Below are 72,089 nucleotides of genomic sequence, written 5' to 3'. Positions count from 1 at the left end.
TATTTATAAGAGCATTCAATGTTGATTCATGTGATGGATTAGTAAAACATATTTAGCAATATTTCAGTTGACTTCACTCTCTAAACCATTCTCTCAAATATTCTTCTTGTTCTTCATTTATTGTCTTTACTTTTGATCATTATCTTCACTTTTCATTTATATCTTGAATACTTTGTTGATTGTATTATCTCATACTTGACTGGTCTTGCCAGACTTGACTGGAACATTCCTTAGGAAGCAGACATTGATCTTAAGCATTAACTCAAGGTTTGAGTTCTCAAACCTTGTCCCTGCGCATCAGATTGTTTGTTCTCACAATTGGTATCAGAGCTTGAGTGGTTTTCCTTTGAATCCATAAGATAAGATTATAGTTGGTTTGAAATTACCTTGGTATTTCAACGATTTCTGTGTTTAGGATAAAAGTTCTTCTATATACCACTTTTGCTTGAAGATATCTTAACTTGAATGGCTGCTTCTAATCCTCAACAAATGTACTCAATGCAAATAGCAAATAGTGTGGGTTGCCCTACTCGTGCCCCGCTGCTAGTTGTTGAAGAATATGATCATTGGAAATTCAGAATGGAAAGATTTTTACTGCCTAAAGAGAAAGGTGAAGCTATCTGGAGATCCGTCAAAAAAGGTCCTCATGTTCCAGTTAGAACAATAGTTAGAGATGTTGTTGCTCAACTTATAGGTCAAGATGAACAACGCCCAACTCCTCTCACTGCTAACGATATTGAGAAGCTGTATGTTGATCAAGTGGCATTCTCTGAAATGGTGTTTGGTGCTCCACCATCTCTCTTTGAACACATCAAGTTGTGTAAATTTGTCAAAGAGATTTTGGACACACTTCAAGATTTGATTGAAGGTTTTTAAAATATGAAAGACAAGCGTCTGACATCTGCTGTAAACGACTTTGACACCTTTACAACAACTCCTGGTGTGTCAGTTGCCTCAGCCTCCAACCTATACCGAATCGTAGTCAACAATATGACTGTTCATGGGATCATCCGAAATGCTTTAGAGTACAATCTCAATTTCATAAATAGCCTTGGTAAAGGATGGGGAAACGTGAAGTCTTGTCTTCAAAGCAATGGATCTCTAAAGAAGTTGAAGCTTTATCAATTATTTGATGAACTGCAAGGTCATGAATAGGGGTGTTCGTTTGGATGGATCGGTTTGATCCGATCCAATCAGGTGAATCTAAATCGATTTCGATTTTCAAACCATGGATCTGAATAGTCCAAACTAAATTCAAATCCGATCCGATCCAATCCAATTGCAATTCGAAACATTTTAAAACGACATATAATAATAATGTTACCCAACTTTACACAAGAACCGAAAACAAAGTAGTTAGTTGTGATTTGAAATTTATAAACAATTACTAAGAAGATATATTATAGTTAAATATTTTATAAATAGAAAACTTTTGAGAGAAAATGCATATTAATGTTTTTTATCGGGTGAAACGTTTTGAACCTATTTGAAAAAATAAATTACAAAATTAATAAATAACTATGGATATATATTATAAATAAATAAATAATAAATGTTTATTTTGTTTTTTTGGAAAATTCGGTTCTTATTTAATAAACCAAAACCAATCCGAAATCCAAAATAATAATTCGGTTTTCTTGAAAACCAATCCAAAAATCCGAATATCCGAACCAAATAGTCCAATCCAAATTGTCCAATTGGACAATTTGGTTTTATCCAAATAGTGAAAATCCCTAGTCATGAATCAAACGTTGCTCAGCCATTAAGAGAACTCTTTGGAGGTCCTCTTGCTCTTGTCAGTTCCTTTGAACCGTCTATTCCAAACCCATCCATCCCAGACCCTCTCAAATCCATTGTTCCACCTGTTCAACCTTCCTTACCTATCCTATCCTCTCAAAGCTATCCTATTGATGGTACTCTTGATTCTGAAGCCATGGACTCTAAACTCCGTTTTCAGCAAGAGTTCGCACTACTCTCCATGAAATACAAACATCCATTCAATCTATCACATAAACCTTATTACAATCATTTTCATGCTCCTCGTCAAAACAATCCTCAACCTTAATCCACCCCACAACAACAAACCACTCCAAAAAACCCACCAGCCTACGAACCCAACATCTCTAAACCAACTCTACTCCGGAACCTCAGCAAATTCTGAAATCAGACAAAACTAAAATTATGTGTCATAAGTGTGGACATGCAAACCATTTTGAAAAATATTGTCTGGCTGATATTCTACAAAAGCCAAAAATCAAGGATTCTGCTTACTACGCCCGAAAAGCATAAGAGATGGCTGAAAGTGAGAAGGCATTTGTCACAACTGTGTCTAGAGATGTGGAAGGATATTGGTCATTAGGAGATGATGATGATATGACTACTAGAAGAAACATGTGTTTGATGGCTAGAGAAACCATTGAGTGTGATGTAGGCTATTGGTCTTCAGGGTTAGAAGATGAAGATGATGAAAATGTTGCTGAACCAAACTATTGCTACATGGACACCAACGATCCACCAGGTCGGAGCATCGTTCAGCAGGTAACATCTATGATTAAGTATAATAATTTTGATATGACTCTTTGTGAATCTTACCTGACCCAGGTCTAAGCATATATGAACACCATCTATAGAGCCTATGAGTCAGCCATAGAAGCCAATGATAAGGACTGTGAATTGAGTCGTCTTAGGTTACATTTCGAGGATAAGAAATTAAAAATAGAGTCTTTAGAGCGAGAACTTGTAATGTCACAAGATGAATGTATCATTATTAAAGACAAATGTGAAATCACTTATTCTAAAAGAAATGTTTTGATTTCGGATAACAAATGTCTTAATGCCAAAATTGATGCTTTGCATAATTCCATTGACTTGCTCAAAGCAAATCAAAGGATGACACATAATTTTCTTCATCCTTAGTCTAAAGCTCCTGGTCTCGGAAGCGAGTTTCCGAAACCAATAGTTAGTCCCTTGAAGGAGTTACAAAACCTGACTTTTATGGGAGATGTTACGAACCATAAACATTTGGATACTCCTGTTTCTCCCTTATCACCCCTTCCTGAGACTTCTGACCATTTTGTATCTTTGATTCCTGAGTTTAAACCTATAGTTGTCAAGTGTCCTAATTCCACGCCACTTCCGCCTCTGACAAACCTGGACCTGAATCGGACCACAGAATTCCACCATAGTGTTTCAAATTGTATAGATCATGTTCCAAAACACAATCCTCCTAACAACTTTGTTGTTGAGGAAATTCCTCTAGTGACAACTGAACCTGCTACTTCTGAGTTTGCATGGGCATTCTTAGATGATAACTTTGAAACAACAAGCAATGTCTCCACTGATTCTTGTGAATCAAATTCCTTGGTAACCTCTAAAACAACCTTGGTGCCCATCAAGCCCAAGTTTGGCAATCCTTTAAATGGTCAGACTTCCAAGTCAAAATCTGACCAAAGAAAGAAACCCTACTTGAACCGAAAAGATGTCATTAGTCCTAAAAAAGAAGCCAAAAATGTTCTCAAAAAAGAAGTATATCAAGACAAAATTCTAGATTCCTTGAGAACTCCAAAAAGAGTATATCTCGGAATTGTCGTTCTACAACTCCCAGTCAAAACTCCTTCACACCCACTAAGATTCTCAAGAACCCTTCCAATACTCCCGGTCCTATAGAACAAAAGAAGGTGGTCAGTCCCATTCCAAAAAGGTCAAGTGTGACCACCAAATTTGTCCAAAACAACTCACCTTGAACTTTTTCACCCGTTTTCATTACTAAAGCTGATGGCACAATTTTTAAACCTAAATCTACAAACCCAAACATGCCATCAATCAAAGCTAAAAGTTTTAAGAAAACAATTTTTCCAAAATCTTCAAAACAAAACCTTATTTGGAAAGTTAAAACGCACAATGTTGTGACAACTCCGAAAGATACAGTAGTTACCACTACTCCGGAAGTTCAAAGTCCGAAGAAAGTTGTTCCGAACTCTCATGTCATTGAGTATGACTACTGGATAGATGAAAGAACCATGACCTTCTATTTGTTTCCTAAGGAATCTAGGAACAAACCTTCCAAACCATCTGTTGCTTAAAAGTCGCTACCAAAACCCAAGACCCGTGCCTTTGTCCCTAAACCTAACTTGGAGCCTAAAAACTCTACTTCTCACTAATTTTTGTAGGCACTCTATGCTTCGGAGCAAGAGACAATATGGTATATTGATAGTGTTTGCTCCATGCACATGACAGGGTAGAAAGACTTTCTGCGAGATCTCAAACTTTCTCCAAATGTTGGTTACGTGATATATGGCAACAACTCAAATTCTCAAATTCGTGGTTATGGAATCCTCACCAATGGAAACTTCTCTATTTCAAATGTAGCCTACGTAGCTAATCTGAAGCACAACCTGATAAGTGTAGCTCAACTTACTGACTCAAATCGGCGTGTTGAGTTTTGCAAGAAACATAGCTACGTCATGACCGAAGACATAAAAGAATGCTTGATTAAGTCAAATCGCACCAAGAACATATATCCGCTTGACATAAACATGATCATTGGCAAACCTCAATTGTGCCTTCTTTCCAAAGCTATTCCTGACGCCAGCTGGTTATCGAACCGAAGGCTTGCTCATCTGAACTTTCACTACATGAATGATCTTGTATCTGTTGAAATGGTAAGAGGACTAACTCTCCTCAAGTTCAAAAATGAACACTAGTGTGCTGCATGTGAGTGTGGTAAGTAGTCCAAGAAGGGTCATAATGTCATCATTGAAAAATCAATCTCAAAACCATTGGAACTTCTTCACATTGACTTATGTGGACCCTCAACTGTAGAGAGTCTTCATCACAAGAAATACATCCTTGTGATTGTTGACTTTACACAGTTCACTTGGGTCTTTTTCCTTAGGCTAAAGTCTGAAACAACCTTTGAACTCATCAATTTCATCAAAGGAATAAAAGTCCTCATCAAGATTCCGGTTAGAAGAATCTGAAGTGATAATGGTTCGGAATTCACCAATGGAACCATTGAAAATTTCCTCACTAAGAAAGGAATTGATCACAACTTCTCTACTCCTTACTCTCCTCAACAGAACGGTGTTGTCGAAAGATGCAATAGAACACTTGTTGAAGCTTCTCGATCTATGCTCAACTTTGCAAATCTTCAACTCTATCTTTGGGTTGAAGCTATCTCTACATGTTTTACTCAGAATAGAAGCATCATAAATCGATGCCTCAACATGACACCGTATGAAGCCATGAATGGTTGAAAACCTAGCATCTCTTTTCTTCACGTCTTTGGATGTCGATGCTTCATAAAAAATAATCGTGATCAGCTTATAAAGTTTCAACCTAAAGCTGATGAAGCAATTTTTCTTGGTTACTCTACAAAATCAAAGCCATATCGAGTACTTAATCGACGTACTCAAGTTATAGAAGAAAGCTTTGATGTGACCTTTGATGACAATTTCGTTCAGAATTCTGGCCCAACTCATGTTACAACTCACATCATGGAGTCCGATGCTCCAGCGCCAGAATGTCTGAACCAATAAACAATCTTTGAACTTGACTTTGAAACCCTCTTCGGACCTTCAGAAACAGCTCTTGATTCGGAATCTCAATCAAGACCACCCACATCCGAAGCTCCGATTTCCGAAAACATCTCCGGTCCTACTCCTAGTCTTCCTCCATTTGATTCTGAACCATTTAAACCTTCTCGGGTTGAGGAGGAGAATGGTCACTCTTCCCTCGAATAAAATGTGGATGGATTTCAAGATGCAGCTGTTGATTTCGATGATTCCATCCTATCAACATCGATGCTGACGCAGACTTCTTTGAATTCCCACCTGAAGATGATGTCAACATATCCGGTTCAGAAGTTCATGGGGAGGATCATCCAAACGTTCAGACTATTCAGGGGGAGCAACACAACCCCATTGTTGATATTGGACCGTCTGCTGCACAAGAACTTTCAAGGTTACATGTTTGGACCAAGGATCATCCAATGAACCGAGTGATCGGAAACCCAAACGTTGGTGTACAAACTCACTCTGCCACAAGTATTCAAAATGAATGTCATTTTTCGGAATTTATCTCAATGGTTGAACCCAAATCCATCAAAGAAGCACTTGAACATGTTGATTGGATTACAGCCATGCAATAAGAATTGGCAGAATTTGATAGAAATGAAGTCTGGACTCTCGTCCCTCCTCCACAAAATCACCCGATTGTTGGTACAAGATGGGTATTCCGAAACAAAATAGATGACGCTGGAGTTATCATTCGAAACAAAGCAAGATTGGTTGCCAAAGGATTTACAAAAATCGAAGGTCTTGATTATGACGAGACCTTTACCCCTGTTTCACGTTTTGAAGCTATCAGAATCTTTCTTGCTTATGTTGCTCACAAAGGCTTCAAGGTTTACCAAATGGACGTTAAGAGTGCTTTTCTAAATGGTGAACTTGATACCGAAGTATACCTTCAACAGCCTCCCGGTTTTGTCAATCCTTTTTTCCCAAATTATTGCTACAAGCTCTGGAAAGCTATTTACGGCCTCAATTAAGCTCCTCGCGCCTGGTACGAGACTCTCACTGATTTTCTTAAGCGTTCCGGTTTTCAACGAGGTATTCTTGACCCCACCCTATTCAGAAAATCAAATGAAAAACATCTCATGCTTGTTCAAATATACGACGATGATATCATTTTTGGGTCTACGGATTCATTTACGGTAAATGACTTTGCTAAATTAATAATCAATCGATTTCAAATGAGCATGAACCGTGAATTGAGCTTTTTCCTTCGTCTCCAAGTCAAACAGACCAACCGAGGAATCTTTATTCATCAAGAGAAGTACATCTCAGAACTTCTAAAAAAGTACTCAATGGACACCTGTGCCTCAGCCAAGGTACCCATGGGCTTCAAACACAAAATCTTTTCGGACCCATCCGGTGTTGCAGTCGATGAAAAGAAGTACAGAGGAATGAATGGATCCCAACTCTATCTCACAGCAAGTTGTTCGGACATCATGTTTTCAACATGTATGTGTTCCAGATTTCAAGTCAATCTAAAGATGTCTCATCTTTTGGTTGTTAAGCAAATATTCAGATACCTCAAAGGCACAAAGAATCACGGAATTTGGTACCCAGCAAATCAGAGTTCTCTCCTTCAAGCTTACTCAGATTCAAACTATGGCAGTCTTCAATTAGATAGAAAAAGCACATCTGGTGGTTGTCAATTTTTAGATGGTCGATTGGTTAGTTGGTCATCCAAGAAGCAGAATTGCATTGCTCTATCAACAGCTGAAGCATAATATATTGTTGCTGCTAGCTGCACTTCACAAGTTCTCTGGATGAAATCTCAACTCTTGGATTATGGTTACCACTTTCAACGTATTCCAAACTATTGTGATTCTCAAAGTGCAATTGCAATTTCACCCAATCCAATTCAACACTCCATGACGAAGCACATTGATATACGGTACCATTTCATAAAATATCATGTTTTAAATGGCAATATTAAACGCATCTTTGTTCCATCTGACGATGAAATTGTTGATGTCTTTACTAAGGCATTAGACGAAACCAAGTCCAATGGTTTTCTAAAAAAAATGGGTATGATGATGCCTGATTCTCAATTCTTTCAAGAGGTATGTACTCTCTGATGGCAACATCAGAAAGTATAGTTGGTTCTGAAGCAAAATTCTTTTACATTTCATAACTATCACCTCTCGGAACAATCAGGATCATATTATGTGTCTTTTTATCTAACATTTTATCTTAGTGTAAGTTGTACAGCTCCTAAGTCTTGAAGTTCAAAGATCAATATAGTCACATTGGTTAAAATTATATTTCGGAACCCACTTCATAAAATCATCCCAAAATTCAAATCTGGAACGGTAGTAAATTCTTTCTTTTTGCTCCAGAACACTCTAAACATTGCTGTGAAAATTGTCTGAAATTTTTTTTGGAATTTTAAAGAATCTTGCTCCAGAATATTAAATTTTTTTTATTTGGCTCCTGAAGAATTTCAAATCTGACTGGAACTTTCAAAAGGCACTCCGGACCCTTTTCAAATTCACTTCGGATTTTTCAACCCTTGTCTCCGGAAAGTTTCCCAAGTTTGCTCCGAAACTCTTTTTCTCAAATTCTATTTCCAGAATTCTCTATCTCAAAACCCTCTCCGGAATCTTTCAAGATCTTTCTGCTCCGGAATTTTTCAAAGAAAACATTGCTCCGGAACTTCAAAATCACTTTGTTCCATAATACACTTCATAATCATCCGGAAGACCAAAGGTTTTTAAGGTGAAACGTTTTTCAAATGGTTACTTTTCAAAGGATCCTTATCGTGTCTTCCTTGAAACCCGCACCTCGATTGCACGTTCACAAAAGCAACCATCCCATCACCGTTCGTGGTTTCCATTTTAAGCTATCATCCATCCCACCCTTTCGCTATCCTAGGTCAATTCACCCCCCAAAACTGATAAACATTAAATGCAACCCATTTCCATTTCATATCCTCATCATTACCATTCCTGACCCGATCCATTTCGTTCACCTATATAAACACCCTTAAACCCTCATTTACCTCTTTACGTACTTAAAATCTCCAAAATTCCCAAACCTTTTCTATGTTCCTGTGTTGCTCAAGCTATCATACTCCTTCATCAATGGCATATTCGTCTCTGATCAAAACAGCTTCCAAGGTCACCAAATCCATCACGAAGAATAAACCATCCAAAGGATCATCATCATCAATGTCGACTTAACCCTTTCTCAGGGATACAGCTCATCTTTTCTCGCTAAACCGCATGGATTACGACGACTCCATCTGTGTAATGGTATAGTTCATGGCTAATCATCCCATCTCTATCCCCCTCACTAAAATCACAGAACCCCCACTTCCATCGAATCTGCTCTACACTGCCTATGAACGAGTCAAGATTGAAGATGACGTGTTGGAGACCAAAATCACCGGTGACAGAATTGAGCCCATTAACAAATCGACGTTTCTCAGGACAATTGGCGTCAAATAAAACCCCAAAGGTTTCAAGGTTCAAGAACCAACAACCGAGGGATTCCAGCAATTTCTAAATCACATTGGGTACAATCAAGACTACAAAGCCAAGGAGTTCGAGAAATCAGTAGTTTTCGGTCTCTGGACCGTGTTGATGCACTTCATCATTCGAGGGTTGTTCGGAAAGCATGGTGGTACAGACACCTTGAGCAATGACTGGTTGTATGTGGTATAAAGCATCTACTCCGGACGTGACAATGTTGTGGACCTTCCTGAAGTCTTATGGCAAGATTTCCAGAAATTTGCAATCAAAAAGAAGAACAACGAAATCTCAAGCCCTAGGTATTGGACACTGACGATTCAGGAGCTTTACATAGAAAGATCTGAACCTATTCCAATTTCCACCATTCCGAAAGAGGTATATGTTTCCCTTAAAACTGTTAAGCATTACCGCATTCCAGACCAATCTTCCTTTGGACCTATAAGACGTCTTACGGAACATATGATGGCCTTAATACCTTCTGGATCAATTTATTTGAAACACCACCTGGAGACTTCGGTTGTGTTCGACCCAACACAACCTGCCCCTGTCTCCATTGAACCTATTTCGGAAGAAGCCAATCTCACTGTGTCCGGAGGGAAGATCAAAAAGTATGCCAAAATGAAGACTTCTTCGTCGAAGTCAAAGCCTAAAAAGAGAGAAAAAGTCAGCTCCTCCTCCCAAAAGGAAGGAGCTCATGACATTAAGGCTGATTCTGGCCATCCGAACACCCCACCAACCCACTCATCCGAGGTACCCCTCGATGTTTCAAAACCACTTGCACACACTCACGGGGAGTCTGCTCATAATCCACCCTCACCTTCCTAACAAGGTGATGTTGGTGTTGAAAAAAGTTCCTTACACCCCATGGAACTCACCCACGAGTCACATTTGATATCCCATCTCCTTCTATACACACAATCCAGAACCCCTGTTCCAGACCCCAAACATTCTGAAGCTGGAGTTGTCCCTCCTACTTCTGGTGCCCCAACTGGTCTGATACCCGGTAAGGGTACAGGATGACTAGGTTCTAATGATCCCCTTTCGGAAGATTTTGTCAGCAGGGCACATTCAAGGCATTCGGAACTTACCAGGTCCCAAGTTGAAGCTAAACTCATCTCGATGCGGAATAGAGCCATTCAGAGCAACCAACCATTTGCTTCTCCCACCGATGATGAAACCGATCAGGAATTTGCTTCCGGAGAATCTCTAGCAACTCCTCACAACAATTTTATTTAGACAGATCTGGACGAAGAGCTTTTTGAAGAAGCGATGTTTAATGACGATGGTACAACTGTTGCTGACACTCACATTCTACCCACTTTGCGATTTCAATCCAAGCCCTCCTCATCAAAATCAGCTTTTGACTTCGGATCATCCTCATCCACTCATGCCAATGAAACTAAATCTCCTCAGAAACTTCAAGATGATGTTGCTACCAACAAGCCTGGTCCTTCAGTCAACCCGGAACCTCACAAACACAAGCCTAAGCACCCCCAACTCAGACACCGGATCCTCCGTAGGAGACTACATTGATCCGTTTGCTCTTCTTGACATCCAAACCAATGTGTCAGACACCATGAAGAAGGCCGATTCCCTTGAAGCTTTTGTAGCTGGGCTCAACTCCAAGATTGATGAGAAAGTCTCCGGACTGGACTCAAAGTTAGATGCCATTCTGAAATCCTTGTCCGCATTCAACACATCCGGACCAACCATTATTGAACGTGAAGCCCAGCTAGACCAACTCATTTCTCTTCGTCTCAAACACACCATAAAAGAGGTTAAATACAAGTATGATGCCTCTGTTGATCATTACTTGGATACCATTACACATATGCTGAAGGTTCACGATGACCTGGTTGCTGCCACCAATGATCTGATCAAGAAAACTCTTGTCCGTCATGAGAAGCAAATTCAGAGACTATAGAAAGAGATCTAGAAGAAGGACGAAATGAACCTGATTATGCAGCAAGTCCTCCTCAAACTTCTCCTAGCTTGTTGGAACATTGTGCATGTTCCGAACAGTAAGTTCGATGAAATGTTGTAAATTTTGCAGGACCTCTTCAATCATCTCAAAGCTCAAGCCCCCACTGATGAAGCTTATGACACCCTCACCCTTCAACTCAACACCATCTTTCAGAAGGTGTTTGAAAAAAAAAATCTGATCTGAAAGGGTCACTTATGCTTGCTCCGGTTGCCAGGTCCACCATTGCAAGAGGGGGAAAAGGTCCAAGTCAACCTTGGAAAACTGCCTGGGAATATCGGCTCCTAGATGAAGATGGAAATTCTTATGATGAAGTCCAAGTTCTTTCCGGGCTTCTAGGAAATGATGATGATGATGATGATGGAAGTGATGAAGAGGAAGTGGAGTGTGACAACCCGTTATTTTCGATATTATAAAAGTCAACCAAAGTCAAACATGGGTCAACTAATGTCAAACTTATTGTTTTGATCTATCTTATTAAGTTAGAGATAGTAGATTCACCTCAAGATTCTAGTAGTCACTACAAAAATCCTTAGGGATTAGGTTGGACATGAGTACAACCTACCACCCACAAACTGATGGACAGAGTGAGAGACCTATACAAACATTGGAAGACATGCTGAGAGCTTGTGTGATTAACTTTGGTAAAGCATGGGATATCCATTTACCATTGGTCGAGTTTTCATACAACAACAGCTACCATACTAGTATCAAGGTTGCCCCTTTCGAAGCTCTTTATGGCCGGACGTGCAGGTCACCTCTGTGCTAGGCTGAAGTGGGTGATACACAGCTAGCTAACGGACAAGTTCCTGACAGCACACCCATTGGTCCGAAGATCATCAGAGAAACGACTGACTAGATTGTACAAATTCGCAAACGATTAAAAGCCTCTAGAGATCGAAAGCGTGGCAAACTGAATCCAAAGTACATTGGTGACCGCGTGCTATTGAAGGTCTCACCCTAGAAGGGCATGATACGCTTTGGAAAGCATGCCAAACTGAATCCAAGGTACATTGGGCCTTTCGAGATCATCGCTAGAATCGGTCCAGTAGCTTACAAACTCAAACTACCCCAAGAACTTAGCAACATACACCCTACCTTCCACATATCCAACCTAAAGAAGTGTCTATCTGATGAGACTCTTGTTATCCCACTCAATGAAATCGAGATCAATGAGAGCCTCAACTTTGTGTAAGAACCAGTAGAAATCATGGATAGGGAAGTCAAGCAAACCAAATAAAGACGTATACCCATAGTGAAGGTTAGTTGGAATGCCAAGCGGGGACCTGAATTCACTTGGGAGCAGGAAGATCAAATGAAACAAAAGTATCCACATCTTTTCCCTTAGTCCATGTGTATCACTTTAGATTTAATTTCGGGACGAAATTCCCTCTAACGGAGGGATGATGTGACAACCCATTATTTTCGATATTGTAAAAGTCAACCAAAGTCAAAAGTGGGTCAACTAATGTCAAACTTATTGTTTTGATGTATCTTATTAAGTTAGTTTTAAAATCTCTATGTGTTTAAACCTTTTATTAGAAGTGTTACAAAAATTGGAAAATGAATTGCATAAATCTGAGAAGTCTCGCTAGGACCGAAAACCCCCGCATAGGCTTCAAGTTTCGGACCGTAAACACCTCGCAATCGCAAACCATTTTCGACCCTAAATCCTCGGACCACAAACAAGCTTGGACCGCAAACAGTTTTCAATCGAGAACCCTTGGTCTTATCCTCTCGGTTCGCAAACCCATGCATGTGTCACGTCAAGCTTATCCTCCTATATGAGCATGGAACCGAAAACACTTCCTCACCTCTACACATTCTAACCGAAAACACACTCTTTGCTCTCAGGATCTTCAACCGAAAACTCAACATTTTCTCTCAACTATCATCCGAAAAAGCCTTGAATCTCCTTAGGAACTTGCTAAGAACACCAAGTGTTCTTCATTTCAGTAAGCTATCACCTTCCTTTTCGTGATCTTCAACCGAAAACACTTGAATCATCTTGGTTTCACCAAGAACTCCAAGAACACACCCCTTTGAATCTTCATGTGGCCGAAAACCCAAGGTTGACCGAACACGCATTGCAGCCTCACGAAAACACTTCTAACACTCCTTTTTGTAAGTGAATCTTACAAATTAGTCTATTTCCTTAACATACTTGTCATTATATTCACTAATTGTATGCATATATATTACGTGAAATGCTTTTAGGACTCGGTTTTGTTATTGGACTTAAATTGTGGAAATAACATCCTATATAGAACCTTCAATCGAATCACTCACATAAGGTGAGTTCATACCCCTACAATTTACCTTTTTCAATGTTTTTTGTCACAACTGGAAATTTTGTGTTATGTAATCTATACATTCAAGCTAATGTGAATCAAAAACTTAAGAACATGTGTAACACCTATGATTATGACTTCAAAAACTTCAATCAAATACATTATACAAGTACTACAAATAGTCACCCAACAATTGGAAACCCTAGAAGTCCTTGTTTAAGTCCACTTTGGACTAGGACTCCCTTATTGGATCCAAATGGACCAATAAGCTTCCAATTAGACTATCATGGGCTTAGAACCCTAATTGGGCTCTAATTGAACCCACACTAATTTATTTCAACTTTTTGGGCCATATTGGGCCTAGAATGAAATGAATTGAAAGCTTTGATCCATGAATACCCTAAACTAGTTCAACAAAAATGGAAAAAATCATACTATATTCTTTTATGAGAAAATTCACCCAAATTAACTCTAATATTGGGCTTAGGGGCAAAGGCCCAAATTCTTCCTTTTTCCCTTTCAAATTCTCGGCCCAAGGCCCAAGTCCAAGAAGAAATGGAAGAGTTGACTATTTGCTTGCCACCTCATTAATATCCAACATGTTTCCATGCACAACTCATACTTCTAGGAGCATATCACTTCAAAGATCACATCTCTTCTTCCTATCTCTCTCACTCTCAGCCATACACCCACACACACTCACAAAAACCTCTCACACTCTCTCAAGAACATCCCCCCCCCTCTCCACTCAAAAATCTCGAGTTTTAGGAAGCATTCAAGAAGAAATTTCCACAAATTCTTCATCTAAGGTAAGATTATGCATGGATCTATGATTTAGATTCTTTTTGTTATCAAAATCCCTTCCTAATCTATGCAAAAATCGTGATCTTGCATCATAGAACCATCTCAAACTCGAGATCTACCAAGGAAAGGTGCTAAGGCCAAAAATCACCAAGTTTTCTTCCATCTTTTCTTCCAAAAACCGAAAATCACACCCTAAGGTGAGCTTCATACCCCCTATTTTCTGTTTTTATGAGTTTTGTGGGGGGGGGGAATACAAGTGAAAGTGTAGATCTATATGTGTTTTGTATGCCTTGTATGATTTCCATGCTTACATGTATGCTTTTGTGTGTTATAATGTTGGATCTAGCCATAAAACCCCTCAAAACCGAGATATATCTTATGTTAAATGATTTTAGCATCAAATATATTTCTACATACAAAGTGTTTCAAGAAAAATAGCTAAGTAGTTAGTAACAATTTTCTTTGGGCTAAAAACACAAATTTTGGGCCTAAAATGTGAAAAATACAAAATTAAGGGCCCAAATTGACATACCACGAATTCTGATGGATGAGGTGTGCCAAAACAGTTTCAATAAAACAATTTCTGGAAATTTACTCATTTAGAGGATTAAAAACATAAATTTTAAGCTTAATGGGCTAAAAATGACATTTTCGGCCCAATGAGGCCCATTATGCGAGATTTCCTGTTTTGGAGGGTCAAAACTGTATTTTTCTGTAAAACAGTGGACTATAATTGTTCCAAGTCCTTTTCAAAGGTTTAAAATGTGTTTAAATTTAAAAAGGACCAAAATTGCAAAAATCTTACAATTTGGGCCAAAATTGTCAAAGTTGCGAAAAAGAAGGGTTATAACCGAGAAAATTGCATTTTCAGGGACTTAAACTGTTTTCTATGAAAAATATGCTGAAAAATATTAATTTCAATAATTTTTGGTGTTAAAATGTCAAGAAAATTGATTTAAGGACCAAACCGGAAAGTATTCAATTAAAGGGGTGAAAAAGTAAATTTTACAAACAATGAGGGGCTGAAACAGAAAACTTTCAAGGCTAATTCAATACATGCAATTTGATCAAACAATGGTACCGCGACTATCGACGAAATACAATACACTACAATACCAAAATCGTTGTAAAACGAATTGGTTCGGTCTCGAACCAATGAAAATCCGAAACTACTAACATGGCGACACTACGAAACATACAAATAACGTTTGGGAACTCAATTTACATGCGAGTGTGCACAGACGTCTACGCACCATCTTTGGGCCCCAAAAGTGTAAAATCTTGTTTGTTGGGCCTAGCTAGCCCAACGACCTGATCTTAAGGCCCGAAGACATTTTTTTTCTACGAAGTGTTGGGTTTCACCGACTTGGCACAACGTAGAGGGACTTTCAATGGCTTGTATACTACTGGTCCCCAAGGGTCCTTTGGTATTGCTAGTAAAGTCTACATTTTTTTGCGAGGCGGGTCGGGGACCCCTCGTACACATTTTATCCCCAACCGGTTAATAGAGTCATAGAGGTCTTCGTGTCCTCTTTCTCTTCGGATGTGGGACTACACATAGTCAGGGCGGTTGGATAACGTGATTAGTACGGACGACGCCTACGGGATCGTTAGTATAGCTATAAACTGGTCGTTTGTGTAATGCGTGTTTGTAGCAACTAATCATGCTCAAAATAATCCAACGTCGCCTGGGACTGACACTATACGCTATGCAATGGTTTCAATGTAACTTCATGTAATTCAAGGAATTAGGAAAACATCGGGTTTTCCTAGGGTTTTCAATACATACAGATTTGAAATGCATACAACTTCAATGAACAATTTTTTTTTACAAGTATAGAAACAAACAAGCATACCTATGGATCTTCACAAACGTTTTCAAAAGCTTTTTCTTTTCAGAAAATATCGGATTTTCTGGTGGTTTTCAAACAATACAAACATTGGATTTCAAACACTACTTATGAACTCACCAACATTTCATATGTTGACGTTTTTCAAAATACTTGTATTCTCAGGGAACCAGTGAACTAAAGGAAATCATATTCAGTGATGGCTTGCAGTGTATTGATGTACGAATCGAACAATTTATTTTTGGGAATCTAATGTTTAAACAATATACTTCATGTAAATTCTACTGGTTGTACTATATTAATGCATGGTGACGAATGTTGTTATGTTTCATATATTCAATGTTATGGTATTCAATTGAGTCACGACAGCCCCCGGACGTTTCCGCCGTCTGGTTCGGGGGTGTGACATTTTTAGGGGTAGAGTACAAGAAAAACACAATATAATTGTGTTAACACTTACATGTAAAAGCAAACAAACAAAAGAATTTTTATGCTTATAAATATTGTTAAAACCATTTTCAAACTCTTTTTAAACTATTTTAGATTTCTGTTTATATCAAAATCATATTCATTTGTATATTTATGTACAATTAGGCTTTAACATACTTAGGACTATTACTAATATCGTAACTCCTGTTCCTTGTTTGGTTGTGGGCTTAGGGTAGGATCACTAGTCCGACTGTCGGCTAAATCATAATTATACATGCTAAATATATACATGAGTATTAAAACTCATTTCAAAAACATACTTAACTCATTTGTATATGCTGAGCAAATGGGTCTTTTCTCCAAATCATTTACAGTTCAAACAAACATACTAGTAAACTATAATGGGTATAGTTTAGAGAATCAATTCATACTATTTTCTAGATCAGAGAAACATTACATGAATCAATACAAACATACTATTACTTTTCATTACAAAGTATACTATTCATTTACAAGAACAAGAAGGCACATACATACTATACATAAACAAGTTAACTAGAATGTGAAATACTACTTCATGGTACTTAGCAAAATCCTTGCTAAGTCATGTTTTATAATCATAGTCTCTTGGAGGGAGAGCGTGAATTTGTGTATAGATCTATACGGGACTGACAATCCCGCACCTTGGCTATTAGCTATAGTTGGGACCGGTAGGTCTACGGGTGACAAATGTCATATCTTTTTCGACGCCTGAAGAACGTCGTGTATATACTAGTCAATTAAGTATGGTTATAACCTCATTCACATTAAACATTAACTAAACAATTCGGTTTACAAGACAAACATTTCTTCAGTGTTTTAAACAAAACTACTAAAAGATATTATCTTCCATTACATACATACAGTAATGTTCTTACATGAACAAGTATACTATTTTTCTAGTAAAGATAGTCTACAATTAAGGAAAACTTACATTTACACTACTTCAAATACAAACTTACATTTTATAGTATTTCAAGAGAACAAAACATACAAACAGTTGGGTCTTGGGTAAAAGACTACTCTTCATTTTAAGTAGAAAATATAGGATTTTCTGGGAAGTATATTAACATTTTCATGAAACAAATACAAACATTAGACACTAAATACTTATAAACTCACCAACTTAAATGTTGATACTCTCTTTTCAAAATAACTTGTATTCTTAGGGAACCGGTAAATAGGTACACTAGCACAGGTTTTGAGAAGACGAAGCATGTTCAAGACTCGTCTTTTATTTTGCTATGCATTTGATGTCATACAACTATACAAAGAACACAAATGTATTAACTATATTATTAATGCAATGGATGATGTTTCTTGTTTTACTATTGTGCATTGTTATGATATTGTACATGACGTCCTCCACCCCCAAATGTGTCCGCCATCTCGGTTTGGGGGTGTGACATGGAGTATGTCACCAATGCCATAGTTAGACTTCCAGCTCCAAAGAAATTTCCTGCCAAGGTGCTTAAAGAGGAAGAGCAAAGAATTTGGTCTGTAGTCTCATGGCCATCCACTATTTCGGATGTGTTCCAAAGAAGTATTCAAATGGCCAAAGCCAAAACCAAGTTAACGGTTGACGCTTTCGGGGCCACTCCATCCATGTTGCCTCCAATTCCAGCTCCAAGGATTGCTATGATTGATGAAGCTTCTCCCCTCCGGACTCCAGACGACATTCCGGAAGAGCCACTTCAATCTTCTCCTCTAAAATTCTCCATTGACGAGGATATGATGCATGTTATCTTAGTTCTCAACAAAGATAAGGGCAAGAAGCCCGTCATGGAAAGTCATCAAGCTCACCACTCCGGACCTTCACCAAAGCAAAATTTTGGATGGTCTCAAGAGTAGATCAACAAAGCCCTAGAGGATAGCATCTGGATCCAAGCGCTTAAAGATAATCCAGATCCAATGTGCGGTATTTCTCCTCTATGTCGAGAAAGTATTCTCTATGATGTCGATATAGTACCTTTCATGTACTATGATATTCCAACAAATGATTCGGAACAAATCGATCTGCCTCTCTCTCCATACAACAAATTCTACATCAAGTTTGCTCCTCTCCACCCAAATGACAATCCAGAGATGATCATCCGAACAGAGCTTGAAAGATTAAAAACATTCTACTCCAAGAATGCACTGCCTCAAAAGGAAGTGTGGATGAGGAAAAGGATAACAAAGATCTCAGGGTTTGGAAGGAAGATCCTGACAAAATTTAAACTCAACTGTGTACTATTCCGGTACCACATCTTCTGAAATAAGCCAACCTCTCACATCATTACTGATTTCGATTTCCCTGTAATCAATCTAAATGACATTCTGACCATTGTTGTGCACTTTCGGAGTCTTCAAAATGACGATATCAGCATGGGTGCTTATCATGTTGCCTTAAGCTTTCTCAAGGACTATGTCACGGAATTTTGTCGATGCGACTATGAGCTAGCACACTTGTTCGGAACCGAAGACTTTCTTGCCAAGATCGAATATGTGTTACTAGAAGCTCAACTGCTAGCTGAAGGACCTATTGATGAACCGGTTCTAGAGTTTGTTTACAGAACAAAGAATACAAACAAGAAGGAATTATTCAGAGTCCTTGACAAACACCTAGTTCCTACAAGAGCCCTCAAGAAGTTTGTCAGTCGAGCATCCAGGTCCGAAGCTCTTGAACATGTCAAGTCAAAGTTTGTGATTCAGTTGCAGTGGTATATCGAAGTCAGGGATTGGTTGTTTAGAGCTTACGCGTTCATCAAGGAAGAAGCGAACTAAGTTGACTTGATTGCTAAGTTCACTTAGGGGGAGATTGTTGGAACCTGAAAGTGAACCTCTAGCAATCTATAACCTTTTTAGAGTTCCGAAGTCAGTTAGAGTTCTGAAATGGAAGATGTTACGGAATCAGTTTTGTGTCCCGACTTGAAGCCGTGCTCTGGATGAGAAGATCCATTGAAGGCATTTCGGAATGAATAATGTGTCTGGATTGTTAGCATGTTTGAATCAATACTTTATCTAGTTACATTAATTGTATTTGTCACTTAGCTTGATTTAACTTGTCATAGGACTTAGTCTCTTTTGTCAAACACGGATAATCAGAGTGTTAGTAGTAACTCTATTATCCAATCCTATGTATGTAATCAGTCATTACAATGTATCTTGTTCTCCTATTTATAGGAGCATTCAATGTTAAATCATGTGATAGATTATTCAAACATATCTAGCAATATTTCAGTTTACTTCACTCTCTAAACCATTCTCTCAAATATTCTTCTTGTTCTTCATTTATTGTCTTTACTTTTGATCATTATCTTCACTTTTCATTTATATCTTGAATACTTTGTTGATTGTATTAACTCAGACTTGACTGGTCTTGCCATATTTAACTGGAACATTCATTGGCAAGAAAACATTGATCTTAAGCACGAACTCAAGGTTTGAGTTCTCAAACCTTTTCCCTACGCATCAGAACGTTTGTTCTCACACCCATAGAGATTACTAAGGCCCAATATCATCCTACGGTCCAGGCCCAAAGGCGAAGTGAACTCCAAATGGTCCACAAGTCCACCGAAGCCCAAATCTCACAGCTGAGCGTATGCCCGACGCTCCTCAAAGTACGCTCAGTGTACTGATCTCTTGACTGTACGCGCAGCGTACAGGTTGGTACGCCCATCGTACAAACATAATAAGCATGTTCTTCATTAAGTGCTTAATGCTTGAAGACCTTATGTTCCAAACTCAGATCTAGGTTGTTTGAAGAGTCCTAAGGCATAAAGTTGGCAACTTTATGCCTTTGCATGCCCTATAAGCTCCTACCAACCTTTTACAACCCATTAAGACCTTTCCAAGGGTCTTAACTCATGCATGGGGTTAATACAACCAACAAGTCTGCATTTTTATGACATGGACGAGCTAAACGACCTCAGATCTACCATCCATAATCCCTGGAGTTGCTTAAACTCCCAAGAAATGATTCATGAACTCAAAATGGGACTACATAGAAAACCCTAGCTCTAAAAATGACAATTTCTAAAGTTTGAGGTATTTGATGGACCAGCCGAATCTAAATATGCGGCAGCGGATCTCTGGAATTAATTTTGTTAAAATACAAAAACTATTTTCATTTTCTTTCTTCTGGTGGATTAATTGTTGATTTGACTGAGTCTCGATGGTCGATGGTGAATGGGCTTCTGTCCAAGGCAAGAAGCGTATGTCAGTATTCAAAAGACTTGGACAATTCAATAATCAAGATTCGAAGGATAAGCAGTTATCAAAGATATTGATTACGGTATATGTATCAAACTTATCGTCTCATCTTTATGTTCATGAGTTATGGAATATTTGTGGTTGTATGGGGGTAGTAGTTGATGTGTTTATTGCTAAGAAGAAGAATGAACTGGGACAAATGTTTGCATTTGTCATTTTTATTAGGGTGGGTAATCCGGAATCTTTGTTGAATTCTCTTAGTAATTCTCGAATTTGAAATCTTAGACTGCATACCAATTTGGCTAGGTTCTCTAGGGAGGATATTAAGACTCAGTATGTTCCTGGTTCTAATAATGGTGATGTGAATGATTTTAGTGGTAATCTGGTTGGGAAGACTTCTTATGCTCAGGTGTTGTCTGGTGACAAAATTACAGTGGATAAGGAGGTGAAACTAGAATCTAAATCTCATATGTCTAATGTTAATATTGCTTGTAATGTTGACCAAAGACCAAACTACCCCCTGACACTTATTGATTGTTATAAGGAATTTAGATCAATTGAAAACACATGTAGTATTTGCCAAGGAGAAGGTTTTATGGATGTGGAGTTTTTGTATGTTAGTGTTCGTTGGGTGCTGCTTGATTTCAGTTCTGCTGAAATTAAAGATTAATTCTTGAATCATGATGGTATCAATTCGTGGTTCTTTACTTTGAAGCCTTGGGACGATAATTTTGTGTGTGATGAAAGAATTATACGTGTTCAAAAATAGAAGGTATTCCGCTTCTTGCTTGGTGTCACTCAACTTTTAAGAAAGTTATTAGTAAATGGGGAGAATTGTTGTCTTTGGAAAAACAGGATAATCACAATAGGTTCTCTATGAATGTCACTATGATCTCGAATCATTGCAATCTCTTATATGAATTGATTTTTTTTGAAGTGTTTGGTTTCGAATATCGTGTTCGAGTAAAAGAATTAGAATCTTGGATTCCTAATTTCTCTAAAGGCTTTAATTATGAGGAAGATAATGATTCATCGGTAAGGGGGATCGATGTTGTAGACTCTGATGATGTTGATTCCTTACATTCTGTTCCAGATTCGTTCAATATCGAAAAGGATAAGGATGTTGATTTTAATACAAATGATCATGGGCCTGAACCAAATAATGGTGATTCTCATAATAGTGATCCTTTATATTTAGAGCCTCTAATTGCCAATGAATTATCCAACAGGATGCCTAAGAATATGTTTAATGTTAACTCGGTTAAGAGTGACCATCTTAAGCATATTCATCAAAACTCGTTTTCTCAAGATTCAGATCCAGAGTTTCCTCTAGGTTTTACGCCTCTATGGATTGATTTTGGTGCTAATTTGCGTGAAAATGTTGATGTTCAGGGGGGAGGAGAACAATTACAGCTCTGAAACAGAGCAAGTTCAAGATCGGGATGTCAATTTTGATCAATCTATCTTAGAAGATGTTAATTATGAACCTGATGTGGGGCTGATTAAGGATTCTAAAAAAATCGAAGTGAAGGGTAACTCATCTTTCAATTATATTACTTCTCCAGAAATTCCAAAAGGTTTTTCCATGATCGAGCAATTAGAAGCTACCATTGCTATTGGAACTGCTTTAGGATGGGACATGGCAGGTTGTGAAAAAAAATTGGAAAGTATTATTGCTGAAAATGGAGAATTTTTTGGTCATCAATAAATGTCCTCTCAATTAATATTCACAGGTTTGGTGGAGTAGAGAAGAGAAAATGGTTAAAAAATTTGTATCATGTTTATACGGTCAACTTTTTTGCTATTCAGGAGACCAAAGTTTTGCATTTTGATTTGTGGGTGATTAGACAATTGTGGGGTAATTCCTTTTTTGATTTTGCTTGCTCTTCTGCTAGAGGCTTTTCTAGTGGCATTTTATGTGTTTGGAATGGTTTTGTTTTCCAAAAATAAAAGTTTTTATTGATGATAACGTTGTTGTCGTCGAAGGGGTTTGGCATCCTATAAATACTCTGATTATGTTTGTGTCTGTTTATGCTCCGCAGTCGATAAGAGATAAACGCAACTTATGGTTAAAATTAATATTGATGATTAAAAAATGGAATAAGATTGTGGTGCTTATGAGAGATTTCAATGAGGTTTGTGAGGTGGCAGATAGGTTTGGTTCTGTTTTCAATTAGAAACATGTTGATTATATTAATGATTTTATTATGGATGCGGAGTTAATTGATATCAGCATGGGAGGATATTCTTTTACTTGGATGAATAGGTCGGCATAAAAAAATGAGCAAAATTGATAGATTCTTGGTCTCTGATTGTTTTATGGATAATTTTGTTGGGTCTCGGCAGTTGTGTTAGACAAGTTCATCCTAGATCATCGACCTATCTTGCTCAAGGAGAATGTTGTTGATTTTCCTTTCCGTTTCTGTAACTCTTGGCTTGATATGGATGGTTTTCATGAGCTTGTTGTTAATACTTTGAATAGTGTTGAATTCCTTGATGTTAACGGTATGGTGGCTTTTAAAAAGAAACTTCAGTTTCTCAAGTCGGCAATTCGAAAATGGAATCTTGATAATAGGTTGTTGTTCAAGACGGAAAAAGCTAATCTTAGTTTTGTTATTGCAGCTATGGATGCTCTGGTTGATAGTGGGGTTGCTTCGAAAGACGATTTGATTCTTAGACAGCATTCAGTAAAAAAGTTAACTGATATTCTTAATGATGAATCTAAAGACTTATCTCAAAAAGCTAAGATTAATTGGTCTGTGGAAGGAGATGAAAATTCTAAGTTTTTCCATGGTATTCTTAAGAAAAAGCGAAGACAAATGGCAATCAAAGGAATTATGAAAGATGGGAATTGGCTTGAAGACCCTAATTTAATAAAATCAGAATTTTTTGAACATTTTAGTCATCGTTTCTCTCCTATAGTATCTTCTCGGATGTGGTGTGATGCTCCCCTCCTTAATCGGTTGTCTCATGTTGATGCCGATTTTTTAGATTCTATGTTTTCCTATGATGAGATATAAACGGGTTGTTTGGGATTGTGGCAGTGATCGTGCTCCAGGGCCTGAAGGTTTTTCTTTCGTTTTCTTTAAGGCATTCTGGTCGATTATTGAGAAAGATGTTGTTCGCTTTGTTGAAGATTTCTTTATAACAAGTCATTTTCCAAATGGGTGTAACTCTTCTTTTATTGCTTTGATCCCTAAAATTACTTCCCGAAAGTTTGTTTCTGGTTTTAGACCTATTAGTCCGATAGGTTGTCAATATAAAATTATCGGCAAGCTTTTAGCTAATCGATTAAGCTTGGTTATTGGCAGTTGTATTAGTCCTGAGCAATTTGCTTTTATTAAAGGCAGAAATATTTTGGATGGTCCTGTGATTCCTAATGAAATTATGGAGTGGTATCGAAAACGAAAATCAAAGTTGCTTGTGTTTAAAGTGGATTTTGAAAAAGCCTTTGATTCGTTAAGATGGGATTTTTTAGATCTTATGATGGAAGAAATGGGTTTTGGTTCTAAATGGAGAAGATGGATTGAAGGTTGCCTTATGAATGCTCGTCCTTCCATTTTGGTTGATGGTTCTCCCACGGCCGAATTTGATATTTGTAGAGGTCTTCGTAAAGGTTATCCTTTATCGCCTTTTCTATTTATTATTGCAATGGAAGGCTTACATGCAGTAATTCAAAAGGCGATGTTTATTGATCTCTTCAAAGGTGCTCCGATTAGTGGTATTTCTCATCTTATGTACGCAGATGATGTGATTTTTTTGGGGGAATGGTCTATTCGGAATGCTACTAATTTAATTAGTATCTTATGATGTTTTTTTCTGTCTTCGGGGTTGAAAATAAATGTTCAGAAAAGTAAGTTGTTTGGTATTTTCGTGTCTGAAGATGATATTAATGACATGGTTGCGGTGTTAGGTTGTGGGGCCTCAGTTTTTCCTTTTACTTATCTTCCGGTTGGTTGCAATATGTCGCGTATTGTCAATTGGAATGGGAGTTTTGAAAAGTTTAAAAAAAAAACTTTCTGGTAGGAAGGCTCGCACCCTTTCTATTAGAGGCTGAATGGTGCTGCTTGAAGTTGTCCTTGGGAATCTCCCTACTTATTATATGTCCATTTACAGGATGCCGGTAGATGTAGAAACAAGATTGGAATCTATTCGCAATAATTTTTTTGTGGGTGGTGACTTGGAAGATATGAAGATGACTTGGATTGCTTGGAAAAAGTGTTTGGATAGTAAAGAACTCGAGGGTTTAGGCATTGGTAGTATTTATGCACTCAATATCTCTCTTTTATTCAAGTGGATTTGGAGATTTAGAATGAAGCCTAATGACTTATGGGTTATTGTCATAAAAAAATATTCATGGGGTAGATGGGGGTATTGATAAAGCTTGCATTAATAGTTCTTTGATGTCTCCATGGAAGATGACGATCAATGCAGTCATATCCCTTTCAAAAAAAAAGGTTTAGATCTTTTATCCTTGTGTGTTCGAAACATTGGGAAAGGGAATTCTACTTTATTTTGGGAGGACGTTTGGTGTGGTGATATCCCTTTAAAAACTCAGTTCCCTAGGGTTTTTGCGCTTGATTTGGAGAAAAATTGTACAGTGACTTACAGATTAAAGTTGTGTGATTGGTTTTCAATTTTTAGACGCCATCCTAGAGGAGGTGAGGAGTTGGTTCAATTTACTGCCTTAAAGTCTTTTGTTGGCCTCGTGGTTCTTGGTGAGAATCAAGACTATTGGTTGTGGTCTCCTAATGCTTTTGTGGGTTACACAATTGCTTCTGCTAGGACTACGATTGATTCCCAATTTTTAGAGATCTCTTCTCAATCTACTAGATGGAATCGCTTCCTGCCTTCCAAAGTTAATATTTTGTTTTGGAGACTGCGCTTGAATAAAGTTAATACCAGAGTGAATTTAGATAGACATGGAATTGACATTGGTTCTGTGTTTTGTCCTATTTGTGGCAATGATGTTGAGACCGTCAATCATCTTTTATTTACTTGTGGTCAGGCGATGGATTTATGGAGTCTTGTTTCTAGATGGTGGGAGGTGGATATGCCTTTATTTTCCTCTATCTCGGTATGGCTTTCTTGGTTAGATTCAACTCGTTTGTCTATCCAGGTCAAGAGATGTCCAGATGCGGTAGTTAACACCATGTTTTGGGCGTTATGGTCTTTTCAAAATAGTTTTCTATTTGCGAAAGACAAACCTCGTAAGACGGTCATTTGGGATTCGATTCAATCTCAATCTTTTTTTGGATTGATTCTAGATGTTCTAAGTTTAGAATTAACTGGGTTGATGGGTGAAAACTGAAAAGCCGATCTTTCGTAATCACTTAATGAACTTTTTTTTCTAGCTTTTGCTAGTTTTATATATTGCCGTTGTTCTAAAAAAATACAAAAACTATTTAAAGTGACTTTTTCCGCTACAAAGTCAAGTGCCTATAAGACATTCTCTTTTTATAATTTTGGAACAAAACAATTAATATTTCGAAAGGTTTGTCATGTTATCCAGAGATTATACTTTGAGAATTTACGTTTATTCTTAAGTTTGATTTATTAAAAAAAATCTGAGTTTGCCGTCACATTTTTATGTCTTGTTGATGCTTATGTTAGTATTATAATTTATCTATGTTTATGTGTTGTTACACCTTGTTTTACTTTAGTCTTGTTTGTCTCATTTACATGTTATCGTTTAAACATATGGGAGATTATCTATATAACACACTCATTCTAAGCTATGAAGGCATGATTGTCTCCACCTACCTTGACAATGAACAGGTAAGATTGAGAAAGATATCTTGAGTATTGAGATAATGAACAATCAATGACTGGTGATTGAGTAAGATATCAAATTATCATAGGCGTTTAAGAGAAATCAGATTAGTAGTTAAGTTTAATCGAGAAAGTGAGAAAGAATTTAGATTACTAGAGATGTTTAATCGATGAATCATAAATCTTGAGTATTGAGATAGTGAACACTCAATGACTGGTGATTGGATTTGGGCCATTTAACAGATCAAGGCTAAAAAGAATTTGGCCTTCAACTCCTAACCCAATACAACATCTCTAAAATATGGGCCCTTAAACATTTGGAAGGCCCTGGCCCTATGAGCAAATTATGTTATATTTGATGCTACAGTAAACGCCACATAGTATTCGGTGTCAGTAAATCCACCTTAAGGATATAATAAAAACCCAAAAAAAATGTTGGGTAATTATTCCATCGAATAACACGATGACGTTTGTATCGTAAGACATTTGAAGAATTAAGACTTCGGATAGACCTTTGCAACTTGATGGGTAACCGAGGATGGACATATGAAGACAAATATAATAATAACTAGATATGTTGCCCATGCGGATATGTTGCCCATGCTCCGTATGGGCCGTATGCGTCTGATTTGAGTGTTGTTTTTGTTAAAAGATGCAGGTGGGATAATTCGACCCCTAATTTTTACAGACGGAGACGGACAGATAGAGACAGGAAAAAAAACAAAAAATAAATAAATATGCGGGCCAATATATAAAAAATATACCAAAAGAAGAAAATGACAGACGGCAGAAAGTGTAACAAACAGTAAAAAACAAAAAAAAATGTAAATTAGAGGACAAACCCGGACTTTGCCCTCAGACCGTTTTTTGTGTTTTTTATAAAAAAAAATATAAAAGTTTAGACTATAAGGATCAAAAATGTCAAAATGACTATAGAATTAAAGGGTTGAAATTACCAAGTTTTTAGAAAAATGGCCAAAGTTGTCAATTCCTTAAAGTTTTGTGGTCAAACTTTGAATTTTAAAAAGTTTCTAAAAAATAAAGGACAAAAGGTGTCAAAATGACTAAAGAATATGGGGCAAAATTGACAAAAAACATATATATATATATATATATATATATATATATATATATATATATATATATATATATATATATATATATATATATATATATATATATATATATATATATATATATAAAGGATATACCGTTTTTGTCAAATTTTTTGTCAAATTTTTAGCAAAGTTACTGTAACTAAGATATATATATATATATATATATATATATATATATATATATATATATATATATATATATATAATAGAAACAAACCACTGATAATGTTTTTAATAGACACATATCATTCGTATTTGTAGCACAAACCCAATGATCAATATGACATAAACATACCATTTAGGTTTTATGTTTTGGAAATTTGGCAACTTTTCGTCATTATTGCCTATTGGGCCTCAAATGCAAGAAAAGCGTGGGCTTAAACAATACAGCTAATACCTACTATTGTACAAAAGCAATTTTGATTTGTTGCTAACATATAAATGTGGGGTTTTTTTTTACATAATGTGAACTAAAATAATTAAAATCGATCAAGATAATATATTGTTACAAGTACTGTAAAGATAAAAAAAGATTTTAACTGTTTGTATTTTTTAAACAAACTCAAACCTTTGTTATACACAATTTCCAAGGACAATAAATTTTGGTTCCAGTTTTTTCTCTAGTACGACTACCGACACATCCCATTAAAATCTTAACACTGTAGCATGTCCTTTTATTTGAAAAAAATAAAAAATGTCACGAATAAACATTAGTATTACTCAAGAAAAGTACTTTAGAACAAACAAATAATTATTTTAGGAAATTACTTATCATTACTTTTTATGTAACATTACATGCGTATTTCACCTCCAAATACTTATGTGACTCGAGCATTTCGAGGTAAAAATCCAATCACGAGAGTGCTAAGGTTAAGATTTTAATGGCACGAAATCTTCTCTACATACTCAAAACTATTATTTACATTTATTCTTTTTATTTTATTCTTACTTTTCTAACCTGAATTCACGTAACAAAAGTCGGCCTAACTTAACGTTGCATAACGAGATTCAGTGTTACAGAGACGCACCTTTATATTTATTTCTCACATGTCCCATGTTATAAATTTTGTACTAACCAAAGCAAAGTAAAATTAATCTATTTATTTCGTAACCCTTACGCCATTTACTTCTCGAAATTCACACCCATTTATGTCACTCATAACTCAAAACTACTTACTTATCATATAATTATTTCCAATTTTATGATATACATTTAACAAATTATCATGGAATCTAAATTTGAAAACACATTCATCTCATTCTCAACTGCTCTATATGTATTTTTTTGACAGCTGGTTTAATTATTATTATTATCATGAGTAAAATATTTATAAAAAGAATAAAAGAAGAGAGATAAACACATTTCACCCTTCTTCTTAACGTGGCTAACCCCCCTCCCCCATGTGACACCACTCGGCAACTCACTTCTTCCTTTCTTCTTTCTCCTTTTATAAATAATCTCCTCTGACTTCCACCAAAACCCCACAACTCCCTCCACGTCTTTCCCTCTAACTTTCTCTTTCTCTCTCAGTGTTTGATTCCGGGAAGTCTTCGCGATGTCTGTGCCGGCGACCACCGTGGTACCACCGTTGACTGATGAACTCGACATCGTCATTCCCACGATCAGGAACCTCGACTTTCTGGAACAGTGGAGATCCTTCTTCCAGCCTTACCATTTGATCATCGTTCAAGACGGAGATCCGACCAAAAAAATTCACGTTCCTGAAGGCTTCGATTACGAGCTCTACAACCGAAACGACATCAATCGGATCTTAGGTCCGAAAGCCAGTTGCATTTCCTTCAAGGATTCCGCTTGTCGCTGCTTCGGATTTCTCGTCTCCAAGAAGAAATACATCTTCACCATTGACGACGACTGCTTCGTAAGATCCAACTCTCAACTCTTTAACACTAATTCAATTCTGTATAATAACTCTGACACGTGTATTTTGATTGACGAAGGTTGCGAAGGATCCATCGGGGCAAGAGATCAACGCATTGGCACAGCACATTCACAACCTGTTATCGCCATCAACGCCGTTCTTCTTCAACACATTGTACGATCCATACAGAGAAGGTGCAGATTTCGTGAGGGGATACCCGTTCAGTTTACGTGAAGGCGTAACCACCGCGATCTCCCATGGACTCTGGCTCAACATCCCGGACTACGACGCGCCAACACAGCTCGTGAAGCCACGCGAGCGTAACACAAGGTACGTCGACGCTGTGTTAACCATCCCTAAAGGAACTCTGTTCCCGATGTGCGGTATGAACCTAGGGTTCCACCGGGAACTCATCGGACCGGCGATGTACTTCGGACTCATGGGCGATGGTCAGCCGATTGGGAGGTACGACGATATGTGGGCCGGGTGGTGTGCGAAGGTGATTTGTGATCATTTAGGGCTCGGAGTGAAAACGGGATTACCTTATATCTGGCATAGTAAAGCGAGTAATCCTTTTGTTAACTTGAAGAAGGAATACAAGGGGATTTATTGGCAAGAAGAGATTATTCCGTTTTTTCAATCTGTTGTTTTGCCTAAAGAGTGTACAACTCCACAGAAATGTTATTTGGAGCTTTCGAAGCTTGTGAAGGAGAAGCTTTCACCTGTTGATCCTTATTTCGAGAAGCTTGCAGGTGAAATGGTGACATGGATTGAAGCTTGGAATGAGCTTAATCCATCCACTGATGCAACACCAACAGCAACAACAACAGCAGATGCAGTTCCTAAAAAGAAGTAATCTTTTTCGTTGCTAATGAATCATCGATCTATTTTTAGTTATTATTATTATTGTGGGAATAATGTTTCTTTAGAAACTGTTTGGATGACGGGATTTGTTAAAGTATTGAGGTCTAATTTATACTTTTTTTTTTTTTTGTAATTTTCGATGTTATAAAGCAATCTATTTGGAGTAATTTAATGAGATACAAGAGTCTTTTCCTAGATTAAATGCAGCATTCAATTCGTTAATAATCAGAATCTACCTGACAAGAAAGTAAAAGTTCAAGGGGTAGAAGTAGAAATATCCTCTATGACGCCTTTTCCGTCAACCGCGTCAAAAAAGAAGAAATTCTTTAACGGATCGCCTTTTCCTGATATTGCTTTGATTACTTCCTGTTGATTTAAATTAAAATGAGTAAAAAATAGTAAAAAGTTATATTTAAAATTTAAATTAAATTATAATTAGATTTAGATTAAATTAATTTTACCTGACCAAGGATTCCCCCAAGTACAGCAGAAACAGGAGGAAATTCTTTAGTCGACACGACCAATCTTTCTAGAAGAGTGTCTGGAATCTGGGATTCATTTAGCGACTGTAATAAAATTTAAAAAGTTATAATTTTATTTAAATAAATAAATAAATAATATGATTTAGCGTATATTATATCTATACATGTGCAAGGCAAAGTTCATTTCTGAGTTTTAACACGTTTGCCATGTCAGCAATTGAAGTTTCTCCAGGTTTGCGCTTTTCCACCTCTTCAAACCTTTCTACCACTGTAACAAAATTAAAAAAAAAAAAAAAAAAAAAAAAAAAAAAAAAAAAGTTAAATTTAATTAAGAAATTGATTAATAAATAAATTAGAGAATTAAGATTGTGTTAAAGGTGTACCTCTCATAGCAAAGTAAAGCTTTGACATACGCTTAGGAAGAGATCTCCATGGTATTGCAATTGCTTCCTGTAAAATAAATAATCATACACGAATTTTTATTTTTTATATATTTGACAAAGTAAAAGTTGATTTGAGGATTCAAGTAACAATGTAACGCAAATATAGAAAATAAAACAAGCTTTGTTGTGTATAAAAGCAAAAGGGCATGTTTGTCTATAAGTGGATAGTAGGTACTTAAATAATACAAACATAAAACAATAATTTCTTTAAGTAGTTGAATATTTCTTTATTTTTTTGTTTGGATTGTTGACAATTGCCAAATCTTGTTGAGCAAATGTGTCACATGTGAGAATTAAAATTAAATCATCAAAATATAATTCTAACAAAATTGTATTTTAAAACATGATTTAAGTCATACCTCAAATGATGGATACTGCAACTGGCATTCAACTGTCTCATCAATCTTTTTCTGCAAAGAAAAAAAAAATCAAAACATTAATCATACAAGAGTGAAGAGACTTTGTGTTTTAATTACCATTTGAGTTTTTATAAAGTAATAAGAAGTTAAAGAATCAAAATCATCACCTTAGCGTAACAATACTTCTGCAAATCAACAAATATTTCACCACAAGAATCTCTACAATCCACACTGTAAAACGCAACTCGTTTTGATAACTTCCTGCATTTTTCATTCACTGATTTCTGCAGTATCAAGGAATAAGAAAAAGATTAGTTTTATATGGATTCAAATAAGATAGAATTAAATTAAATCATTAATATGAAAGAGAATAATATACTTTGGCTGCAAGTAAGCAGCAATTGATAACCACAACATCAAACTTTTCAAAGAAATCTACACCAAAGCTTGACAAATCTCCTGTAGAAGAAAAAAAAAAGCATTATAAGGTCTTAGTAAGAATCAACTTAAACAGATTACAAGATTCAGATTAAAGGATTGGGTCATCTTCTCTAAAAGGGATACCTTTTTCTACAGAAACATGAACCATAGGATTGAAATCTTTCAGTGAGTCACAGCAAAGCTCTGCAAGAGAACCTCCACCACTCATGTTTTCATCAAAAGGAATCAGAAAGTTAGCAGCTAGTGCTTCTGCTGTGACTGGATTATCATCATTCAATGTCAAACTTCCTACACCAGCAAGAACAATGTTCTTGCAGAACTGCATTCATAAACACAGATGAATTGAAAATCTTGTGGTATATTGTGTTAATGTTTAGATAATACAACAGAATATAATGGAAGTCATCACTTGGTTCAAATAATCAAATTCACCAGTTCAAAAGTAGGTAGATCTATTTATAATCAATGGTGAAGTTGAATATATGAGAATTGAAACAGAACACGATTTGAAGAAGATTTTTCTGTGTTATATTAACAATATCATTTCTCATCTAAGTTTCTAAGCACTTCCAATGGTTGATCTAATGTTAGATTATGAAAGTATAGTCTCGGAGAAAGAGTTTGATAATATATCAGAGTATTAGACTTCAATGCAGTTACTAACAAACGCAAAAATGGTGTTTAACTAAATACGAAATCCTTAATTATCCAGATATTGAGAAGTAATCGGCTAGTTATATGCAAACGAGAGTGTAAAAAAGTAAGGAGTTGGACAAAGCTTAACCTCTACGGCGGTGCCTTTGAGTCCACTGACAAATATATGAGATTTGCTGAGCCTGTAACGAATCAACAAATTACAGTTCAACATTTGTATGAAAATTAGTCATATTGTGGAATTAAAGCTAGGAAAAATACAAAGGAGAGATGAATAATGATCAAGTGTGTACCTTCTTTGCGCATCAACGCCCCAAACCCTAATTTGGCGATCATACAAAGCGGTTTCCTGCTCAGTCAACTCCTCGCCGTTCATCTCAAAATTCGATCAAATAACACTGTAAAATTCGATCAAGGAGAGACAGGTAAGACTCTGAAGCGAAGGAAGCAAGCGTCAAGCTTGGTGGACAGTATCTATGGCGGAAATTTGCGACTTAGAAACCAGAAATCGGAAAATTGACGAGTTTCAATTTTCAAATCTTTGAGCTTTTGGGGCTTTACATTAGAAAATATCTATTAAAGCCCAATAATAAACATAGGCCCAGGCGCCCAGCGTATTTGTTTGTTTTAATAAATTACATGAATGGTCCTGTAGTTTGGAAAAAGTTATGTGTTTAGTCCTTCATTTTTATTTGAGATTGAACCGCCCATATGATTAGGTTTTGTTTCAGGTTCAGCCCTTACGAGACTTGAAAAATGACTTTTATACATTTATTTATCTATTTTATAATTAACTTATTATTTTATTACTTATTTATTATCTGGTTTTTATTATTTAGATATTAAAAGTCCCCCTGATCTTACACACACCCTCATCCATAACACTTTATCGATACACGGTTATCCCTTTTCAAAGCTTCGATGACTTTCACTTAGGGATGAGCATCGGAACTGACCAAAACTGGAACCGGTCTGGGAACCGAACTTGGTGGAAAATAGAAACCGAACCAGACCGCTAGTTCTACCGATTCCTGTTCCTATCGATTCTTGTTGTCTCTTTAATGTTGGAATCGGTACTCAAGAAATAACAATATATGGTTTCGGTTTTTGTTAGTTCAACCAGTTTTTGTCGGTTCTACCGGTTCCAGTCTCTGGTTCCAAAAATCCACAAGAATATCGTCTCGGTCCCAGTCCGATCAGTTCTATTCGGTTTCGGTTCCGATTCCCCGGTCCAAATGCTCATCCCTACTTTCACTATCTTCACCTTTTCAGTAACATCCACTGTCTTCACCGGATGGAAGTCAAAAGCAAAATCTCTCAAGAACCAAACCGGATGGAATCAAATTAATCGATAAATCTTTCACCCCTAAACAACAAAATAGAAAGGAAAATAAAGAATACAAATAAAAACGAAAAAAGGCAATTGTACACCAAAACTAGAGATCAATAACTCATAAAGCAATTCCCAAACTTTAAGAACCTGGAGTTTAAACAGATTTGACTTTTAGTCAAATATTAACCAAAAGGGCAAAATATTCATTAATAAGAATTTGATAAGTTTATGAAGTTGTCTGATGAGATTAAAACTTTAATCTATGAAGATCGATTAGATCTTAAACAGGTAATTAATTATAAAAACAGCAAGAACACGAAAATAAGAATAAGGCAAGAGTGAATCAATCGTGTCGAATGATTAAAACAAAATCCTCAGAAGAGCTCGATTAAGAACATCAACTGTAGAGGATTGGTAGGTTACAAGAACGATTAAAGAAATCTGTAAATTCTATCGTTATGCTTTGATCTATCGTTTCAATCATTAACCTAATATGCATGCAAGCATATACTTATATAATAAACAAAAAGGGCTCTCGGTTGGACAGGCCCAAACCGGAATACAAACTAAATAAATAAACAGCCGAGCCCAAATGACGCAATCTTCAACAAAACTTCAGCCCAACATTGTCACTTCATGCAAATGGCCAAGATAAGTCTAAGTCGCTCATAAGAGGTTAGATAAGTAAGTTCAAGAGAAGAAATGTATGAGAATATGCATTTTGTTTAAAAGGGTAAAATAAGAAATTTTATGATTTTTGGGCCAAGTTTGTGACTTAATAGATTAAGACTCATATTAATTCATTAATAAATGACTTAATACAGTTATAGAGTATGTTCCCACATTCGTGTGGAAGTAAAGATCATTGAAACGGGTAAAGAATGAAGGTGTTATGAAGGTTTGAATTTGGGATAAAAGTTGTCCCTAAAGCTGGAATGGAATCAACAATGCACTTTAATAGAGTTGTAGAGTATGTTCCCACATTTCCAAGACACGGTGGTGTAATTTGGCTTCCATTGACCGAATTCAAATGGTCATCACAATGGCGGTTTTGAGGCCAAAACGTAGGTTATAACCTGTTAAGAGCTCATTTCGATCCATTTGAAGGGAGGATCGATTGGTAGCTCAAATGTGGAAATTTTGATGCCAAATTCATGCCATGAGAAGTTAGAGATGGTGGGTTGTTATGATTTTCAACCTCTCCCTACACGACGTTGTAGATTAATAATTTCCCTGCACGCCGCTTCATTGGACGTCGAATAGTGTCTGAATAATAAAGAAAGCTATCTTGCACGAATTGTAGCTAGCAATCAGAGGCGGGGGTCTCAATCCCTGTATAGATTCATACATATCTTTCTAGCTCTCGCAAGATTAACGATTACAGGTTCGGGGTAGCCGAATGTAATCGGGCTAAGGATGAATAATAACAACTCACTAACGCATTAGCGTTATGTATTTTATCTTTTATCTTTCATTCTTAGTGATTTCTTTTAACTATCCCAATATAAATCTTTTACTTTATATTTTATAATTAAAACTTTTTGATCTCATAATTATCTTGTGTGTGTGTATGTGTGTGTATATATATATATATATATATATATATATATATATACATTTGAACCTAACTCTATATATATAATGAAAACATTTGAACCTAACTATATATATATATATATATACACCATAATTATGGTTAATTTAAAACAATATATTTGGGCAGAGTAACGATTAGGTACATGCATATCCCTATTGTTGACCAACATTACTTCTAGGTCCTATGTTATCCTAGAGAACTGGCCATCATAACATCTAGGTTATATCTATTCCTAGACTATCATACATCATAACTATTAGGCATAATATCATAGCTTACAACTAGGTATAGTATCTATGGCTACATTATCCTAATGTTTTCATGCTTTATATAACGATTGATATTTATAAATATAAATACATTTTGATAAAGCAGTTTGATAAGCATGTATTCCCTCCGTAAAACTTGTAAAATTGTGAAAAGAGGCCATGAACTCACCTTAGTAGCAAGATCAGGGATGTCCTTGCTACTGAATCTGAAATGTCGGCCATTGGGAGGATTCCTTATATAGATCAAGAGAGAGAGAGAGAGGGAGAGAGATTTGGGTCTGAAGAATTCAAAAGTGAGCACTTTTATTTGTAGTGCTTATGCGAACGGCGTCATGCACTCGACTCGTGGCTTTATCCAGAGTTTGTCACGTGTCACACTTCTAATAGTCCACGTCTCTCCAATCTCGACGAATCTGGGTGTCAGACATACGCATCGAGCATGGTGTACACTTGGTGTGCAACTCTAAATCTTTTATAAAAATTCATATCTTACTTATATAATTCTTATTTACCTCCTTATATATTTTTGTAGCTCTCTGCTAGTACCACAACTTTCTTTAAGGCTACGTTGCCAAATTTGAACTTTTATTTTTAACCCTTATTTTATATTTTTCTAAAAATCGTATCTTCTTTATACGAACTCCATTTTTGACATTTTTTATTTTAAAGTTCTTATCTCTCGGAGTGCTATGGTTTTTTTTTAGTGACGTTAGCCAAAACTCAACCAATTTATGTAGGGGTGAAAGCGGTGCGGTTCAGTGTGATTATTAGCAAAAACCTCACCACAGTTTAGAGCTCAAATGGTTTTAAGAGTTCAAATATATTACTTGTAATAATAAAAAAACCATAATGTATAAGACAATTAACTTAAATCACAAACAATTAATATCTTAAAAACGTTAAATCGATAGTAATTAACAATAAATTTCTTAAAATTGTCTAATTTCACCATTTTCAATGTTAAACATAACAAAAAACCATACTTTTGTCTTCTAGTATTTTATTCATCTTTCATTTATGAAACTTGTCTTATTTTTAATATTTAATATATTAGTAATTAATAAAAAAAAAGTTGTATATATTATATGCGGTGCGGTGCGGTTTTTTTGCAGTTTTTGAAAACTAATAATCGCACCGCAAATTTGCAGTTTTAAAACACAGAAAATCTCACCACCGGTTTTTATTGCGGTTACGGTTTATGATGTTTTTGCGATTAATTTTAGTTGTTGTGCAGTTTTTGCTCACCCCTAAATTTATGTATACTATTTTGATGTTGATAGTTTTATTAACGCGGTTGATTTTTACTTTTTATAAAATTATAACTCCTCTCGTTGGAGTCAGATTTTTACAACTTTTATATCTTAGGGACCACTTTGTTGTTCACTTTCCAAGTACATTAACTCTTATTTAATAGTGGTACCAGTTTTGGTCACTCACTTTTGATCCTATTAACCTTATTTATAAATCATAACGCATCTAATCATATTTTCCCGAAAAATGAAAAAGTCTATTATTGTCATTTGTCGATGCTAATCTCTAGTGATGGTTGATGACGAGATGTAATAGCCCGAAATCTCAGGTATTATTAAATTATGTTTTGGGGTGATTTAAGAGGGGACTCGGCGAGTTGGAGCCTAGACTCGCCGAGTAGGATTGCAGACTTGGTCGCGGGTTCGCGACTGGACTCGACGAGTCCAGATATGGACTCGGCGAGTCTACGCTGTTTAGCAAAAACCCTAACCGTTCAGGTTTGGGACGTATAAAGGAGACTTATTGGCCGTCATTATTCATTTTAGCCTTCTGAGAAGAACCCTAAATCGATTGGGTGCATCTGGAGCAAGGATCATAGGCCATTGTTGATTATAGAAGGGTGATTGTGCAAGGAAGGGAAGAGATTGGCTAAAGGAGCAGCAAGGGGGTCACATTCTGAGGATTGGGGACACAGAGAATACATCATCCAGGTAAGAATTCGTGTATGCTCTGCTATATTGATGTATTTATGGATTTAGGGTTTATGGAGCCCTTGTATGATTAGATTGACTGTTACCCTAGTCCCCTAAACGAGTGTAACCCTGTATTGAGACCCTTGGAGGTCCAAAATGTCCCATGTCTATGCATTTCGGGAATTGATAAAGGTTTTGGATTGGAATCCTTATGCCTTAGGTCAAAATGTAAATTATGAATCACATGGTGTATCATGAGCACTGAAATGAGGGCTTCACGTGGTGGATCATCCTAGGAAGGCCAGACCTAGGAATGGTCGAAGCAGTTCTGACCTTAGGATGCAGTTTGAGCGGTTGCATGGCATGGACTCGCCGAGTTCGATGAGCAGACTCGGCGAGTAGCTTGAAGATTAACTGGGACCCGTCGAGTGGTTCTTCAGACTCGGCGAGTTGAGTCGGGGTGGCCCCGCGATTCTTCCAGGAGTAACTCGTCGGGTCAAGGAGGATACTCGACGAGTAGATAGGGAACCCCAAAGAGTTGGAGGACGTCTAGACTCGCCGAGTCGCCATGGTACTCGCCGAGTCCGGTCGAGTTGACCGTTGACCGTTGACCAGAGTTGACCTAAGTCTGACTTCTTAGGGATAGTCACACTTAGAAGATATAAGTGTTAATGAGATATGTGATGTTATAGGGAGGTTGTAGCTCGTCGGATTGTGCACGAGTGATTTCAGGATTTGCTAGCTTTCAGCATTCGCGAGGTGAGTCTTCTCACTATACTGTACCCGGAAGGGTTTGACTGTGTGACCGGAAGGTCAGATATGATGTGTGATATGTATGCTATATGTGGTAAGTTATTTGTTATATGTGCTATGTATGTTATGCGGGCCGGAAGGCAATATGTTATGGGCCGGAAGGCGATTATGTCATGGGCCGGAAGGCGTTGTGTTGATGACCGGAAGGTCAGGGCCTGGAAAGGCGTATGTGCGTAAGTTGTATATTGGGGAACTCACTAAGCATTTATGCTTACAGTTGTTGTGCATGTATTTCAGGTACTAGCGAGGACCGTGGGAAGGCGCCGGCGTGATCGATACACACTGAAGAATGCTTTTATGATCTTGGGATTTTGACTATTTGTATTTGACAGAATACTTAAACTATTTATGCCTTGTTTTGAATGGAAATAAATATATTTTTTTTAAAATGAAAAATTTGTTTGAAAATTTGCGTTGTTTCAATTGGTATCAGAGCCTTGGTTTGAGGGATTCGGGTTCACCTTCGGGGTAACTGAACTCAAACCGAGGATTTGAGAAAACTTTTTAAATAAAGGCATAAACTTTTGTAAATGGTTTTGTGGTAAGCATGAAAGAAGCAGTGTGTACGATCAGTCACCGCCCGAACGGTAAAGATCCCCAAAATACCTTACAATATTATATGATATGAATTGTTATGTATGCTAGAAGACTAGGTATTCATGATAAGACTAGAGTGGCCTGATTTGTGATGCCTTAGTCTAGGGAAGTTTGCCGATATGAGATGCTTTGTTGGTGTGCGAGTAGATAGTGCATATCAGAAGTAGAGTACTCACTATCCGGGGTTTGGGGAGGAAGATTTGGGATGACTGCTGATGCGGTGTGGTCGGTAGTATTGGGCCCGTACTACCGAAGACACCGGGTCAGTGGGAGGCCCAAGTAAGAATCCCTGGATATCGGAGACTGAGTAGGGTTGCGTTATCGAGTACGATTATACTCGATGGAGTCTCTGATAGATTTATGTTGTATTTCAGAGACATCATGGTTAGACCACGCCACGGAGCGAGTTCGAGCGGTGTGAGTGACGAGGAGATTCGTCAGATGATTCACGAGGAGGTAGCGGCGGCGATCCGGGCTGAGATCCCGGAGATGTTTGGGTCTATTAAGACCACCCTGATGGAAACGTTTGATGAGCGGTACGCCGCATTGACTGAGGCTGCAACCACTGCAGCTACCGCAGCTGTGGCCGCTGCTAGGCCACAGGAGGGTGACTCGTTGCTATTCCGAGAGTTCAGCAACACGAAGCCACCGGAGTTCGATGGGACGCAGGATCCGATTGCTACGATGAGGTGGATCGCGGATATAGAGGGGTGCTTCTACACTTGTTCATGCCCGGAGCACCTGAAGGTACGGTTCGCTTTGAACCAGCTCCGTCTGGGAGCGAAGGACTGGTGGAAGTTCGTGACGGCGAACTTCACTTTGGCAGAAACTACGGCAGTGACATGGGAGGGGTTCACTGCCATGTTCAGGGATGAGTACATTCCCCCGGTGGAGCGGGAACGATTGGTTCAGGAGTTCTTAACCCTCAAGCAGGGTACTGACTCGGTGGCGGCGATCACACAGAAGTTTCATGAGAGGGCGATGTTTTGCCCCGAGCTGGTGGCTACAGAGCAGGCTCGGATGAGCCGGTACTTGGGTGTTCTGAGGAGGCCGAGTCTCAGCAGGCAGACCGGCGGCCGGCTCAGTCTCAGCCGGCAGCCAAGCGGATCAAGTCCGCCGATTCGAGGACGGGAGGTTCGAAGAACCGCACTTGCGGAAAGTGCGGCAAGGGTCACTATGGGGCGTGTCGAGCCGGTGCTTGCTACAAGTGTGGCAAGGAGGGGCACATTGCTAGGGAGTGCCCCAAGGGGTTCATGGTTTGCTTTCATTGCAACCAGACCGGCCATCGGAAGGCCGAGTGCCCTCAGCTTCGTCAGGGATATGCACCTACTGCCAGGACTACTGAGACTCGACCGGTGAAGGTCGAGGCCCCGAGGGCTCGTGGGAGAGCCTTTCAGCTGACTGCGGAGGAGGTCCGCGCTGCGCCCGATGTTGTGGCAGGTATGTTGTAATTCATGTACTTATTTTAATGTCGAGATGTTATGCTTATGTTATTATATGCGTAGGTACTTTCCTTGTGAACTCTGTGCCTGCCTTAGTGTTATTTGACTCGGGTGCGAGTAGGTCCTTTGTATCTTTAGCCTTTAGTCAGCATATCAGCGTTAATCATGAGTCATTGAGTCGACCTTTGAGAGTTTCTATAGCTGACGAGAAATCGATTTATGCCACGGAGGTTCTTCGGGGATGTGTGCTAGAGATTTTCGGGGTTGGGTTTCCGATTGACCTGATTCCTATTGCGATGGGTGATGTCTGTGTCATTGTGGGCATGGACTGATTGAGCCAATTCGGCGCTGTCATCGACTGTGAGCGTCAGCTGGTGACTATACGAGACCATAGTGGGGGAGTTCTTTCGGTATACGGCGAGGGTACCCGTTCGGGATCTGCTTTTTGTTCGGCCGCTAGGGCGAGACAGTGTCTACAGCAGGGCTGTAAGGGTTTCGTGGCGTATGTGATGGATACGCGGGAGGTTTCCAAGAGACCGAGGTCAGTGGAGGAGGTCCCAGTGGTGCGTGAGTTTCCAGATGTTTTTCCCGAGGAGCTACCGGGAGTACCTCCTATGAGACAAGTAGAGTTTGGTATTGACCTGGTTCCGGGGGCCGCGCCTATTGCTAAGGTGCCTTATCGTCTTGCACCTCCAGAGATGCAAGAGTTGTCCTCGCAGCTCCAGGAGTTGCTGGGGAAGGGATTCATTCGGCCGAGTAGTTCACCGTGGGGAGCACCTATTCTGTTCGTCAAGAAGAAGGATGGTTCACACCGGATGTGTATTGATTACCGGGAGTTGAACAAGTTGACGGTCAAAAACCGTTATCCGTTACCGAGAATCGATGACTTATTCGATCAGTTGCAGGGAGCATCTTGGTTTTCCAAGATCGATCTGAGGTCAGGGTACCATCAGGTGAGAGTGCGGGATGAGGACGTCCAGAAGACAGCGTTTAGGACATGATATGGGCACTATGAGTTTGTGGTGATGCCTTTCGGGCTTACCAATGCCCCGGCTGTGTTCATGGATCTCATGAACAGGGTATGCAGGCCGATGTTGGATCGGTCAGTGATTGTATTTATCGACGACATTCTGGTGTATTCGAGATCTAGAGAGCAGCATGAGGAGCATTTGAGGGAGGTCCTTGAGGTATTGAGGTCGGAGAAGCTTTATGCAAAGTTCTCCAAATGTGACTTCTGGTTGCGGGAGGTCCAATTTCTAGGACATGTGGTTAATCAGAAAGGGATATTGGTTGATCCGGCCAAGATTGAGGCGGTGATGAGTTGGGAGGTGCCGAAGTCACCCTCTGAAATCAGGAGTTTCCTTGGGTTGGCAGGGTATTATCGGAGATTCATTAAGGATTTCTCCAAGATCGCAGTGCCGCTCACCAGATTGACCCGGAAGGGTGTTGCATTCTCATGGGGGCCCGAACAGCAGACCTCCTTTGAGACACTTCGCCAAAGGTTGTGCGAAGCCCCGGTATTAGCTCTCCCGGAAGGGATGGAAGATTTTGTAGTATATTGTGACGCATCGATTTCGGGACTGGGTGCAGTGTTGATGCAGAGGGGTCATGTGATAGCGTATGCATCGAGGCAGTTGAAGCCTCATGAGGCGAGATATCCCACGCATGATTTAGAGTTGGGGGCAGTAGTGTTCGCTCTCAAGATTTGGCGTCACTACCTGTATGGGGTTCGATGTACGATATACACGGACCATAAAAGCTTGAAGTATTTGATGGATCAGCCCAACCTAAATATGCGTCAGAGGAGGTGGTTGGATGTAGTCAAGGATTATGATTGTGAGATCCTATACCACCCGGGCAAGGCTAATGTGGTAGCCGATGCATTAAGCCGCAGGGCGGAGAGCACTCCATTGCGAGGGGTATGTTTGAGACTGACTGTGATGACTCCAGTATTAGATGTTATTCGTGGGGCACAGGCCGAGGCTGTGCGGCCAGAAATGCAGAAGAAAGAGCGGGTTGTGGGGTTAATTTCAGAGTTCGTTAAGGATGGGCGAGGGCTTATGACGTTTCAGGGTCGGATCTGGGTACCGTTCGTGGGCGGTACGCGTATTACCTTGATGGAAGAGGCTCATAGATCGAAATTCTCGATCCATCCCGGTGCTACAAAGATGTATTTGGATTTGAGGAAAGAGTATTGGTGGCCCTGTATGAAGAGGGACGTGGCATGGTTCGTTGAGAGGTGCTTGACCTGTCGTAGGGTTAAGGCCGAGCACCAGAGACCGCATGGCAAGTTACAGCCATTGGAGATCCCCGAGTGGAAGTGGGATCAGATCACTATGGATTTCATCACCAAATTGCCGAGGACTGCTAGGGGAGTTGACGCAATTTGGGTGATTGTGGATAGGTTGACGAAGAGTGCACACTTCCTTGCCATCAGCGAGAGTTCTTCAGCGGAGAAGTTGGCGGAGATATATGTGAGAGAAGTAGTATCTCGGCATGGAGTGCCGATCTCAATTGTTTCAGACCGTGATGTGCGCTTCACTTCCAGATTCTGGAAGAAATTCCATGAGGAGCTGGGTACTAAATTGCATTTTAGTACCGCATACCATCCCCAGACAGACGGTCAGAGCGAGCGGACGATTCAGACGCTGGAGGACATGCTTCGAGCGTGTGTGTTAGACTTCGGGGGTAGCTGGGATGCATACTTGCCCTTAGCAGAGTTTTCCTACAACAACAACCATCATTCGAGCATTGGTATGCCACCTTTCGAGCTGTTGTATGGTAGGAGGTGTCGGACCCCCATTTGTTGGGGAGAGGTGGGACAGAGAGTGATGGGTAGCACAGAAATCGTGCTTCAGACGACAGAGCAGATTCAGCAAGTTAGACAGAGGTTATTGACCGCCCAGAGCCGACAGAAGAGTTATGCAGACAGGCGCCGATCCGAGTTTGAGTTTCAAGTCGGTGACTTCGTTCTCCTGAAGGTCTCTCCTTGGAAAGGAGTGATTCGATTCAGGAAGAGGGGCAAGTTGGGGCCCCGGTATATTGGGCCATTTCGTGTGATTGCAAGGATAGGACGGGTAGCCTATCGGTTGGAGTTGCCAGCGGAGTTGGGACAGATCCACGACACTTTTCATGTGTCGCAATTGAGGAAATGCATAGACGATGAGTCAGCAGTAGTTCCATTGGAGGATATTCAGGTGGATGCGAGCCTGAATTATGCTGAGAGACCAGTGGCCATCAGGGATCGGAAGATCAAGGTTCTGAGGAACAAGGAGGTACCTCTGGTGTTGGTTCAGTGGCAACACCGTAAGGGATCGGAAATGACTTGGGAGCCGGAACGTGAGATGCGGGAGCAGCATCTGGAACTATTTGCAGAGTGAGACTTCGAGGGCGAAGTCTAATCCTAGTGGGGGAGAGTTGTAACAGCCCGAAATCTCAGGTATTATTAAATTATGTTTTGGGGTGATTTAAGAGGGGACTCGGCGAGTTGGAGCCTAGACTCGCCGAGTAGGATTGCAGACTTGGTCGCGGGTTCGCGACTGGACTCGACGAGTCCAGATATGGACTCGGCGAGTCTACGCTGTTTAGCGAAAACCCTAACCGTTCAGGTTTGGGACGTATAAAGGAGACTTATTGTCCGTCATTATTCATTTTAGCCTTCTGAGAAGAACCCTAAATCGATTGGGTGCATCTGGAGCAAGGATCATAGGCCATTGTTGATTATAGAAGGGTGATTGTGCAAGGAAGGGAAGAGATTGGCTAAAGGAGCAGCAAGGGGGTCACATTCTGAGGATTGGGGACACAGAGAATACATCATCCAGGTAAGAATTCGTGTATGCTCTGCTATATTGATGTATTTATGGATTTAGGGTTTATGGAGCCCTTGTATGATTAGATTGACTGTTACCCTAGTCCCCTAAACGAGTGTAACCCTGTATTGAGACCCTTGGAGGTCCAAAATGTCCCATGTCTATGCATTTCGGGAATTGATAAAGGTTTTGGATTGGAATCCTTATGCCTTAGGTCAAAATGTAAATTATGAATCACATGGTGTATCATGAGCACTGAAATGAGGGCTTCACGTGGTGGATCATCCTAGGAAGGCCAGACCTAGGAATGGTCGAAGCAGTTCTGACCTTAGGATGCAGTTTGAGCGGTTGCATGGCATGGACTCGCCGAGTTCGATGAGCAGACTCGGCGAGTAGCTTGAAGATTAACTGGGACCCGTCGAGTGGTTCTTCAGACTCGGCGAGTTGAGTCGGGGTGGCCCCGCGATTCTTCCAGGAGTAACTCGTCGGGTCAAGGAGGATACTCGACGAGTAGATAGGGAACCCCAAAGAGTTGGAGGACGTCTAGACTCGCCGAGTCGCCATGGTACTCGCCGAGTCCGGTCGAGTTGATCGTTGACCGTTGACCAGAGTTGACCTAAGTCTGACTTCTTAGGGATAGTCACACTTAGAAGATATAAGTGTTAATGAGATATGTGATGTTATAGGGAGGTTGTAGCTCGTCGGATTGTGCACGAGTGATTTCAGGATTTGCTAGCTTTCAGCATTCGCGAGGTGAGTCTTCTCACTATACTGTACCCGAAAGGGTTTGACTGTGTGACCGGAAGGTCAGATATGATGTGTGATATGTATGCTATATGTGGTAAGTTATTTGTTATATGTGCTATGTATGTTATGCGGGCCGGAAGGCAATATGTTATGGGCCGGAAGGCGATTATGTCATGGGCCGGAAGGCGTTGTGTTGATGACTGGAAGGTCAGGGCCTGGAAAGGCGTATGTGCGTAAGTTGTATATTGGGGAACTCACTAAGCATTTATGCTTACAGTTGTTGTGCATGTATTTCAGGTACTAGCGAGGACCGTGGGAAGGCGCCGGCGTGATCGATACACACTGAAGAATGCTTTTATGATCTTGGGATTTTGACTATTTGTATTTGACAGAATACTTAAACTATTTATGCCTTGTTTTGAATGGAAATAAATATATTTTTTTTAAAATGAAAAATTTGTTTGAAAATTTGCGTTGTTACACGAGAATTTCCTAATTGTCACAAGATTCGAAATTCGTAAAAAGGAGGGAAGAAAAAGATACAGAAAGCTATAATGGAACCTCTAGGATGGCTTTTGTTTTCAGATTTTATAGGTCTAATGGAACATTTGGAAAGGAAGGAAGATACAGAAAGATACACCGAATTTCAATTCCTATATCTGAATTACGGAAACGTAAGCAACCGAATCAAACTCTGATTCTTATTCGAATGAACACCGGTGTTGTTGTAAGCTCTGATAGTCGGTCCTACCTATTACGTTTGATTTCGTTATTTCCCGTCCAAATCGTTTTCGATTATATGTTCAATTGTTCATAGATGAACATGATGAACGCAAACAAACCTATAGATGGATTTTTTTGGTTTTGTTAGGGCTGGAAAATGTTGAATTAGGGTTGGAAAGTGGTGATATTAGAGCTGGAAAACATCATCATGGCAGATTTGTACAAACATTAATTTTTGATCATGATCTTGCTTATGTTTGATCTGAAATGGATGTGATACTGATTAAAGTTTTATGGGAACTAAACTGGAATGGATCTTATCTATTAAAACAAACACATCCATATACAATATAGGAGGGAGAGAGAGAGAGAGAGAGAGAGAGAGATGTTATTTCCTTTATAATAATCAAATAAATAATTAGACCAGTTAAGTGAGCTGGTATAATAGGTAACCAGGTTACCCCTTCGTTTTGTAAAAAACGGCATATTCGATCTGACAAAACCAACTTTGTTCTCTTAAAAGACACGGAAATAACTTAAGAAACTGAATGAGCAAATATACAAAACATCGTAGGACTACGGTATCATTTTCCCTACATTAAATATCGTCCGATTGCAATTGTACGGGTATACAACCCCTAATTCATAACATTAACCAGTTTAACGTCCCGTTTGTTAGTTTTTGTCTGGGAAAATGTTGTCTGGTAAAGTGCTGTTTGGGAAAGTTTTCTGACTGGAAAAGAAATAATGTTGTTTGATTGTACATCTGATTGACTGTGCTGAATGATGAAAAAATGTAATAGAAAATAAAAAATAAATTTAAAAAAAGTTATTAAAAAAATTAATAATCCAATAAAGAAAGAAAGATGCGAGGTTTAGTGCATAATTGTCTTTCCAACTCATTCAGCCAGAAAGATATGATTTTGGGAAAGATATATCTTACCGGGAAAGACCTTTTTTTTGTGCAAATCAAACTGTTTTTCCGATCCATTTAGCCAGAAAGATCTATTTGGACTTGAAAAGATGCGTATCAAACGAGACCTAACTTTGTAAATAATAAGTGTAAGCTACATGGATGTCTTTATCCTAACTTTTGTTTCTTTTCATATAAAAACCCAAAGAGAACACGGTATTTTATACCTACAAAACAATAATGCCAATAAAGTAACAAATAAAGAGATTTAATGTTATTGCTGTTAATTATACCAAAAATGCATTAACATTATCTTATATAAACTCTAAGAGAACACATTATTTTACTTATACCTACACGACAAAAATGCCCATAAAGAAACAAATATAGAGATTTAATATCATTTTGTTAATTATACCAAAAATGCATCAACATTATCTTATTAACTCTAAGAGAACACATTATTTTACCTATACCTACAAGTCTACAACTCTACAAGACAATAATGCAGATAAAGAATTAAATATAGAGATTTAATGTCATTCTTGTTAATTATACCAAAAATGCATTAACATTATCTTATACACATCCAACTCCTTGTCTTTATCGTCTCTCTTTACAAAGTTATACACAAAACCCCAATAAAGAAACTCTACATATTACCATAAGTAGGAACTTCCCCACTACCATCGATTTGGAACTCTGTCCTCTCTGGTTTCGATGCATTATTCTTGATGAATTGCCATCTGCATAGTCCAAAATGTGCCCATGATGTGTTCGATGAAAGGTCCCAGAGAAGGGGACACAGCTTCACATGTTGCACCAACTTCAACTTCTTGGCTCTTTGTCTTTAACTACTACTCTCTTTATCCATCATAACCTTGTCAAGCTCAAAAACAAGACACTCTCGAATCATTTTCTACGTAAGTTCTTTAATCTTTATACATACATAATATCTCTTGATTTTGTAAATCCCCATCGGTCAATTTCAGTGTTTTCAAATTGGATTTTAGTGAATCAAGTCATTTACAGAGGCAACGAGTTAGATCATAGATGGCATTGTCACCTTCAGGATCATCGAAAAGGGTATGTTCGGAGATCAATAACTCAGTTCAGGCAGCCACCTGCGTCGTCGACGGGTGCACGGCGGACCTTAGAAACTGCAGAAAGTATCACCAGCGTCATAAGGTTTGCGAAGTCCATTCCAAGAGCCCAGAGGTTTCAATCAAAACCGAAAAGCTTCGATTCTGCCAGCAGTGTAGTCGGTATGCTTTTTCACTTCCCAATTTAGGGTTTTTGAGAGGTTGACGAATCAAACAATTTGTGATTACTGATTCCATTCACAGGTTCCATCCGCTAGATGAATTTGACGAAGGAAAACGGAGTTGCAGAAAGCGACTTGACGGGCATAATCGGAGAAGAAGAAAGCCTCGACCATATCTTTTTCCGGCGAATCATCATGGCACCGGTGTGGTACAGCCGAGTGGTCCACCGGTGCACACAGCCATGGCTTCCATGACCACGAGCTCTGTGTGGAGCCACTTGGACCATGCTCCCTCTCTTCTGTCATCTTCAGAGGCATCTTTTAGCCATGTGGTGCACCCTCCATCTGGTTCCTTCTCTGCAACAATAAGTTTGGAGAATGATTCTGATGCGGGGTGGGGTGGTATGATTGATACGACGTCGAATTATAATCAAGATCCTCAAGAGTTTCCTTTCTATTGGCGATATAAGTAATTGTTGGTTTTTGTTGCACAAGGTTTATGTTTGTACTTTAAGTTATTTAATAGTAAGTAAGTAGGTTTTAGATTTGTTCCGTACATGTAATTTCCTAGGATTTTAAGTTGTTAAAACAAGAATTTAAGCAATATTTTTTTGTTTTTGTCATACACTTACACAACCATACTCCATGGTTTGTGCAGCCCCTACATATATATACACACACATAGACATTCACATGCACAACGATACTTAGAAATAATAATGTGTTTTCTGTTTTTATTAATACACATACACAACCATACTCCACAGCTTGTGTAGGCCCCGATAACAAAGTCACACATATATACACAGACATAGTCACATGAACAACCATACTAGAAATAATAACATATTTTCTATTTTTGTCACACATACAAGTATACAACCATCTTGTTCATGCCTCCCACAACAAAGTCACATATAAACAAGTAAGATATTATAAACGTCGAAAAAAACTATCCGTTTTACAAATTTACGATCAACATAAAAGAAATTCCAAATCACATTAGGCAGATGACTAATCAACTATTATATTATATCAACCAAAAAGTTTTTAGCGCGTGCTATGATGTATTGTCATCATCATTCATGACTTGAGGTCTATGATTCAAGCCTCGTTTAAAACATGTGTGAAATTATTAGTTTAGGAGTAACTTAGATTCGTTATTTACCTGTCAATTAAACTATTATTCTCAAATTTAAAAGGTTGCCCGATTAATATTACTACATGGAAAAGTGACATGTTAAATATGCTTATGTGGACCTATTACATGGACGACTGACGTGTCAAAGAAGCTGAAGTAGACCAACTACCTAAATAAATGAAACCCTCATTTGGACTAGTTTGTGTGTACAACAATCAACCATTCATCTTCCTCCAACCCCCAATCCATCTTCCTATAAACCAACTCCCACCATCACCATAATCCACCTTCCACCTCTTACCTCCCACCACCACCACCATCATCATCTACCACCCACCCTATATCCACTTCCTATCACTACCACTATTCATCTTCCTCCAATGAACACACCCAAATGAACACTAAATCTAAACAAAATCCAGAAAAAAAAAGAACATCAAATGATTTGAATAAAAAAAAACAGAAAATGAAGAACAACGAAAAATTATAGCATATGCATATTCTTCCTTGAATATGTATATAGTTATACTCCTAAAACCAAACACCAAAAGCAAAATCAAAGAACCTAAATCGAACATCCAAATCAGAATAAAAAACATTGAAGAAGAACAACGGGAAATTAACGATATACATGAAGAAGAACAACAAAAAATTGAACCAAAAATTGATCTTGGAAGTCCACATGAGAAGAAAACTTATATATAGAAAGATTTGGCTGATTGCACGTATCACACCCCCTTTTTCCTTATACAAATCTTTTTAGAGATTTTTTCTTTTAAAATATTACCAACTCCTTTGTTTGAGTTTAGTCACACCCGAGAGTGTGCCCAAATCCCTCAAACCAAGGCTTTGATACCAACTTGTAACGTCCCAAAAATTGATAGTAAAATTTTCATTTTAAAAACAATAAACCATACAAACGATTTGTTCCAAAACCGATCAAAGTAAATATATTATTTAAACATCAGAGTAAATATTGAAAATTGTCAATGCGGAAAACTCTGGTGGATGCAGTGCAGTCACGCCAAGCCCTTCCCTTTCGTACCGAAAGTACCTGAAATCATAAACATAAAACCATAAGCACAAATCTTAGCGAGTTCCCCAAACTACCTCATACCATACATACAATGGGCCTTTCCCGACAACCATCAAGCCCCTCCTGGCATCGGGACATACCCGAAACAGATATGTCAGTAACATGCGACAAGCCCCGCCCGTTATACATACACATACAATACATGCAAGAGTCACAAAGACATCTAGCATACTATAACATAATCCAATGGGCCGCCATTAGTGCCTTCAACCCGTAAGTACTATGAGAAGACTCACCTCCCAATCTGAAAGATCGTTGAACTGGACACTACTCCTTATGTCATCTCTATTGGTCGCCTATTCATTAGAATATGACCAAACTTAACTTATAATCAACATACCTAAAAGACCCCTAGTTTAACTTGGTCAAACTCCTGGTCAGAGTCAAAGTCAACCGGGTCAACTCGGTGAGTACACTGGACGCACTTAACAGGTACGCAGGGCATACTATGTGTTTGACCAGAGCCAAGGGGTTGACCACGTACGCACAACGTACCCTTTGGTACGCCTAGCGTACACGGTTGTCTCCCATTTTTCCCATTAAGAGCTTAATCCTTAAGCTCTTTCATCCAAAATCCAGATCTAGCCCTTAAATGATGTTCTTAATCATCAAGTTTACAACTTTATGATCTTGCATGGCTATTAAGTGCTCAATACCAAAAATCCTAACTTCTTAACTCTTTAAGACATCCTAGCTCATGCATGGAAAGAAACTAAGGCCCAAGATTATATTTTTATGGTTCCTAATAACTCCATAATGGATAAAGTTTCCAACTTTATCCATTAGAATGGTACAAACAACCAAGTTCTAGTATTTAAGTCTCAAAGGGACCAAAGTGTATCTTTTTCAACTTAATCCATTAAGTCCAAGCCTCCAACATTTAGATTTGAATCATTATGATGTTTAGATGGATAAAGTTTCCAAATTTATCCATAACAAGGTCACAAACTTTCAAGATCTAAAATTTATGCACTAAAGTGATCAAAAGGTCATAACATCCAAAACTAGCTAGATCTAACAAATACATCATCAAGATTCAAGCTTTATACTTCTAGAAGAAAGATCAAGGTGAACAAAGTCTGGATCTGTAAGTTCCAATGCAGCCAACACTTCTAACGAGCTCCTTATTCTCCAAGATGCACCAATAACACTCCAAAGTACTCCAGAACACCTTCTTTTTCTCAAAAAAACTTAAACTGGGATTAGGGTTTTCAAAGGAGGGTGATGGAGAGGTGGAGAATGAGAGTGGAATGAGTTTGGGGGAGTTAAGGAGCTTAAATAGGGCTCAAACCACGAAAATAGGTTATGGGTTCTGATCGCGTACGCCCAACGTACTAGGGATGCCCAATACGCCTATCATACTTCCTATATGCCTAACGTACTAGACTAAGCCCAAAACCTTCCTATCTTCTAACAGTCATAACTTCTTCGTTGAAACTCCATTTTCGACGATTTTTATATCCACAAAAAGGTATTGAGGAGCTCTACAACCCTATCTAATTACTTTTGACTTAAAACACATCAAACTAGAATCCTTAATTCATAAAAGCAATCTGAAACACCAATTTTCCCATTTTACCCTTTGACTCCAAAACACAAACCAAGGGATTGGATCACATAACCAATATTATCAACATCCAATAGTGTCTAAAACTTAGTCCCTTGAAGTCCAAGGCCTTTACTTGATCTATTTATTGTCCACAATCCTGAAATAAGAAACTTCACGAAACAAGATGTTACATATTGTAATGGTAATACTATTATGTAATGGTTAAGTTGTTTAAGATTAATGAAAAGGGTATTTTGTGTTTATTGTAATGGTAATAATAATATGTAATGGTTAAGTTGTTTAAGATCAATGAAAAGGGTATTTTTTTTGTATTTGATTGTGTTTTATAGTGATGTATGAATCATGAAATACAAACCGACATATTTGTGACAAAGTGCATATAAGTCATCATAAGTGAGTAGTTATAGAGTTCCCAAACAATGCCAAATACAAGTGGGCCACTATCAAATTAAAGTGGCAAAATTTAAGAGTATTGACAAATTACAAGTGACAAAACTGCATATAAGGCATCATATGAAGCAAACATTCCATTCATATAAAAAGTGCCAACATATTGGCCAAAAGAAGTGGCAAATTACTAGTGACAAAATACAAAATAGATCATTCAAAAGTGCCAACATATTAGCCAAAAGGAGGAAAAATTACCAGTGACAAAATACAAAGTACTTTATTCAAAGGTACCAACATATTAGCCAAAATAAGTGGCAAAATACCAACCAATCATATCTAAAGTACCAACAGAACAAGAAATTTTTTGACTACAATCAAATTCAAGTTGTTAACTTCCTTTTCCCTTTCCCTTTTGCTTTTGATTTTCCACCACTACCACCAGCACTTGGTCTTTTCCCTTTTTAGGTCCGTGCATTATGACCAACATTGTTACATTTGTTACATATAACTGATCTATAGGCTCTCAATGTAGTGTTACCTCTAACAAAGTCCTCCTTTTTCCACAACTGATCTTTTTCTATTTATTGGCCTTCCTATTGTGGCATGGTATTTTGGAGGCAACAAAGTTGTTGGTATAATTGACTTCTCACATATGGACCTTCCGTTTATTGGACCAACTTTATAAGAGTACATATCTTTCCATGTTGATAACCAGTAACATGGATGGACAAATGTTTATGGAATACCTACATCCTTATTATTCCTCCTCATGTCCCAAATAGAAGCAACACCATGTTTGCATGGTATTCCTGTCAACTCCTACTTCTTGCACGTGAAACTTTGTTGACCCACATCCACAACACACTAGTCCTACCAAGGTCCAACAACTTAATACTTTCCATCTCCATAAAAAGTTGCAATATATTATCTTGCCTCATTCTTGATCTTTTCCAATGTTTTTGTTGATGTAGGAGTCAAAGGACCTATAACTTTCTGAATCTCCTTTTCAACATTGAAAATCTTCTTCATAATGTACACTCTAATGTACTCAAGGAAATTAATGATTGGTGCATCATGGCCTTCTTCTATCTTACTGTTGAAAGCCTCACATATATTGTTATGTGGAGCATCACAATGTGCCCCCCTGAACATAAACAAAGTAATATGTCAACCTTTAAAATCTAATATTATTAGATAAAAACGACTACAATTAATCTTTTATACCTGTAAAATGGGAATGGGCCCAATATTGAGGAGGTATCTCTTTCAACCACCCGTAAGTGTCCTTGTTAAGCAGCTTCAGTTGTTCGATTAATTGGGAAACTATAGTACATTACACGTTGTGGCACATTCCCAAAGAAGATCTTTAAACACCTTTCCTTTCCATCTCAATATCATGTTTTCGTGAATGTGATGAAGATAGTGTTGGTTCTCTGCACAAGGAAATGGCTTTGCAATCGCAAGAAACACATCCTAGCAATAAAAACATGTATGTTAGAAAAACTTAATCACCACCCAAATTAATATAAAACCCGATGTTAAGCAGATTTGAATACCTTTTGCCTATCAATTATAAAAGTGAAATTGGAATGAGTTTTCAAACCTAAATCATCACCCAAATTACTTAAAAAACAAGTCCAAGAGTAAAATGTTTCTTATTCAACCACAACATAGGCCAAACGATATATCCATTTATTTCCATGCAATATCTATGATTACAAACAAAGTTACCGAATAACATAGGTTAGCTAGAAATACTTTCAATAAATAACAGATAATACAAAAAGAAATAAAGCTAGAAATAAAGATCTTACCATAGCAGACAAGATTTGGCCTGGATAAGGACCTTTCATGAAGGCTCCATCAAGTCCAAGAAAGTATGTTCTTCCTGCTGCAAAACCCCTCTTCAAAGCTTTGATGCAAACATAGATATGTATGAATGTTCTTGTCTCAATGGATGGATTTGCTTCACTTTCAACATCAATTTTAACTATAGTATTTGGGTTACGTGTGTCGCACCCCTGGACTAGAGCGGTGGAAACGCCCGGAGGCGGGTGACGTCATTGTGAAGTATCATAACAATTGGATATAAATGAAACATAGCAATCCAAACATCATACATTGATAAAAAAAAACTTACATTTTTTTTACATATTGTTCATGTTCTTGTAAATACGCAAAAGAGACAACATTGAAGAAAGTTCCAAATTTCAACAAATGATCTTGAATCCCCATGTCACTGACCTGCTTATCGATTTCTTGAGAATACAAGTCATTTGAAAAGCGTCAACATAAAATATGTTGGTGAGTTCATAATCATTTTGTATAAAAATCTTTGGTAGTTGGTGAAACCAGAAAATCCCATATTTTCTTATCAAATGGTTGTGAGTCCTGTTTCTAATCAAGTATAATTGCATGTGTGTTTTGGTTTATCGTTTTTCGAACTCGTATAAAATTGTTTTTCCCCATAAAATCCGATATTTTCTGCTGTATAAGATGGTGGTCATAAAACTCTAAGACGGGTGTGATAAAAGCTTCGTTTATAGTACTCAAAACAATAGTTGTCTATAATCGAAAAGTGTAACTTGAGAAATTTTCTAAAAACATATTGTTATATTATTAGTGAGTCGTTATAACCATACTAATATGACAGAGTGCCTGTTCTGACGTTCTTCAGGCTTCGGTTTTGTTTGAGACATTTGTCACCCTAGACTGGCCGGTCTAGCTGTAGCGAACAACAAAGGTGCGGGGTGTCCACCCGTATAGATCTATACACAAATTCCCGCTCCCCCTCCAGGAGACTCTGGTTATAACTCTTACAGGACTTTAAGCGTACATTATTATGTATATATATAGGTGATGGGTTTTGGTCCTAAGAACATCCTATGTGCTCATACAAACCCTAATGCTTGGATCTAGGTTTCTCTATTGTACATGCAAGTTATCCAAGACTATAAACCCTAATTCTACCATTCAAGGAATCATATTAACATGAGAATAGGTTTAAGATGTTACCTTGATTGTTATGTAGCAATAACAATCCCAAATCTCCTTGTATTGACTTTAGAAAGCTTAGAGTCACAATTGTCACTCCTCTAATGGTTCACAAACACCATAAGCAAGAGGATGAAGAGGAGAGAGGATGGAGGCTGCCCAAAAACGTCTACAAACCCTAGAGGAGTCTTGTCCACGTTTTTGGTCCTTTAGGGATCTATATATAGTGAGGCTATTAGGGTTATCTAACAAGGAAACCCTAATTTGGATGCTTAAGCCCTAAGCAACCCATAGACTCCTTTAATTAAGGCCTTGGACGATTTCCTTATGGGTTTCCCCATAGAATTCGTCCACCCCTTAATACAAGGCAATCCATGGCCCAAATTGCAATTATCTTATAATTACAATTCCAGTCCCTTAAGTTTAATTAATCTCTTATAGTCACAAAACTAATTACCAATTAATTATTGACTAATATTAATTAAACAATATGATTTCTCCTTTAATATATTATTCCCATAATATATTAATAAATCATATTTAATCCTTTCTCTCCATAATTCATCCTATCAAGTTGCTTTGGTGAAGGCAACCCAAAAGGACCATGCACCATTGGGTCAAGTACACCATCGGGTAATCAACTTCTTACTTGAATTATTACACTTGTCCCATGCTCCTAGCATGCACACAGTGTTTACCTATGGTTCTTACTTTGTGAAATAGACCAAATTGAGCACATTTCCAATCATTCTCATTTCACAACTCCAAATCCTTTTTCATAAGTGAAAGAATATCAAATTCTTGCTACTTATAGAATATGCTAGATTCTAACATTTTATGCAATTGTCCTTTCGTAAATTCACTGCACCAAAGTCACAAAGACTATTGCCAATGATATTACAAAGTCCTCTATCGGAGATTGTTACAAGACAATTCCTTAGATATGATGTCTCTCACTCAAAGTACATTCCTTTGAACATCCTTTTGCATAAAGGTTTCTAATCTAGACATAGATTTTCAATATTCAATTCCCAATATGGACAAGTTTCCATATTTTCCATATGACAACTCATTCTCATCTACTCATAATAATGTCGATATGATCCATCCAATATGGAAACATTTCCATATTTTCCAATACTATACTTCCAACTACTCACAAGCGACCAATCCTCGGCTAACTTTGGATTGTCCTTTGATAGTTGTTTAATTATTTTAGTCAAAACCGATTCTTGTCCTTTTTCCCTCTAAATGCGCTAGACATTTGGAAAATTTTAGAATGGTCAAATATCATAGCATTTGCAATCGATCCAATACCCAAAGCGTATGGGACACGATGCATAAAGATTTGATACTTTATCAATCTTTTGCCATAATATTTTATTTGCTATGTTCTCAAAATTCGAATTGTGAAGAGGAATGCCGTAATCATAATCGAAATTTTAAGAACACACTATGTACCCTTGACTAAATTTATTAACATATCTCAACCTAATCCTTTAGATTTGAAATGAAGCATAATATTCTCTCCCTTAATTATAGCAAAACAACTTTACAACCCTTACGACTTTGCAAGGTATAACTCTTGTTTTCTATAATTAATATTGCCAACTTGCAATACGTGCCTTAATAATCATACAATCATAACTTTTATGTTCCCACTATCATGATGATTATTATAAACATAACACTTATGCTCCAACTAGCTTCGACATGTATTCAGAAACAGCTAACTTCCAGAAAAACAATGCTTATTGAATTTCTTAAGTTCATGTTTCTAATACTTAGTGCTTTGATAATCTTTTATCAAGGCTTCTTGAACTTATACACCTTTGCCTTAGATAGTTCATATGTGTGTCTAAACAATTAAGACTAATTGCCAAACCTCACAATTCAAATCATGGAAAGGGATACCGTAACCATAATTGAATTCGAGAATGCAATTTTACAATCACTATCTTCTTAAAATCTTTCTTAGTGAAAGCATTTCCTCACAATCATTTTCATGAAGGAGGAAATCTTATGACACTTAGATTTAAATGGTGTATTTGTTCCTATCCATGTGAATTTGTCAAAACCAAAGTTTACGACAAATTCAAACTCATATGGATCGAACTTTCTTAATCTCGATTTCTTGCCTTATGGTAGCACAGCTGCCCACCACGTCTTCCAAGTAGTTAAGCAGCTCACCTTTTCTTATCAATGTAATTTTCATTGATCAAGGTCCTTGCCTTTTATGCATTCAAATGAGAACTCATAGGACTCACATGCATAATTAACTCGATTGGATCGGCACAGAAACAAAATAATGTCAGCACGATGGGTTGTAAACCTCAACTCGTGTGCTAGTGATGACCGATAAGGTCTATTTGATTTGTTCTTGAAACCTTTCAAGACCAATAAGACTCCCACTGACTCCTTGACATATAAGATTCTCTTGTCAACAACCATTTCTTGACAAACAAATATTCAAGAGTTAGTGTAGCTTTTATCAAAACACTTCATAAATTGGTCCTAGTTGGTCTTTGTCTTATCCAAGACATCACAACTTTCCACATTTGATGAATGTTATAAACCTTCTTAATACTAATCACTCAATGTCACAATCTTAACTTTAAGACTTGTTTTGGAACGAAGTATGATTGACTTCTTGATTTAACCATTTCTTCAATCCTTGATTCCTCTTCTTAAACATACAATTGTACTAAGACTCACTTAGAGGATCAATTGATATATGGTTCTTAATCATTAATACCTATCATAAAGCATAAAAGCTACTCTCCCTTCTTTTTAGAATGGAGAAACTTTTATCTTTCTGCCTACTTGATTCTTCTTATTCGTTCTGCTATTGATTTAAACCTTTTCAATCAATTCAGAATTACACTTAATCTTGTAAGTATAATCATATTTACTAAACCTTTAGTAAATCATGACGAATATTTTTGTTATTCTTATGGTGGACTTGATCAACACGCAACTTTGTGTACTCGATCTCCTAGTCCTTCACTTGAAACTTTGTCAATGAATTAGTCTAATTTCCAAATATGAAATTTATCATTCATCGTGCAACCAAGTTGCATGATTCCAAGTTTCTTTCCAATTGAAACTTGGGTGATGAGAAACTTTCCTTATTCGGTAAATTCTTCGACATTTCCACAAATAACATAATAAGAACCAAATCCATTATTGCTAATAATAGAAACATTCAAACATCAATTTTTCATATACGCCATTGCAAGGTAAATAAATAAATAAAATCAAAATTTATTTTATTGCGGAAAAATCTGTCCTTACAATGCAATTCATTGAAAGACTATGCTAATACAATATTTCTTAGCAATTCAATTCTAACTCTAAGTAGTAGCTCAAGAATCTAATCTTCGAGAAATGCAATCGAAATCCATTCCTTCACGGTTAGATTCTGCTCACTTCTTCCCTTAAGCTTCCTTTCTTTTCTTCGATCCTACAAAACATCAATTGTAATCTTATCGCATTATGTATTAAGAATCTAGAATAGAAGCTTAAAAGAGCTAGTTAATGGATTTTACCTAAAGCAGAGCCATACGTTTCGACTCTCCCATCTCTTAGATCTCTTAGGTAAATAGGGCAGCTTCGTCTCCAATGCCCCTTCTCTTGGCAATAAAAGCAAATTGACTCTTTTGGAACATGACATGGAACTACTTCAGACATTGCCTTTCTCTTATGATCAAACTTTTCGATCATAGCATGTCTTTCGTTGCCGTTGTCTATATCCATAGAGGTCTTAAAGGCAGATTCACCAATCAACTTTGCTTTTCCATTGCGCCAAACCATTGTTGATTCAGCAGCAATAAGCATATAAGTGAGATCTATAAGGGTCACGTCGCGGTTCATCATATAGTACTCTCTTACGAACTCACTATATGAGTTAGGAAGTGACTGAAGAACCCAATCAACAGCCATCTCCTCACAGACAACGAATCCCAACATTCTTAACCTATCAATGTGTGACTTCATCCCTAGGACGTGTGCACACACCGGCTTTCCTTCTTTATGTTTACTTGCCAAAAGGGCTTGAGTGATCTTGAACTTTTCAAGCCTTCGAACTTATGGGTTAGGGAGAATAATTGGAGGAGGTGGACGAAGTGAAGCATGATTTCTTGTCCCTCGATTGAATCGTGGAATATCATCTTCATGTGGAAAGCTTGTTCCACGGGATTTGGGAAGACCATAGTTGTCGAACTTTGACATCTACAAAACGGGAGAAAACAAATTCAAGTTAGTTGATTGATTGAGTCCTTAGTAAATCACCAAAATGAGATACTAAGGCTAGGACCCAACACAATATTCTATAACTCGTGAGAGGGATGCCGTAACCCAAATTGCAGAACATTTGAAGGTAAGTGAATGACGATTCACTAATTTCCACCATGAAAAACGAAAAAGAAATTTAAGTTTTAAATCTATGAAAACTCCTAGATCCTTTGAGATTCATTGAACATTTCAATGGCATGTTTAAATCTCGATATGCCCCTCTTGTTTGTGACTGGGATGCCGAGGATCACAAAGCGGGTGTGAATAACCATGCAAACTTACATGGTGCCCTCACATGTTACAGTCACCTATTCGATGTGCCGGTAAACCACACACGCTCCACCGAACTATGACAAACATTGAGTCACCCTTTGCTACCTTTTCTTAGAACCATTTAGTGTTCCGGTAAACCACACACGCTCCACTAACGTCTTCGCAAGGGCACAAAGTGTAATTTCATGGAATTGCATCAATTCACTTTTGCCTAAGTAACTAAGATTGGGAATTTGTAAAACATTTAGTTACTTTTGTATATCATTATACTTATAATGGAAGGTTTCGTCCTATCCTACCCGTTCGGCTAACGACCCTCCACTAGTCAAGAGTGCGGTGGGTAAGAGTGGATACCCATTCAATCGCCATTTTATAGGCAATTTCCTTAACCACCCCTTATAGACCAGCTTCGTGAATGAGGCCTACTAACGGTAAGACTGACTTTTACTCATACATACATACATACATATATATATATATATATATATATATAATGTTAGACTTTTAATGTTATATATAGTATAGGGTGTATTTTACACTTTTAAAATACTAGGTGGTCTAATTTAACAATTATACTTTTAATTCAATTAAATTGTAAACCTAAACTTTTATGGATTTATTAAAACTCTTTTAATTATACACCTTAATTAATTAATAAAACCATCAGGGTGTGATATGAACTTTTCAATACAATACTAGGGTTTTAGAATTTAACATTCCTAAATTAAACTTTTAATCAACTTTTAAATTCCAAAACTTGAGGGAAAGTTTTGAAACATTTCAAAACATTAGGGTTTAGAATTTAAACATACATCAAAATTAAACAATTAATCAAAATTTAAATTCTAAAACTTGAGGGCGAGTTTTGAAACCCTTTTCAAAACATTAGGGTTTCAACTATTTAAATTTCAAAACAACAAAACTTTTTGGGTTCAAATTTAAACTATAAAACCTAAAGGGGAAAACATGAAACTTTTCATAACAACAAGGATCAAATAACAAATAATCTAAATTAACATTTAATCACATAATTATCCATATTTGATTTATTTAATGATTTCTTGCAAAACAATTTACCAATTTAATCAAAATAATTAATCAATTATCACATAAGGAAACAAATATTTTATTAATTGATAAATATCTTCAATTAGATCATGAATATAGTCATATATATCATAAAATCGGATTTATATTGATCTAATATGATAAAGGCAAGTATTTCAAAGATAAACAGCAAGAAATCCCGAAAATAGCTCCATCTGATGCTTGAACTCGCCGAGTACCACACTATACTTGCCGAGTTGAGGCCTACTCGCCGAGTACACTGTGGTACTCGCCGAGTTCATCAGCCAGGGAGCCCAAAAATCGATTTTGCAACTTGAATAAACACACAAGGCATCAATACAATAGAAACCAATCAAGGCTCTGATACCACTGATGGGTTTTGGTCCTAAGAACATCCTATGTGCTCATACAAACCCTAATGCTTGGATCTAGGTTTCTCTATTGTACATGCAAGTTATCCAAGACTATAAAACCTAATTCTAACATTCAAGGAATCATATTAATATGAGAATAGGTTTAAGATGTTACCTTGATTGTTATGTAGCAATAACAATCCCAAATCTCCTTGTATTGACTTTAGAAAGCTTAGAGTCACAATTGTCACTCCTCTAATGGTTCACAAACACCATAAGCAAGAGGATGAAGAGGAGAGAGGATGGAGGCTACCCAAAAACGTCTACAAACCCTAGAGGAGTCTTGTCCACGTTTTTGGTCCTTTAGGGATCTATATATAGTGAGGCTATTAGGGTTATCTAACAAGGAAACCCTAATTTGGATGCTTAAGCCCTAAGCAACCCATAGACTCCTTTAATTAAGGCCTTGGACGATTTCCTTATGGGTTTCCCCATAGAATTCGTCCACCCCTTAATACAAGGCAATCCATGGCCCAAATTGCAATTATCTTATAATTACAATTCCAGTCCCTTAAGTTTAATTAATCTCTTATAGTCACAAAACTAATTACCAATTAATTATTTACTAATATTAATTAAACAATATGATTTCTCCTTTAATATATTATTCCCATAATATATTAATAAATCATATTTAATCCTTTCTCTCCATAATTCATCCTATCAAGTTGCTTTGGTGAAGGCAACCCAAAAGGACCATGCACCATCGGGTCAAGTACATACCAAAATAGTTGTGGACTTAGACACTAATCCAACAATAGCACTGTGAAGATTCGTCTGACTAGAATACTAACAGATTTTTGAGCAAATCGTTGTAATCCCTTATTTATTACATAAATAACAATGGTGTACTTGTTGACTAGATATTTCGTTTTCGTTTATAGAAAATATTCCTTTGTAAATCAGGCTTGTCAAAATGACTCAATATTCTTGATGTTGGAAAAATGGTCCTTCAATTTATAATTTATCAAAATAAGACTCATATTTGTCAAAAAGTGGCTCAAAGTAATGTGGTTTGTTGAAAGTGGTCCATTTTCTCCAAAATACTTGTTTAAGCAATTTTGACGTAAATACTTAGGATTTTTGTTCTAAAAATTCGTAACTTGTATTTTTGTAACCTTCTAGTTCTTATTTCTTATACATAAGTTGTGATATAAGCTTCAAACTCTTGAGACTTGCTCAAGTTTTCGAGTTCTGGGAGCCTTCAAAATTTTAGTACATAACACTTAGTATAAAAGCATAAAAGCAATTAAATCAAGGTTTAAAACAAGGTTTTGACTTGCATTCTCCCCCAAAAACAATAAAAATCTCGAAAAAAGTAGGGGTATGAAGCTCACCTTGAGTTGGTTGGAGTGATGGGATGAAGATCTCAAGCCTAAGTTCTTGGATGAGTTGAGGAACTTCCTGGGAAGGAATGTTGTCCTAGGGGTTTTTATCACATATTATTATGAATAAAATAATATGACTTTTTCTTGAAAAAGATGTAAATTACTAGATTAATGGAATATCTTACCTAATACCTTAAGGAGCATTGGAAGAGTTGAGCCTTAACAAAATCCTTGCTTTTGCTCTTGAATGAAGTGTTTGAGAGAATATGAGGGAAGTGGGAGATGTGGAGAAGTTTAAAATCCCCACTGTTGTTGCTTAAGAGGATAAGGAAAAAGGGAGAAGGGATAGGTGCATGAAAATCTATTGGTTCAAACATTGTTATTTGGTGGTTCTTGCATGGGTTACTGTGAATTGCATGGGAAATGGGAATTACATCCCATCATAAAGTCAAACCTTCTTCCCTAACTTAGGATTCCTTTATAGATTTTGGATTTTATTTTATGTAATTATGTTTAAAATAATTAAATTTGGTATAAAATAGGGGTTTAAGGGGGTCTAAGTTATGAAAATTATGAGTTTGGTGGGATTCTCGACGTCAAAATTTCCTAAAATGAAGAGAAATTCCGAAATGGACAAAAAAATATGGAGCCAAATAGTGAATTCCGGAGTCAAGGCATGAGTTCCAGAGTCAAACCCATTGTTCTGAAGCTCTTTCAGATTCCGGAATAGCTAGCATCTTCCGGATTCGAGGGTTGTGAGCATTCCGAAGTGTACGAGGCATTCCGGAGGGGATAGCCTTCCGAGAGAGCTGGTATAGATCATGCGAGATTGTCCGACTGAGGAATTCCGGAGTCAAATCTGAAGGTTCCGAAGTGGGGGTCCGAATTGGCTCATCACATTCCGGAGTCAATAGAGGGTTCCGAAGTAGGTGAAGTTCTGAACTAGGGGGGTTCCGGACTGAGAAAGAAGACTCTGAAATGAAAAGTGTGTTCCAAAATGGGCTCGATATTTCAAGTTTTCTCATTTCATTTTGAGTTGTTTTCGACTAAAGGAGATACTTAGAGACATTTGGGAGAGATTTGAGATACATAGAGAGATTTGGGAGAGATTTGAGATACATAGAGAGATTTGGGAGAGATTTGAGATACCTAGAGAGATTCGGGAGATATTGAGAGATGTAAATGCTTTGCATTATAACAATACATGGTTCATTAGGAACCTTAATGTAAACTTGAATTTGTTAGCACAAGTCTTACAATAGTTGATGTTTACATGAGGACAGGATTTCCTAGTTAAAAACACTAGTTGCGACAACGTGCCTGCACCTCTAAAACATAATCTCACAACAAATTATAATGAATGGCGTAATCTCATCGCATATTCTGTAAAGCTTCTTGCTTTTCCATAAATGTTTTCATTTGTGAAATGTCCATGTGGTACTCACGTTGGATGTGCTCTCGCAAAGCCCTAATAGGAATTTTTAGGCTTGTTTCAATAAATTATGCTATATGCTGTGAAAGGAACTTCTATTCACATGCTTTGACTTTTTGTTTTTGAAGACATCAATGCTCATTTGTATATGTTTTAACCATCCAGTTTATGTCACACTTCCATTTACTACAGTAAACAACACATGGACATTTTGCTTCTTCATTATTGCCTAGATTCAGAATAGTACATTTACACACAAACCTAACCATGTTTTTATCCTTTTTCTCCATTTCAATTTCCCTTCTTGTCTTTATGGCATGTAGTCTCACTTGTTTCAAGGCCTTAGCTGAACAGAAAGTTTGAAAAACATAGAAGGGCTCACTAACCAAAGTTGCATCATTTATATGAGCCCTTTGTATGGCTCTAATACTTGTCCTTCGCTTACCATCATTCCTATCGTTTGATGAAGACCCTGACAACAAAACTTCTGTGTTGATCACTTCCATGTCAACATTACTCTTAGAAGAACCTCTAACCCATTCTACGTCATTGTCATGTTCAAGTGGAAATATTTCATATCTACATCTACATCATCTATGAGATTGTCCTCATCAACAAGAAAAACATTATCTTCACTATCACTATCATCATCATACTCATGACCACTATTATTGTTATCTCCATGTAACTCGTTATCCAAATTCATTTCTAAATCAACTTTTTCTGTAAAATTATCATGGTCAACCAATGGTTCTTTATCCACAGATGGTTCTTTTTCAGGTGACTATCATGCTCTGTCTGTACAACTCTCATGCCTGTCAACATGATCAATTTGTTTTGGGTCTAGAAAACTCTCATGCTCATGATCAAGTTGAAATAGGACTTGGTTTGTTTCAATTGGGGAGTCATGTCACTCTAAGAACAACCTTTTGGAGCAAGCTGGAGATTCTTCAATTTCAATAATTCTAACCTTATAAGGATTGGGGGACATATAATAAGTATGTAAATTTGTTTTCCCATGCTCAATATATACATCTATTAGCTCAGGGTTACTAACATACGTACCCAAATGGTGAACATCCTGATCAGAACCCAAAGCAAATTACCCAAAATCCAAATCGCCAAATTGTCTCGGAAAATGATAGTAAAGTAGCGTATCGTCTGAATCTATATGCCCAAATTCCTCCATCATCCTGTCGATGTCATGAATGGAAATTGTGTCGATGTCTACTAAATCAACGTAATTTTGTTTGCCTTTGATGTACCTTCTTCCAGAGAACTCTATAAACTGTCCACCATGATGTAATCGGATAGAGAATATCGTAGGATGTCCAGATGTAGAGTGAGGGGAAAGATTCAGTCATTTAAATAACTAACAAATTAATGGAAATTATGAACACTTACCATATCTTAGAGCAATGTCAATCTCCTCCATGGTAGCATGTATCCTCCAAGGCCCCATCGTCGTCTTCAAGTGTAGGGTTTTCTCGATCAAGGGTTTTCAATCTGGCTTTGTGTGAAGGTTTGTGTCCGATATAGCTATAGCGTGAATGTTATAAGCGTTTCATCTTATTTCTTGGTGGTAGAACGTTGCTGATGTAACATGACGAATATACCCCCAATGTACGAGGTACGTAGGGTGTTTAACAACTTAAATTGATGGAATGTTATAATAGGGATTGGACATGTTACAAAATAAAAATGTGAGGATAGTCCGAGTTAAAAATAATAACTTAGGGACCAAACGTGCAATTTATCCTAACCGTAGAGACCATTCACCTAGGGTACGTTTGGTTGGCAGGAAAGGAATGGAATTCGAGGGAAAAGGATTCCAATTCCCTAGAATTCATGCGTTTGGTTGGACTTAGAGGGGGGAAAAGGATTCCTAAATGAAATAAACTTTCCAACATATTGAGGAAAGTGAATTCCTTCCAAAGTTGGATGGAAAACATTCCCTCTCATCAAGGAAAGTGGCAGATTACAAAAATATCCCTTGTACTTATCAGAAAACCCACCACCATTATCACTGACCACCACCACCACCGCTGCTACCACCGCCACTATTACCACCATCACCGTCATCGCCGCTACCACCGCCACCACTACCACCACCGATGTCACCCCACCACTGCCGCCACAACCACTACCACCGTCGTCATTGTCGCCACCGCCTCCCCTGTCACCGACCACCACTACCACCGCCACCACCACTGACCGCTGCCGCTGCTACCCACCGCCACTGTCGGTGATGCCACTACCAACTACCATCATAGTCGTTACCATCGTTGCTACCGCCGCCACCACCACCACCACTAATAACACTACCACCACCACTGCCACCAGCCCCCGCTGCTACCACCAGCACCATCATCGCCATCGTTGTCGCCACCAGCTGACACTGCCACTATCACCACCACTTCCACCACCATAATTAATGCCACCACCACCATCACCACCACCGTCGCAACCACCATCACAACCACCCACCACTTTCACCGCCACTGCCCCCACCACCACTGCCACCACCATCGAAATTCTATTGGTTTTATAATTTTCATAATGTATTTTTACATATAAGTTAGAAAACAAGGTAAAATTAAGCAAAACAGACAAAAAGGGTAATTATGTAATTTTACATGAATTCCAATTTCATTTCCTGCGAACCAAACAAATTCTAGAATTAATTCTAGTTTCATTTCCTACCAACCAAACAACATATGAATATTGGATTCAAATTCTTGACAGATTCATTTTTCAATTCCAATTCCAATTCCTTCAGCAACATTCTGCGAACCAATCAGCACCCTAGTTTCTCTTTACCCAAAAAAAAAAAAAAAAAAAAGTCATGTACACTAATGGCCTCTGAAACACTACGAATCTTATATCATTTTTGCTAGTGATCATACGGGGGACTAAAGTAAAAGCATGTTTTAAGTCGAAGGACATTAACATCCGAATCGTTCGTGATTACTTATTTCATGCAATTTCTATCAAATATTAAATGACAAATAATTTTAACTCAAAGAATATTAAACCTTTTTTTAATTAACTCGTTTGATTGTATTAGTTAATTGGTATTGTATTTTTATGTTAATCATTAATCGGTATTATAGTAATAGTTTGTGTTAATTGAACTAAATAGTTTATGTTTTGATGTCTATTTCTTTATTAGTATTAATAATTAATTTATAATAATATATATTATATAAATAATTACTATAGTTATAATCTTTTTAATGTTTTTGATATAAAGTTTAGTGAAAATATTGTTATACATAATAAAAAAAAAAGGAAAACGTTATATATAAATTACAAATAAATCATTTCACATGTATAAACATAACTATATTATACATATTAAATAGGGACTCGATTTTGGAATTAGCTCAAAACATATAAACTCAAACTTGAAACAACTAAAATAAACCAAATGTGTGTAAACTCAAACTTAAAGAGTCACAAATGAAACATGAAACATTAATAACTTCAAATTTAGTGCATTTGCTTTAACATCATTTTAAAACCAAACATGGTGTTGTATTGGAAGTAATATCAAACAGGTTTCCTATTTAGTGACACTTCCCATATTCTTTATTCAAAGTTTTTGGCATTTCTTGTTTAAAATTTCAAACAAATGTTTGGTATTTGATAATACTCTAAAAATGCATCAAGATAACAGTTAAAATTACAACTACAGAGCACTAGTAAAATGCTTAATTTCATGCCATTTTCACGAAAGGCAAAAAGTGAAGTCTAACCAAAAGCCACAACATACAAAAACAAAAACAAGTAAAAAACTCAAAAGAGTCTCCTTCAACTTCAAGAGTTTATTATTTCTCCCTTTTCAACCAAAAACAAACACTTTATTATCCTTTCAAATGGAAATCCCATGGGATTTGACCAACTTCTCCACCTCCAAATACACAGTCGAATAAGGCAAGAACTCATTAAAATACTCTTTGCTCAAATCATTAATGGCAACTGCAAGTTTAGGGATTTCTAGGGTTTCTTCATGAGTTAGTTTCCTAACAAACTTTGCAGGATTTCCAGCCCATAATTCCCCTGTTGGAATCCTTCTTCCTGGAGGGAGTACAGATCCAGCTTCAAGTATAGACTGTGTTTCAACCAAAGATCCTTCCATAAGAATCGAATTCTGTCCAATTATGCACTCTGGCTCAATTGTACATGACCTTAATAAGCAGTAAGCCCCAACTGTTACAAATCTTTCAATCATAGTTTCTGCTGGTAAACCTGTAATAAATCAATCAAACCACAAACTAAGAATGTGTTTTTGGTGCTTCTAAAAGGTTCGAGAAACTATAAGAATCATAAGATTTAGTTGGATTGGGATTTCGATCATATTCTCACATAAAGGTTTGCAAATTAGGGATTTCTCACAGTTATTACATCCTGAATCACTAAGCTAACTTGGTTCTAATTAGAATTTCTATAAGGTTCACAGTTCGAAATTCAATAGATCCTTGCAGAGGTTTCCTAATTTACCATGTTTTCAGGAAGCATCTATAGAAAATACCAATTTTTTCGAAATTCTGTGAAGAATCCATGGAAAACCTAAAAATTAGATCAAAAACAAAATCAGATTCTGATAAAAACCTGTGGGAGATGACCAAGCGGCATGAACAACACACTTTTCCTGAACATTGGAGCAGAACCCAACAGTGATCTTGTTAAGGTCTCCTCGGAGAACAGCGCCGTTCCAGACGGACGATCCGTCAAGAACGTTGACCTGTCCGGCTAATACAACGTTGGGGGCAACATAAGCGTCAACAGCGATCTTCGGAAGCCATTGACCTAAAGGGATGATCTGTCTCTGCCCTCTATAGTCCCACTTCACTCGATCTGGACATTCGGTTATGCTTTGTGCCGGCGGCGGCGATGATTTGGTTACCTTCACCGCCGCTTCGGCGGCGAGAGCGCGGCTGAGCAGGTGGCGGTGGGAGCTGAGTGAGGATGTTAAGGCTTTTCTGGACAACCGTGCTAGTGACGCCATTTCACGATCTTCGTTTAACAAAGACGATGAGAAATGCGTTGAGTGGCGTTCCTGTGACTGAGGAAGTTAACGGCGAAACCCTTCTTCCTAACATCTGATCCTTCTTTTTCTTTAGTTTGAATTTTCAATTTTGCACCTAATGTTTGTGAAGATTTCACATAGGTCCCTTGTAAAACCTTGTTTACTTGTTTTCTTGTTTTTTTTTCCTCAAAATTTCACACTTCGTGATTACCTATTTGTTATAAGAGTTCTCTATACAAAAGAACCAACATTTTAGCCTTTTTTATAAAACTTGACTTTTTTTTTTTGAAAACAGGGGATCATATATTAATATATTTAAAAGAGAAAAATAAATTAGCAAGACCATTAAGAAAACCAATTATAATGAATTCATAGGGTTTTGCAACCAAATAAACCCAAAAAAGAACATTTTATATTCCTATTCCAATACCAAAGAAAAGAAAATTCTCCTATGTAGTCAACAATTCTATTTTGTCTCAATTTTCCTTCTGCAGCAACTTTATCATCTGTGAACCTACAAACATACCAAATAGCAATCTCCAAATGTATCAAATAGTGGTACACAATCACATCCACCATAGTTTTCTTTTTCGAATGTAGAGACAAATTAACCACTGTTACAAACAACCCATGAACCGATTAGAAATTTATCTACGTATCTCCAGACATATTAATATCGCGCTCCAAGTTCTAACCGCCACTTCATATTTTATGAACATATGATCTCGTTGTTCCACTTATAACACACAAATAAGGGATAATAAAGAAGTAACATCCATTCCTCGATCCACCAAGTCGGTTCTAGTAGGAATCATATCCAACAGAGCTCTCTATATGATAATGTTAACTTTATGTGTGACATCAGATAGACGTGCGACTGTCTAGTGTATTTCTACCATGACCGTGTTAACCTTTCTTCCCCCAAACTTAAGTGTTAAATGTGACCTAAGCATTTAAATTATTCTTTGTGAGCATCTTGGATCAATGGAGCATTTGGAAGAAAATGTGAACATCAAGGATCAATGGAGCACTTGGATGCACGTGTGAGCATCAGGGATCATGCGCGAGCATCAGGAAGGGGGATGACACATCATCTGATATGCCATGAAGCAAGATGTGCCACTCCTAAAAATGGTGTGCCATCTTAGGGCTTGATGCACCACTTTCATCTTGATGCACCATTATAGTTGCGCCAGTCATGATGGGAGGATGCTTATAAGTTGAATATGCCCAATGAGGATGCTCATAAGTTGAATATGCTTAAGGAGGATGCTCATAAGTTGAAGATGATTAAGGATGATGTTCATAAGTTGAAGATGTTTAAGGAGGATGCTCATAAATTGAAGATGCTCATAAGTTGCATGATGTGCCACCATGATGGATGATGCTCCATCATGTGTGTGGCTGATGCTCAAGTAATGCATCTCACGAATGAAGATTCTAAAAGCAGTTACATGGTAGATTATGATCGGTTGACACCTTTCACGGGCTTATGGATTAATGGGCTTGACTTATTAGGGTTTTGGGTCTGATCTTTAGTCTATAAACATGGATGCACGCTTGCATTTTAGATGTGTCTTTAGTGTCTTGAATTCTAGTGAGTAGGCGAATCTTTGTGAAATTTTAATTGTAATATTTTTTTTGAGAACTCCTGAATAAAGAATACTCATATCCTGCCTGTAGACATAGGTCATATTAACTAAAACACGCAAATGTTATTTCTTCGTGTGCTTGTAGTTTTGTGTGCTATCCGCATTACTTCTTAACAAGGGTCATCAAAGCTTGGCAAGTGGCATCAGATCTGTTCTGATTCTTGACAAGTTCCATCTGATTTCCTAACACTAAGTTCTCCTATTTTTTAATTAGTGACTATTTGTTTGTATTCGATGCTTCCTTTAGGATATTATAAGAGTGTTTATGAGATATTTGACTTTTATCTAAGTTATAAGTATGTAACATCTTGTTTTCGGGCCTAGAAGTTTCAGACCTTTGGTAAAATAAATTTTAAAAAATATATAATAAAATAAAATTAAATAAATAATAATTTTAAATATTATAATAATAATAGATCTTGATCTAGTGGACAACTAAAATAAAAGGGAGTTTTAGCATCAAACTAGTGCTATTTCGGTTAGAAAGGTCATTTGTGTCATATTAGTGAAACATGCAGTTGACTAGGGGCTTGACTAATAATGTGACTAGGATTAGTTTTGTCAAAAATTATGAGGGAAAGGATCATGTGTGAATAAATCCAAAGTTTAAGTTAGTTAGGGAGCTTTATTGAAAGAATTCAAGAAAATAAGAGACCATATGTATAAAGGACCAAAGTTGTGTTAATTGATGCTACATTCTTCACTATTTCTTCCCGGTCACAAAATCAACCATATCCTCCTTCCCCATTGACGTTTTCTTACCTCAAATCCATGGAGTTGTGATGTTTGAAGTTCATGTTTGAAGCCTTAGTCAAATCCCATCAAGTTCAAGCATATAGAGGTACTTTCTCCCTTTTTCTATTCTAATTTTTGTTCTAGAACATCATGGATGTAGTGAATCTGAATCTGAATTTCAAATACTAGGTTGGCTTCGTTATTCGGGATTGGATTATATTTAATCAGTTTGTTTCTCTATGCCCAAATCTCATCGTACATGTACTCTAATTTACAATCTCAAGATTTGAAAAAGAAGCAAGACATTTGGCAAAGGAAATGAGACTAGAACGTGGTCAACCTTCCCACGCTAATGTGGCTCCAAAAGTTGAAACCGGTTCTTCTAGTGACACCGAAACCAAAGTGGAACCCGAATCAATTCTCGATCCCCACCAAGAAATTCCAGAAACACCACCTACTGATCTAATTCCAAACAACCCATATATAACATCCCTCGTAACATCCATAAAATTCATGAAAATTTAAAACTTTTTCAAGCATTCAAAAACCATTATTTATTACAAAATGTTTTCAAAATAATT

At 37.5% G+C, this 72,089-nt stretch overlaps 5 protein-coding genes across 5 annotated transcripts; 3 read left to right on the top strand and 2 right to left on the bottom strand.

Moving 5' to 3' along the window:
• The first annotated feature begins 25,039 nt into the window (after positions 1-25,039).
• Positions 25,040-25,939, top strand: LOC145098860 (uncharacterized). The gene has a single exon (XM_079036454.1). It carries the CDS (start codon positions 25,040-25,042, stop codon positions 25,937-25,939), a length of 900 nt encoding a protein of 299 aa, XP_078892580.1.
• Positions 25,940-28,962: 3,023 nt separating this feature from the next.
• LOC145102629 (UDP-arabinopyranose mutase 1-like) lies at positions 28,963-30,464 on the top strand. Its single transcript, XM_079040078.1, has 2 exons — positions 28,963-29,398; positions 29,478-30,464. Exons 1-2 carry the CDS (start codon positions 29,075-29,077, stop codon positions 30,252-30,254), a joined length of 1,101 nt encoding a protein of 366 aa, XP_078896204.1. The 5' UTR covers positions 28,963-29,074; the 3' UTR covers positions 30,255-30,464.
• On the bottom strand, positions 30,405-33,167 carry LOC145102630 (SUMO-activating enzyme subunit 1B-1-like). The gene is made up of 10 exons (XM_079040079.1): positions 32,935-33,167; positions 32,772-32,823; positions 32,111-32,306; positions 31,926-32,005; positions 31,714-31,830; positions 31,547-31,597; positions 31,128-31,194; positions 30,909-31,012; positions 30,724-30,828; positions 30,405-30,628 (listed from the first exon to the last, which is right to left on the bottom strand). The coding sequence occupies exons 1-10, from the start codon at positions 33,015-33,017 to the stop codon at positions 30,518-30,520; spliced, it is 966 nt and encodes a 321-aa protein (XP_078896205.1). The 5' UTR covers positions 33,018-33,167; the 3' UTR covers positions 30,405-30,517.
• A 14,263-nt stretch (positions 33,168-47,430) lies between these two features.
• LOC145102628 (squamosa promoter-binding-like protein 2) lies at positions 47,431-48,714 on the top strand. Its single transcript, XM_079040077.1, has 3 exons — positions 47,431-47,750; positions 47,841-48,092; positions 48,174-48,714. Exons 2-3 carry the CDS (start codon positions 47,881-47,883, stop codon positions 48,562-48,564), a joined length of 603 nt encoding a protein of 200 aa, XP_078896203.1. The 5' UTR covers positions 47,431-47,750; positions 47,841-47,880; the 3' UTR covers positions 48,565-48,714.
• A 19,077-nt stretch (positions 48,715-67,791) lies between these two features.
• LOC145102627 (gamma carbonic anhydrase-like 2, mitochondrial) lies at positions 67,792-69,203 on the bottom strand. Its single transcript, XM_079040076.1, has 2 exons — positions 68,704-69,203; positions 67,792-68,340 (listed from the first exon to the last, which is right to left on the bottom strand). The coding sequence occupies exons 1-2, from the start codon at positions 69,098-69,100 to the stop codon at positions 67,964-67,966; spliced, it is 774 nt and encodes a 257-aa protein (XP_078896202.1). The 5' UTR covers positions 69,101-69,203; the 3' UTR covers positions 67,792-67,963.
• Positions 69,204-72,089: the final 2,886 nt, after the last annotated feature.

This window comes from Lactuca serriola, chromosome 4, assembly GCF_051521515.1.
Source record: "Lactuca serriola cultivar US96UC23 chromosome 4, Lser_US96UC23_V15, whole genome shotgun sequence".
NCBI classification, from domain to species: Eukaryota; Viridiplantae; Streptophyta; class Magnoliopsida; order Asterales; family Asteraceae; genus Lactuca; species Lactuca serriola.
This window is presented reverse-complemented; position numbering and strand designations above follow the sequence as displayed.

What these genes read in the sequence shown, in the direction of transcription:
- LOC145098860 (XM_079036454.1), top strand. Translation starts at nt 25,040, where the DNA reads ATGGAAGATGACGATCAATGCAGTCATATCCCTTTCAAAAAAAAAGGT.
- LOC145102629 (XM_079040078.1), top strand. Translation starts at nt 29,075, where the DNA reads ATGTCTGTGCCGGCGACCACCGTGGTACCACCGTTGACTGATGAACTC. An exon ending in CCATTGACGACGACTGCTTC is followed by an intron (nt 29,399 to 29,477) that starts GTAAGATCCAAC and finishes TGATTGACGAAG; the next exon opens with GTTGCGAAGGATCCATCGGG.
- LOC145102630 (XM_079040079.1), bottom strand. Translation starts at nt 33,017, where the DNA reads ATGAACGGCGAGGAGTTGACTGAGCAGGAAACCGCTTTGTATGATCGC. An exon ending in GCTGCTTACTTGCAGCCAAA is followed by an intron (nt 31,831 to 31,925) that starts GTATATTATTCT and finishes TTGATACTGCAG; the next exon opens with AAATCAGTGAATGAAAAATG. An exon ending in ATGAACTTTGCCTTGCACAT is followed by an intron (nt 30,829 to 30,908) that starts GTATAGATATAA and finishes ATTTTATTACAG; the next exon opens with TCGCTAAATGAATCCCAGAT.
- LOC145102628 (XM_079040077.1), top strand. Translation starts at nt 47,881, where the DNA reads ATGGCATTGTCACCTTCAGGATCATCGAAAAGGGTATGTTCGGAGATC. An exon ending in TTCTGCCAGCAGTGTAGTCG is followed by an intron (nt 48,093 to 48,173) that starts GTATGCTTTTTC and finishes TTCCATTCACAG; the next exon opens with GTTCCATCCGCTAGATGAAT.
- LOC145102627 (XM_079040076.1), bottom strand. Translation starts at nt 69,100, where the DNA reads ATGGCGTCACTAGCACGGTTGTCCAGAAAAGCCTTAACATCCTCACTC. An exon ending in CGCTTGGTCATCTCCCACAG is followed by an intron (nt 68,341 to 68,703) that starts GTTTTTATCAGA and finishes GATTTATTACAG; the next exon opens with GTTTACCAGCAGAAACTATG.